The sequence below is a fragment of the Phyllobates terribilis genome, unplaced genomic scaffold, assembly GCF_046119375.1.
Source record: "Phyllobates terribilis strain yellow unplaced genomic scaffold, ASM4611937v1 Scaffold_470__1_contigs__length_1423970, whole genome shotgun sequence".
In the NCBI taxonomy this organism is placed as follows: domain Eukaryota; kingdom Metazoa; phylum Chordata; class Amphibia; order Anura; family Dendrobatidae; genus Phyllobates; species Phyllobates terribilis.
Window position 1 is genome coordinate 304,476 of NW_027363230.1, and position 72,089 is coordinate 376,564.

The following is a 72,089-nucleotide window of genomic DNA, read 5'->3' on the forward strand; positions in this document are numbered from 1 at the left end:
GTCCCAATGAGTTTCACTATTATTACAGTTGTAAAAGTCACTTGTCAAAATCACTTTTCAGAATCACTTGTCAGGATCACTTGTCAGACAGAGTATTTAGCCTAAAACTGACATCATTCTGATGTTTGATTTTGATGTCTGATCATATCCTAAAATGGACACTGTACTACAGAGACCCTGTACAGAAATATTAGGGCTCCAGCGACATCACATCTATTATACAGAGAATAGCGCTATCTCCATAGCTCTGTACACAAGGACATAGAGATCAGACAAGGTCCTCATATTCAGGCAGCTTCTATTCTACTCCAACCCTCTTTATAAGAACAAGATCAGAGTCTCATTATACCGAGCAGAGAAGCTCCAGGGACAAAGACCCCGTCTGGTCCTAACACGCCGGGGGTCCGGAGTATCCAGCCACGGGGCCCGGATTCTCTCATTTGTGGCCCCAGCGTTTCTTGTAGAATAAATCCCTTTCTCATCCAGTCCTGTAGTAATGACTTTGTTATCAGGTTTTGTAGGAGGGTTCGTCTGACTCCATCTTGTTATCAATATCTGTGCGAGAAGAGACGTCCGAGCACAGTTTTACCGAATGTCCAGTGTCAGTTCTTCTACAGTCTGATAAAGAGCCGCGGTGTCTCCGTCCGAACCTGGGAGTATACAGCTGTATACAGCGTACATACCCGGCTCCCTACACCTTGTACACACATGGCTCTATTTGCTGCAAAGGCAAATAAAATAAAGGGATGCATTAAAAGAGGCATAGATGCTCATGAGGAGAACATAGTTTTACCTCTATACAAGTCATTAGTGCGACCACACTTAGAATACTGTGTACAGTTCTGGTCTCCGGTGTATAAGAAAGACATAGCTGAACTAGAGAGGGTGCAGAGAAGAGCGACCAAGCTTATTAGAGGACTGGGGGGTCTGCAATACCAAGACAGGTTATTACACTTGGGGTTATTTACTGTGGAAAAAAGAAGGCTTAGGGGTGATCTTATTACTATGTACAAGTATATGAGGGGACAGTACAAACACCTTTCTACTGATCTTTTTACTCTGAGGCCAGAGACAGGGACAAGGGGGCATCTTCTACGTCTGGAGGAAAGAAGGTTTAATCATAATCACAGACGGGGATTCTTTACTGTAAGAGCAGTGAGACTATGGAGCTCTCTGCCGCATGATGTTGTAATGAGTGATTCACTGTTAAAATTTAAGAAGGGCATGGATGCCTTTCTTGAAAAGTATAATATTACAGGTTATATATACTAGATTCCTTGATAGGGCGTTGATCCAGGGAACTAGTCTGATTGTCGTATGGAGTCGGGAAGGAATTTTTTCCCCCAATGTGGAGCTTAGTGTTGCCCCCATGGTTTTTTTTTGCCTTCCTCTGGATCAACATGTTAGGCTATGGGGTGAACTAGATGGACTTAGTCTTCCTTCAACCTTAAAAAACTATGTGTACACCTCATACACACACGGCTCCGCTCCGTACACCTCATACACACGCGGCTCTGCACACCTCGTACACACATGGCTCTGTACACACACGGCTCTGCTCCATACACCTCGTACACACGCGGCTCCGCTCCGTACGCCTCGTACACGCGCGGCTCCGCTCCGTACGCCTCGTACACGCGCGGCTCCGCTCCGTACGCCTCGTACACGTGCGGCTCCGCTCCGTACGCCTCGTACACGCGCGGCTCCGCTCCGTAAGCCTCGCACACACGAGGCTCCGCTCCGTACACCTCGCACACACGCGGCTCCGCTCCGTACACCTCGTACACACGCGGCTCCGCTCCGTACACACGCGGCTCCGCTCCGTACACCTCGTATACACGCGGCTCCGCTCCGTACACCTCGTACACACGCGGCTCCGCTCCGTACACCTCGTACATGAGCGGCTCCGCTCCGTACACCTCGTACACGCGCGGCTCTGCTCCGTACACCTCATACACACGCGGCTCTGCACACCTACGGCTCCGCACACCTCGTACACACATGGCTCTGTACACACACGGCTTCGCTCCATACACCTCGTACACACGCGGCTCCGCTCCGTACGCCTTGTACACGCACGGCTCCACTCCGTATGCCTTGTACACGCGCGACTCCGCTCCGTACGCCTCGTACACGCGCGGCTCCGCTCCGTACGCCTCGTACACGCGCGGCTCCGCTCCGTACGCCTCGTACACGCGCGGCTCCGCTCCGTACGCCTCGAACACACGAGGCTCCGCTCCGTACACCTCGTACACGCGCGGCTCCGCTCCGTACACCTCGTACACGCGCGGCTCCGCTCCGTACACCTCGTACACGCGCGGCTCCGCTCCGTACACCTCGTACACGCCCGGCTCCGCTCCGTACACCTCGTACATGCGCGGCTCGGCTCCGTACACCTCGTACACGCGCGGCTCCGCTCCGTACACCTCGTACACGCGCGGCTTCGCTCTGTACACCTCGTACACGCGCGGCTCCGCTCCGTACACCTCGTACACGCGCGGCTCCGCTCCGTACACCTCGTACACGCGCGGCTCCGCTCCGTACACCTCGTACACGCGTGGCTCCGCTCCATACACCTCGTACACGCGCGGCTCCGCTCCGTACACCTCGTACATGCGCGGCTCCGCTCCGTACGCCTCGTACACACGCGGCTCCGCTCCGTACGCCTTGTACACACGTGGCTCTGCTCCGTACACCTCGTACACACGCGGCTGTGCTCCGTACACCTCGTACACACGCGGCTGTGCTCCGTACACCTCGTACACACGCGGCTCCGCTCCGTACACCTCGTACACACGCGGCTCTGCTCCGTACACCTCGCACACACGCGGCTCTGCTCCGTACACCTCGTACACACGCGGCTCCGCTCCGTACACCTCTTACACACGCGGCTCCGCTCCGTACACCTCGTACACACGCGGCTCCGCTCCGTACACCTCGTACACACGCGGCTCCGCTCCGTACACCTCGTACACACGCGGCTCCGCTCCGTACACCTCGTACACACGCGGCTCCGCTCCGTACACCTCGTACACACGCGGCTCTGCTCCGTACACCTCGTACACACACGGCTCTGCTACATCCACACTGTAAACCCCTCCTGACCCCACACATAAACTTCAGCTCATCCAGCACCATGACAACCAGCACAGCAGAGTCCTGCATCCACTGAGGCCCCTGATCATGTGACCCCTGACTCCTCCCCTCCTGTGACCTCATCACAGCTCCTGTGCGCACAGAGCAGCCATATATGTGGTGGCGGCTCTGCAGGTGGAGGTATGTGGAGATCCCCCATTACTGGGCGCAGGGGGCATTAACCCCTTCAGCATGGAGACTCTTTTGGGGTCTCTGTGTGGTGTGAACAGTGAGGTAACAGCTGTGGGCAGAATGCGGCTTAGCTGGTTCCCGTCCACATTAGATCCATTCAGACGACTGCAGGATGAAGGACCGAAGCCCAGCGCCATTATTCCTCTCCTAGCTCCAGCACAGTAATGTAGATACTGGTGATTTCTCTCCATTACTGGATCGAGTATCGGGGGAGTTGTAGTCCGCCCCCCGTATGTCTTGTATCTGTTATACGGCCAGTATACATTTGGGCATTGTCTGCCATACACTGTAGTGCTGTAGCCATGTTTTCTACTGGCATTACTGCGATTGTCCGGCCGCATCTTGTTATCGGTAGTGATGAGGGAACGTGCTCCGATAAGGGGTTAACCGAGCACGCTGGAGCATAACTGAGTATCATCGGAGCTCTCGTATATCATGTTCGAGTCCCTGTGCCTGCATGATTTGCGGCTGTTAAACAGCTTCAACACTTGAGGATTCCCTAACAAACAGGCAATCCCTGCATGTGTTGAGGCTGTCTAACAGCCGCATATCATGCAGGCACAGGGACTCGAACATGATATGCGAGCACTCTGATGATACTCAGTTATACTCGAGCGTGCTCGGTTAACCCCTTATCCAAAGACCATTCGCTGATCACTAGTTCTTGGGTCTTACAGAAGACCCTGCGATGCGATGCTCGGCCCACCGTCCTCAGAAAGTACGGTAGTTCAAGGAGAGTTGTTATAGGACTGAGTGCTTAGATTAATGTCCACTCCCTGCCCCTAAATATTATAAAGTTGCTGTCCATGTGGCACTAAAGGGTGTATTTCACCTTTTTTAAACCTATTAAATAAATAATGAATTTAAAAAAATGATGTGGAGTCCGTCCCCCCCCCCCCCCCCCTATTTTTGATAACTGGCTAAGGTAAAGCAGACAGCTGGGGGCTGATATTATCCTGCTGGGAAGGTCCATGGATATTGGCCCCTTCCAGCCAAAAAATACCAGTCCGCAGCAGCCTCAGAATTTGCAAATCACATTAGATGCGACAAATTTTGGCACTTTGCCTGCCTCTTCCCAATTGCCCTGGTATGTTGGCAACCGGGGTAATATTTTTTGGCTTTACGTCAGTTGTGTATTCTCAGCTGTTATCAATCCCAAGAGTTAATATTGGAGAAACGTCTATCAGACACCCCCATTACTAACCCAGTAAACTAAAAGAAAAAAACCACACAAATATATTTTTTAGAAAACAACTCCCCGACAGACAACAGAGGAATAAAGTTCAGAGAAGAAGCTTCATAGAAAGACGTTGAAGTTACAGGCGTCATTTAACCCTTTGAGAGAAAGTGATTCCAGGGAGTAAATCCAGAACACGTCTCTGTAGAAGTTTACAGCGTTGTGATTGTGAATCCGATGCGGTCGTCTCTTCTAACACCGACAATCGGAGATCAGAACTTTTATCACCATCTCCGAGAAATGTCTGGCCACGGTGGTCTCCCCAAATGTCTGCTCTTCTTCATTCTTTTTCTTGCAGCAGCCGCAGTGGATTTCATCCTAGATTCATAGAGCCGAATAGAGGACGATGTTCCTTCAGTCTGTTTGTAACTGATCATTGTCCACTTTACCACAAGGGCACTTTACCGAGTAAATCACATCAGAACTGTAGCTGGTAAAAAAAACACCAATTTCCACGGTTGTCCCTTCTAATTGGTGGGAAAACTATCACCTCTAATAATCCTCACACAGTTCTGGAATGACAAACACGGAAAAGTGCCCCTTTATGGAAAGAAAGTCTGTTTAGACACTTTAGCTTAATAGTATCAGCTCTAATCAAATGGTTATATAGCGATTTACCCTGAAGATTCACAAATTGTGGGGTGGTTTTAAAAAATGTTATATTTAGGGTGTTTTTGTGAAGGAATCCTGTATTGCTCTCATAGTACAGTGCCCCTTTCTTGGCCCCCATACACAGTATACTGTTCCCCTAGTACCGCCATCCCCCCACACTCTGTATAATGTTCCCCCAGTACCTCCATCCCCAATTGTATTTTTTTGGGGTATTTTTCATGTAATATATGGAAACCTACATGAAAATGCTAAAAAAATTCTATCATATCCAGAGAGAAAAAATACATTGTATATGGAGAATTTGGCATCAAATATCTCTTGTGTTGGTGTTCTTACAAACAAGCTTTTATAAATGTCTCAAATTTCTGTGTGTGAATCAGACCTGAGATCTAACGTGATAGAAGATTACAGTCCGGAATCATATAGACGGCCGGTGGTGATCTAGTGGGTGACAGGACTCTGGCCAAATATGTTTCTAGAGCTGTAGTTGAAGATCAAAATGTCATCCTCATCATGAAGTAGTTATTTGTCATGTGACGTGTAATGAATATCTCCTGCAGTATTGCTAATGCCGATTCCAGTGTCCGTAAATGAGACGAGAATTAGCGTTATGGAAGATGAGTCTATGAGAAACGTGTTCAGCTGCCGACTCCAAGGAAGAAACTGCTTGTTGTCTGTGGCCTAAAATATATAGGTTTTATTACTAGATGTAAAGAAGAAAACAAAATAGTAAATCTCATATATTTCCCTTATTATCTCCAGTGATTGTATTATTACACAGGATTTTTATGAATTTACATCGGCTCATCTTCTCATTCAGGTCTCTACAATATCGGATCCTCTAAATAAGAAAATGTTTCTGCTTCATCCATTAAGCATGGATATGGACAGGGACAAGATGGCGGAGAGGATATTACACCTCACCCTGGAGATCCTCTTTCGTCTTACTGGAGAGGTGAGAGATTCTGATGACGTCACATTACATCATTCTTATCTATGGGAATAAGAGATGGACAGAACTGGAGAGGTGAGGACTCTGGAAATGTCTGTAGTGGTATTTATTAATGTCTCTCCATAACCAGGATTACACAGTAGTGAAGAAGACCTCTAATGAGCACTGTCAGGATCCTGTGTCTGAGGGATGGGGAAGACCCCTGAGCCCAATCACGGGGCCTCCACCTCACCCCCTGATGCATGAGGACATCAATGACCAGAAGATCCTAGAACTCACCTACAAGATGATTGAGCTGCTGACTGGAGAGGTGACACTGCTGGGAATGCTGGGACTTTATACAGTAACGCTGTGAAGGGATCGGGGGGGTAACGGTATCATTGTATGTGTCAGGCTTCTATAAGATGTCAGGATGTCGCTGTCTATTTCTCCATGGAGGAGTGGGAGTATTTAGAAGGACACCAATATCTGTACAGGGACATCAAGATGGAGGTTCCCCAGCCCCTCACATCAACAGGTAATAAGACAGAACTAAATACACTTGGCCTATTATCTGTATGTAAAGAATGAATTCAGTCCCTGTATGTGTTTTCCTTCAGATCTATCTAGTGAGAGGACAACACCAGAGAGATGTCCTCATCCTCTTCTTCCACAGGACTGTAAACCTGAAGATCCCGATGTTCCTCAGGATCATCAGGTAGATGGAGAGAATGTATCATGAGATCTCCCCTATGATGTGTAGATGGCTGTGAAGGTCTTGTGCTCAGTCTTGTTTTATCCACCAGTATTATATGTTTTATACTTGTGTAATGAGAATGGTGGAGATGGCAGGATTAGAGCTGATCATAGATGTGAATTCTCCATCTGTCTGTGACTGTTACGGATCCGGGTGTGAAACCTCTGTGCTGTGATACAAGGAGGGACCAGAGCGGCGTAACTAAGTGCCTACCCTGACTGACCCTGGCCACACGGCGGCTTAGTCGACTCCGTGAACCAAGGAGGGACCGGGAAGGTGAACCAGGTGCCACTCTGGGACCGACCTTGTGCGAGAGCAGGCGACTCCCACGGGACTGATGGCCGAAGCCGACAGGCACAGCAGATGAGCACGGCTGGTAGACAGGCAGGTGATGCGGGTAGACAAGCAGGTGGGCAAGGCTGATAGGCAGGCGGGCACTGGAACCTGAGGGCTGAGGAGAGTGTTAGCACACAAACAATAACCTTGCACAGGCACCTCAATTTTGGAGGTGCCTAATATAGGAGCAGTCCTCCGGCCATTGGCCGGGGACTCTTTTTAGGACTGATCGCGCGGCCCCTTTAAGAGGGAAGGAGCTCACGCGCGTGCGCCCAAAGAACAGTGCATGGAGAACTGCGTGTGGTGCACACACCCCATGCAGATGCAGCAGGGGAGCCGGAAGACGCCTGACCGGGACCGCGGTGGTGAGGGGATCGGCGTCTCTGCCTGGCAGGAGGCAGAGACGCCGACGCTACAGTACCCCCTCCTCTACGCCACATCTTCTTTAGGCTCGCAAGAATTTTTTCTAGAAGACAAGGAGCATGAATGTTCTCCCTGGGCTCCCAAGACCTCTCCTCAGGACCAAACCCCTTCCAATCCACAAGAAAGTCTTTCCTCTTACCCTCTTGATGGCCAAAATATTCTCTACCTCAAAGACGTCCTCAGTGGAGACTGGAGCTGGAGTGGTACCTGGATCGTCAGAGAAAGGATTAAGGACAATAGGCTTGTGGAGAGACACATGAAAGGAATTGGGAATCCTTAAGGAGGCAGGGAGTTTCAGCTTGTACGCCACTGGATTTATTTGGTTCAGGATCTAGAAAGAACCGATGAAACCCAGGCCCAACTTGTATGATGGTATCTTGAGATGGACATATTTGGAGGAAAGCCAGACCTTGTCTCCCGGATGAATTGAGGTGGATCCAGACGTCTCTTATCAGCATGCTTCTTCATCCGTTCGGAGGACTGAAGAAGCGCGGATCAAGTGTCTCAAATTCACTGACGAGAGATTCCGCGGCAGGATTGTCCACTGAAGAAGAGATGGGAAACGGAATTCGGGGGTGTCAACCGTAAACCACAAAAAACGGAGACTTAGCAGCGGACTCGCTCACATGATTGTTATAAGAAAACTCGGCCCAAGGCAGAAGTTCTACCCAATCGCTATGATGAGCGTTGACAAAGTGCCGAAGAAAACTGGTAAGGATCTGATTAATACGTTCCATTGGACTGAGGATGATAGGCTGAAGAAAAGTCCAAAGAGACATCCAGCAGCTTGCACGTGGCTCTCCAGAAGCGAGAAGTGAACTGAACTCCTCTGTCTGAGACCATGTGGAGGGGTAAGCCTTGGAGACGAAAGATGTGACGGATGAAGTCCTTAGCCAGCACCGATGCGGACGGAAGACCAGGCAAAGGAATGAAGTGAGCCATCTTGGAGAACCGGTCAGCGACCACCCATATGACGGTAGAAACGACAGATACCGGAAGATCAGTCATGAAGTCCATAGCAATGTGTTGCCAAGGAGCAGAAGGCACGGGTAGAGGAAGAAGACGACCAGCTGGGAGGTGCCTGGGTATCTTGTTACAGGCACAGGAGGAACAGGCCACGACAAAATCCGCAACATCCTTGTGCAGGGTGGGCCACCAATAATGTCTGGCAATGAGCAGAAGCGTCTTCCTCTGGCCGGCATGACCAGCCAGTTTGGCCGAATGACCCCAGAGTAAGACCCTCTTCCGATCCTGAGCCGCTACAAAGGTCTTACCAGGAGCTAGATGAGACAGGTCAAACGGAGCAACAGTCATTATACTGGAGGGGTCAATAATGTGTAGAGGCTCCTCCTCTCGATCGGTAGACAGAAAAGAGCAGAATAGAGCTTCAGCTTTAATATTCTTGTCTGCCGGGCGGAAATGGAGAGTGAAGCTGAAACGAGCAAAGACCATCTGGCCCGGCCCGGATTTAATCTTTGGGCGGTCTGCAAGTAAGCGAGGTTTTTATGGTGAATGTAGATGACCACCGAGTGCAAGTAGCGCCACTCCTCCAGCGCTAATTTGATGGCCATCAGTTCTCGATTTCCTATGGAGTAATTGAGCTCGGACGAAGAAAAGAGTTTGGAGAAGAAGCCACAGGTCACCATTCGCCCGGACGAGGATTTCTGGGTGAGCACTGCTCCGGCCCCGGAGGAAGTGGCGTCAACCTCCAGGAAGAACTGTTTATTGCAATCTGGACGATGTAGCACAGGAGCGGAGGAGAAGGCTTGATTAAGAGAAACAAAGGCACTTTCCGCCTCGGAAGTCCATTCCCTGGGATTTGCTCCTTTACGGGTGAGAGCAGAGATGGGAGCAGTCCGGGAGGAGAAATAAGGAATGAAGAGGCGGTAATAGTTAGCGAATCCCAGAAACCACTGAATATCCTTAAACCCCTCAGGTCGGGGCCCCTTTAAGACAGCAGACACCTTCTCGGGATCCATCCGCAGTCCGGTCTCAGAGATGATATTCCCCAAAAATGGTAGGGAGGTCTGGTCAAAGAGGCATTTCTCGTACTTAGCATACAGACGATTCTTCCGGAGCCTCAGCAGTACCTGACGAACATCCTTCCGGTGAGAGGGAGGTCAGGGGAGAACACCAAGATATCGTTCAGGCACACCACCATGCGGGAATACAGGAGATCTCGGAAGATGTCATTCACTAACTTTTGGAAGACGGCTGGAGCATTAGAGACCGAAGGGCATCACGCGGTACTCGTAGTGACCATCCCAAGTGTTGAATGCCGTCTTCCACTCGTCTACCTGGCGAATCTGGACCAGATTGTACGCCCCACGAAGATCGAGCTAAGTGAAGATCTTTGCACCTTTTAGACGGTCAAACAGCTCCGAGATGAGAGGCATGGGGTACTTATTTTTGATGGTAATCTTGTTTAGGCCCCTATAGTCCATACATGGACGAAGAGAGCCATCTTTCTTTTTGACGAAGAAGAATCCTGCTCCAGCCGGAGAGGTGGATTTCTGGATAAATCCCCTAGCAATATTCTCTTCTATGTATTCAGACATAGCACGGGTCTCGGCCAGCGACAAGGGGTAGATTCGCCCGCGGGGAGGTGAAGCACCAGGTATTAGGTCGATGGGGCAATCATACGGCCTATGAGGTGGTAGTGTCTCTGCCTCCTTTTTATCAAAGATGTCTGCTTATGACCAGTAGGGTGCCGGCAGACCAGGTAGGTTAGCTTGAGTAGACGGAGGTCAAACAGGACGAATCGGAACCAGACAGGACTTATGACATTCCTGACCCCAATGGAGCACCTCACCCGAGCTCCAATTCAGGACGGCCTCATGTCTCTGTAACCAAGGCAGGCCAAGCAAGAGGGGATAAGAGAGACCGGACAGCATGTAAAAGGAGACCCTCTCCGAATGTAGCATTCCCACCTGAAGAGTTACAGGCTCAGTGACAAACAAGATGGTCTCAGAGAAAAGCTTTCCATCCACAGAGGAAACCGCTAAAGGATCAGCCAGACGTATGGTAGAAATCTGATATCGCTCCACAACGGCCTGTTGAATAAGGTTCCCAGTGGCTCCGGAATCCAGATAGGCAGTCTCGAAGAAGCGGGTCTCATCACTGGTAACTGAAACGGACAGAGTCAAAGGTGGAGAGGAAGAACTTTGGCCTAGGACGACCTCTCCAAGCGGTCCTAGACACTGGAGTTTCCCGGTCTCACCGGACAGGTGCAGATTGGATGCTCTATACTGCCACAGTAGAAGCAACTCCCCTCGGCACGGCTGATCTCCTGCTCAGACTTGACCATGTTAACTTGGTCTATTTGCATAGACTCTGGAGAAGACACCGGAGGGGATGCTGGTTGTGAGACTGGCCTTTGGAAGGTCAGTGCGAGGCGCAGGGGCCTCCTCTCACGGGTCTTGTTCTTTAGAACGCTCCTGAAAACGGATGTCGATCCGTGTAGCTAATGACACCAGGTCGTCCAGAGAGGGAGGTATGTCACGACCGGCTAGATCATCCTTGATCCGTCCGGAAAGGCCCTCCCAAAAGGTGGACACCAGAGCCTCATTGTTCCAGGCAAGTTCAGATGCGAGGGTGCGGAAACGCGCGGCATACTGTCCCACAGAGAGACTCCCTTGGCGGAGTCGGAGAAGAGAAGAGGCAGTCGAAGATTTTCGTCCAGGCTCATCGAACACCTTCCAGAAAGCCGCGAGGAAGGCCTGGAGGTCGGACACCAGAGGATCCCCTCTCTCCTACAGAGGGTTAAGCCACGCCAACGCCTCTCCGGTGAGATGAGACATGATGAATGCCACCCTGGCCCGGTCGGAGGTGAACTGGTGTGCCAGGAGTTCAAAGTGCAGCGTGCACTGATTAATGAAGCCATAGGGCAGGGTGACCACCGAAACGTGGAGGAGCAGAAAGCTGGGGTCCTAAGCCGGATGCCACAGCGGCACTAGGTTGAGGTGTCGTCGGAGCGGGTGCCGCTTGGTTAGAGGCGGACACAGTCTGGGTGAACAGCGCATCCAAGTGGGAGTTGACTGTCCGCAGATAGGACAAGATAGTATCCTGTTGGGATCTCTGGTGAGACACCTCTTGGTACAGGTCTGAGAACGAAGGAGCCTGGGAGACACCGGATTCCATGGCCTGTGCAAACTGTTACAGATCTGAGTGGTGGAACCTCTGTGCTGTGACACAAAGAGGGACCAGAGGGGCGTAACTAAGTGCCTACCTGGACCAACCCTGGCCAGACGGCGGCTTAGTCAACTCCGTGAACCAAGGAGGGACCGGGAAGGTGAACCAGGTGCAACTCTGGGACCGACCTTGTGTGTGAGCAGGCGACTCCCATGGGACTGATGGCCGAAGCCGACAGGCACAGCAGATGAGCACGGCTTGTAGAAAGGCAGGTGATGCAGGTAGACAAACAGACGGGCACAGCAGATACACAGGCAGGCGAGCACAGCTGATAGACAGGCTGGCGGGCACTGGAACCTGAGGGCTGAGGAGAGTGTTAGCACGCAAACAACAACCTTGCATCGGCAACTTCATTTTCGAGGAGGTGCCTAATATAGGAGCAGTCATCCGGGCCATTGGCTGGGGACTCTTTAGGACAGCAAGAACAGTGTCCGGGGAACTGCGCGTGCTGCGCACACCCCGGGCAGATGCAGCAGGGGAGCCGGAAGACGCCGGGACAGCGGCTGTGAGGGGATCGGTGTCTCTGCCCGGCAGGAGGCAAAGACGCCGACGCTACAGTGACTTTTACAATATTTGTTTCAGGGTGAAGATCTGACCCATATTAATACCACAGAGACATATGTGAGGGGAGATGAGAAGTGTAAAGAGGAGATTCCTACATATGACTACCCAGGTGAGTAGTAACCACTAAATACAGAGAAGTCACAGATTTTTCTCAGATAATAGTGTAGAAAACCGCAACACTGGTGGAATAGGTGCGCAAGTAGGGTCCAAAGCCATTCAAAAAGCAAATGAAACTTGACAGGCATAATTTTAAAGTATTTAATTGCAGTCCAACACAGGTACAATTGTTTTGGTCCTCAAGACCTTCATCAGTGTGTGCTGCAGCATAAAGAAATAAAAGTAAAAACTACATATATCAGACAAAAGCATAAAAAGTACTAGAAACAAACTGTCATAAGGTATTTCTGAAATTCATAATTATCTGAAAATCAAAAACATTGCAATAGAGTGCACATAATGGCTGTATAATAAGTGTGACCTACCAGACTGCTAGGAATATAGTTAAAGGTGAAAGCAGGAAGTACACAGTGTCTCAGTGGATAGACAGGATCTAGGGAGACAAACAGCCATAAGAACACCAGCCTCATAATGATTATCCAATAGGTACCAGCAGATATACAGTGGGTACGGAAAGTATTCAGACCCCTTTAAATTTTTCACTCTTTGTTTCATTGCAGCCATTTGGTAAATTCTAAAAAGTTCATTTTTTCTCATTAAAGTCCACTCTGCACCCCATCTTGACTGAAAAAAAACAGAAATGTAAAATTTTTTGCAAATTTATTAAAAAAGAAAAACTGAAATATCACACGGGCATAAGTATTCAGACCCTTTGCTCAGTATTGAGTAGATGCCCCCTTTTGAGCTAGTACAGCCATGAGTCTTCTTGGGAATGATGCAACAAGTTTTTCACAGCTGGATTTGGGGATCCTCTGCCATTCTTCCTTGCAGATCCTCTCCAGTTCCGTCAGGTTGGAGGGTGAACGTTGGTGGACAGCCATTTTCAGGTTTCTCCATAGATGCTCAATTGGGTTTAGGTCAGGGCTCTGGCTGGGCCAGTCAAGAATGGTCACAGAGTTGTTCTGAAGCCACTCCTTTGTTATTTTAGCTGTGTGCTTAGGGTCATTGTCTTGTTGGAAGGTGAACCTTTGGCCAAACCTGAGGTGCAGAGCACTCTGGAAGAGGTTTTCATCCAGGATATGTCTGTACTTGGCCGCATTCATGTTTCCTTCAATTGCAACCAGTCGTCCTGTGCCTGCAGCTGAAAAACACCCCCACAGCAAGATGCTGCCACCACCATATTGCACTGTTGGGATTGTATTGGGCAGGTGATGAGCAGTGCCTGGTTTTCTCCACACATACCGCTTAGAATTATCACCAAAAAATTCTATCTTTGTCTCATCAGACCAGAGAATCTTATTTCTCATAGTCATAGGTTTTGAGCAAACTCTATGCGGGCTTTCATATGTCTTGCACTGAGGAGAGGCTTCCGTCGGGCCACTCTGCCATAATGGCCCGACTGGTGGAGGGCTGCAGTGATAGTTGACTTTGTGGCACTTTCTCCCATCTCCCCACTGCATCTCTGGAGCTCAGCCACAGTGATCTTGGGGTTCTTCTTTACCTCTCTCACCAAGGCTCTTCTCCCACGATTGCTCAGTTTGGCTGGACGGCCAGGTCTAGGGAGACTTCTGGTGGTCCCAAACATCTTCCATTTAAGGTTCCTAAGAGCACAGTGGCCTCCATAATCCTTGAGTAATGCAGAAATTCTTTTATAACCTTGGCCAGATCTGTGCCTTGCCACAATTCTGTCTCTGAGCTCCTTGGGCAGTTCCTTTGAGCTCATGATTCTCATTTGGTCTGACATGCACTGTGAGCTTTGAGGTCTTATATAGACAGGTGTGCGCCTTTCCAAATCAAGCCCTATCAGTTTAATTAAATACAGCTGGACTCCAATGAAGGAGTAGAACCATCTCAAGCAGGATCACAAGGAAATGGACAGCATGTGACTTAAATATGAGTGTCTGAGCAAAGGGTCTCAATACTTATGACCGTGTATTTCAGATTTTCTTTTTTAATTTGCAAAAAATTCTACATTTGTTTTTTTTCAGTCAAGATGGGGTGCAGAGTGTACTTTAATGAGAAAAAAATGAACTTTTTAGAATTTACCAAATGGCTGCAATGAAACAAAAAGTGAAAAATTTAAAGGGGTCTGAATACTTTCCGTACCCACTGTATGTAGAAACATACCCAGTAGTGAGAGCAGGAAGTATGACAGGTGTGGAATGTGGTATTCCCCGCTGGTTCCTAAGGTCGCCATGTCAAGGGAGGAGAAAGCCTAGTATATGTGGTCAGAGGGCAGGACCTAATGTCCCAGGAGACCAGTCAGGGTGAACCGCTAGTGTAACGTTCCTGGAAGTGGACTGAAGCGATAGGAGGCGGTGTCTGGATAGCAGTGACGTCACCGGAAATGACGACATGTCGAGCGCCGCTAACGATTGCCTGAAGGCTTAGGAGGAGGCGTGGCTGGAGAAACTGAGGGCGAACGTGCGTTCCACGGTGCAGGATGTGCATGTCAGAGGCTGTGTCATGCGTTGCAACAGCAACGGTGTTCTGAGTGGGTGGAGTGCGTTCCAGAACAGGGGAGTTTGCATTTCACTATGTGATGAGGGATGGAGGTCGTGCAGGACAAAAAAATAATAAGCCTGGAAATGTGACAGGAGGTGAACATGTGTAAGTGGATCAGCCTGTGGGTAGTGGAGGATGATGATCAGTGATTAAAATAAGGAGAAGCCGTTCTGCAACATAAAGAATGCAAAATAAATACCATGATAATGAAAGAAAATCCCTTAAATGACATGCAAATACTGTATCTCAAAACACATATAAGTACACTCCAACAGTGAAAAACTCAAGGCTGAGAACAATGTGGTACAACTTATGCAGTTCTCTCTAAAATTATCACAGGAATGATAATAAAACATAATCCCTATTGAGCCCCCTGGGGGTAAGGGTTTGATGTTCATGGATCCAAAAGGCCTCCCTTACTTCAGTAGGCGTACACGTTCACCTCCTCGTGTAGGGGAAGCACCTGTTCAATGACCTGGAACTTGAGTTGAGATATGTTATGGCCTAATGTAACGAAATGTTGTAGCAAGAGTAGTAGTAGATTCTTACATCTAATTGTGGACTTATGCTTGTGGTTGTGTCGTCTCACCAATGTATGCCAGACCACAAGGGCATTTAATGAGGTATACTATGAAGTTGGTGTAACAGGTAAAATACCCTGTGACCGGGTATTGTTTACCGGTATGGGGATGGTAAATGGTGTTCCCATGTAGGACGTTGTTGCATTGGTGGCACTGCAAGCAGTGGAAGGTTCCCCTTAGGAATTTGTAAAAAACGTTGTTTGACCCCTGTATGTTTGGGGCCCTCGTCGACATGAATCCTTGAGATTGGGTGCCCGATTGAAACACGGAAAAAATGATTATTGGAACTCTGGGATGTGGGGATAAGCAGATTGTAGGATGTGCCAATGTTTCCGGATGGTTTTGTGCAAAATGTATGCAAACGGATGGTAATTGTAACATAGTAACATAGTTTTTAAGGTTGAAGGAAGACTAAGTCCATCTAGTTCAACCCATAGCCTAACATGTTGATCCAGAGGAAGGCAAAAAAAAACCATGTGGCAAACACTACGCTCCACATTGGGGAAAAAAATTCCTTCCCGACTCCATACGACAATCAGACTAGTTCCCTGGATCAACGCCCTATCAAGGAATCTAGTATTTATAACCTGTAATATTATACTTTTCAAGAAAGGCATCCATGCCCTTCTTAAATGTTATTAGTGAATCACTCATTGCAACATCATGCGGCAGAGAGCTCCATAGTCTCACTGCTCTTACAGTAAAGAATCCCCGTCTGTGATTATGATTAAACCTTCTTTCCTCCAGTCGTAGAAGATGCCCCCTTGTCCCCGTCTCAGGCCTCAGAGTAAAAAGATCAGTAGAAAGGTCTTTGTACTGTCCCCTCATATACTTGTATATAGTAATAAGATCACCCCTAAGCCTTCTTTTTTCCACAGTAAATAACCCCAAGTGTAATAACCTGTCTTGGTATTGCAGACCCCCCAGTCCCCTAATAACCTTGGTCGCTCTTCTCTGCTCTAGTTCAGCTATGTCTTTCTTATACACCGGAGACCAGAACTGTACACAGTATTCTAAGTGTGGTCGCACTAATGACTTGTATAGAGGTAAAATTATCTTCTCCTCATGAGCATCTATGCTTCTTTTAATGCATCCCATTATTTTATTTGCCTTTGCAGCAGCTGCCTGACACTGGCCACTAAACGTGAGCTTGTCGTCCACCAATACACCCAGGTCTTTTTCAGTTACAGTTTTGCCCAGTGTTTTACAATTAAGCATATAATTATACATTTTATTTCCTCTGCCCAAGTGCATTACCTTACATTTATCCCTATTAAAGCTCATTTGCCATTTATCAGCCCAAGCTTCTAGTTTACATAGATCCTCCTGTAATATAAAATTGTCCTCCTCTGTATTGATTACCCTGCAGAGTTTAGTGTCATCTGCAAATATTGAAATATTACTCTGTATGCCCCCTACAAGGTCATTAATAAATATGTTAAAAAGAAGGGGGCCCAATACTGACCCCTGTGGTACCCCGCTGTTAACTGAGACCCAGTCTCAGTGTGTTCCATTAATAACCACCCTTTGTTTCCTATCACTGAGCCAATTCTTAACCCACATACATATATTTTCCCCTATCCCCATTGTTCTCATTTTATGTATCAACCTTTTGTGTGGAACCATATCAAAAGCTTTTGAAAAGTCCATATACACAACATCCACTGCATTTCCTTGGTCCAGTCCGGAACTTGCCTCCTCATAAAAACTGATCAGATTAGTTTGACAGGAACGGTCCCTCGTAAACCCATGTTGATATTGGGTCGTGAGGTTATTCTTCTTGAGATACTCTATTATAGCATCTCTTAGGAAACCCTCCAGGATTTTACCCACAGTAGAGGTTAAGCTTACCGGCCTATAATTTACAAGTTCAGTTTTTGTCCCTTTTTTGAATATTGGCACCACATTTGCTATACGCCAGTCCTGTGGTACAGACCCTGTTATTATGGAATCTTTAAAGATTAAAAATAATGGTCTATCTATGACGTTACTTAATTCCTGCAGTACTCGCGGGTGTATCCCATCCGGGCCCGGGGATTTGTCAACTTTAGTGATTTTTAGACACCGCCGTACTTCCTGCTGGGTTAAGCAAGTGACATTTAATGGAGAATTTTTGTTGTCACTAATCATGTTTTCTGTCATGCGATTTTCTTGTGTAAATACGGTTGAAAAAAAATCATTTAGCATATTGGCTTTTTCCTCATCCTCATCCACCATTTCACCCAGACTATTTTTAATGGGGCCAACACTATCATTTTTTAGTTTTTTACTATTTATGTAGTTAAAGAATATTTTGGGGTTATTTTACTTTCTCTGGCAATGATTCTCTCTGCCTCAATCTTTGCTGCCTTGATTTGTTTTTTTACAGAATTTATTTAATTTTCTATATTTATTTAATGCCCCATCACTACCTACTTGCTTTAGTTCTCTAAATGCTTTCTTTTTGTCACTTATTGCGCCCCTTACAGCTCTATTTAGCCATAGTGGTTTCCTCCTATTTCTAGCATGTTTATTCCCAGAGGGTATATATTGTGCACAGGTCCTACTCAGGATGTTAATAAATGTCTCCCATTTGCTTTGTGTAGCTTTATGTCTCAGGATATCGTCCCAGTTTATTGCACTAAGATCATCTCTTAACCGTTGGAAATTTGCCTTCCTGAAGTTTAGTGTCCTTGTAACCCCTCTACTACACATCTTATTAAAGGTTACATGAAAACGTATTATTTTGTGATCACTATTACCCAAGTGACACCCAACTCGTATATTTGATATGCGGTCTGGCCTATTGGTTAATATTAGGTCTAGCAGTGCCCTCCTTCTTGTTGGGTCCTGAACCAGTTGTGAAAGGTAATTGTCTCTCATAGTTGTCAAAAACCTATTACCTTTGCTTGAACTACAGGTTTCTGTCCCCCAATGTATTTCAGGGTAGTTGAAGTCTCCCATAATAATGACTTCTCCTTGAGTCGCTGCTTCATCTATTTGCTTTACGAGGATATTCTCCGCTACTTCCATTATTTTTGGAGACTTATAACAAACCCCTATCAGTAATTTATAATTTTTTCCCCCTCCCCTTATCTTCACCCACAGGGACTCTACATTTTCATTAGATTCACATATATCCTCCCACAAGATGGGATTTAAGGATGATTTTACATATAAACACCCCCCCCCCCCCCTCGATTGTTTGTACGGTCATTTCTGAACAGACTATAGCCCTGTAAATTGACTGCCCAGTCATGGCTCTCGTCCAGCCACGTCTCAGATATCCCCACCATGTCATAATTATTTTCCAACAAAATTAATTCTAATTCCTCCATTTTGTTGTTGAGGCTTCTGGCATTAGTGTACATGCATTTTATGTATCTCTCTATACCTCTATTCCTTCTGTGGACAAACAGAATCCGGTTCATGGATTGAAGAAGGGTGTGGGCTGAAGGTGTGTTATGTTGGTGTAGAATTTCAGGGGGGATAGCCCCTTTCCTCAAATTTGTGGCACATTTCTGGTAGCCTCTGTGAGTGTAATTGATCATTGCTCACTATCCTATTTACCCGCTGGAGCTGGGATTTTGAATTGACCGTTTCATTTGTAAAGAGTGATTACTCGAAAAGTGTAAGTGACCGTTTCGATCGGTAGGTTTTGTGTATGTCAGTGATTAGTAATCCTTGTTAGTCCTTGAGGAACATGGTATCCAGGAAACTGATTTGATGAGATCTGTGAGTCATGGTAAAGCCCAGGTCTGTCAAGGAGGAGTTCAAAAGGTCATAGAACTCATTTAGAGATTCCTGTGGACACCCCCCCACCCCCCCATATGCAAAAAATGTCATCGATGTAATGTTTCCATGCGATGGAGTGAGTATGGAAGAATAGATTGGAGTAAACTATTTGGGCTTCGAAGGTGGCCATATAACAGTTTGCATAAGGGGGGGCCATGTCAGAGCCCATTGCTGTCCCTTTAGTCTGTAGGAAGTAAGTATCTTGGAACAAGAAATAATTTTTGTTAAGAACTAAGGTCAGGAGTTCAATGCAAAGTTCAATGATCTGTCTGTGACTCAAGCAACAGACTGTGTACAGCACGTATACCTTCAGAGTGTGGAATGCACGTATAGAGTCTGTTGATATAAAAAGAAACCAAGATGCATTTAGTGGGGGACACATTTTAGGTCAGTGATAAAAATGAGAAAAGCTCCTGTATCTAGTAAAAAGGAGGGACTTTTTTTTTAATTAAAGGTGTCAATATTTTGTCTATGAAAATTGCTAAAGGTGAAAGAAGCAAATCTGTTGAGGTTACTATAGGACGACCACGAGGATGGTCAAGGCTTTTGTGAATTTTGAGGAGTACATAAAAGGCAAGTGTGATGGAATGTTGCTTAGTGAGAAAATCATGTGCCTTACTATCAATCACTCCTCTGGAGAGAAAATGTTCCATCACAGATGTTATTGCAGTCCTGACTTGATGTGTTGAGTCATGGGGTAGTCCTTGGTATGTGGAGTTATCGTTAAGTTGTCTATTGACTTCCAGGAGATAATCCTCTTTATACATCACTACTATGGCGCCCCCTTTGTCTGCCGGTTTGATGATAAGATTGCTCTCTTCCTGAAGGCTTCTGAGGACCTGACTGTTAAGGGGAGAAATATTGGACTGGTAATGAAGCAGCCCTTTATCTACCTTGGAACTTTAGTCCTGAAAGGCACTATCCACAAAACCAATGAAGGTCTCGAGCGCGTATAAGCCATGTGGAGGACTGTATGAACTTTTGGGGCGTAGGCAGAGACTGGCAGCCGTGATGAAGGTATTAATATCAGAGAGGGTAGAGGGAATAGAAAAGGTATTGCCTACTGTGTCCTAAGGCGTAGTGAGAGATAAAAACATTGTAACTCCATATCAAGATTTAATATGTTGTACTTGTTAGTGACAAAAAATAACCCCATTTGTAGTACAGGAAGTTGTGCAATACTCAAAGTCCTAGAGGAGATATTTACCACCAACTGTGCTGTGCCTGGGAGCAGATAACTCGGATGAAGTCCATGTTTCCGCTTGTGTTGGCCACCTCTTCTGGTCTTCTGCATCGGTAATATCTTTTTCTTTGACCTAAATAATGAGCAGAAGTGATAAAAAGGTCCCTCCTGTCCGTGTCCGAACTGGAGGTAGAAGAATCTGTAGTGGATTTGGCAAATCTGGGAGCATAATTTCTTGAGGTGTATCTGTTTTGCCATCTATAGACCCATTCTTGCTCATAATCTTCGGTATCTCTCGCAAACTTATTCCTTTTCTTGCTCTCCTTATCTCTTTGACACTGGTCGATGCTCGTCTTGATTTTGTTTTGTAGAGTGCTGAGTTTTGTTGTAGAGATAGTAGCAGCAAGTTGAGTCTCAATATTTTTTACCTGTTCCTTGATAGATAGAATAGCCTTCTGTAAGTAGTCAACTGTTAGGGTCATAAGATTGAAAGAGCATTTATTAAGTATATGTTCAAATTTCAAACAGTACTCAGACTAATCGCTATACAGGGTTGGACGAATCAATCCCATTGGGATCCTTTATACTCTCAAGTATTCCGTCAATGTGGCACAATGCAACTCGATGCTGGGGAGGTGGCTAAATTCTCGCTTCAAGTTCCATCCTCGCATCTCCAACGGGGGGACTTTTAAGAAATCACATGATAGGTTAGATTGTGCAATGATATTGGAGAACGTAGAAGAGGACATGACACTTCAGCATGCTTACGTCCTGGAGTAGATAATAGTGTAGAAAACCGCAGCACTGGTGGAATAGGGTCCAAAACCTTTGAAAAGGCAAATGAAACTTGGCACTCAAACAGGCATAATTTTAAAGTATTTAACTAGTCCAACACAGGTACAAACGTTTTGGTCCTTAAGACCTTCATCAGTGTGTACTGCAGCTTAAACACATAAAAATAAAAACTACATATATCAGACAAAAGCATAAAAAGTACTAGAAACAAACTGTCATAAGGTATTTCTGAAATTCATAATCATCTGAAAATCCAAAACATTACAATAGAGTGCACATAATAGCTGTTGTGAGGCAGTGACTGGGATCGTATACGAGGGACGGTATATATCCCCCAGAATATGTGCAGAGACCTATTAAACCATTGGAGTGCATTGCCGTCACAGACACAGCTGTGGCTGCAATGCAGGAATGAAGTTGAGCATTGACCTGGTCAGGCTATCTGGCTAAGGCAGATTAAGTAAAATCCGGCAGGGCCTTCATTTCTTAGAGGAGGCTACAGGAAGGCAGTAGGGCGGCCTCCTCACTCCAACCCGGGTTTTCCAGTGGCTCTTGCCACAGGTCCTTTAAAAACCCTACATTAAGGATTAGTGTTGTTCAGTGTTGGAACCTGCTAGGAGCATAGCAGGAAAGCTTGGTGGACCTGTGAGTAGCTGAACCCATGCCTGGGAAGGCTCTGCACCCGTCAGGCTCTGAGCCCGTTGTTATGGACTTGTGTTAACCCGGCTGCGAACTGGAGGACTTTTCTGTTTACCCGTGAGTCTGCTGAATAAAAGCTGCTTATGTTGGACTTTCTTGGGTCACTGCCTCAGTTACTGCACTGTGTGAACACCGCCGCCTTACACTGTATAATAAGTATCTCAACTCAAGTTCCAGGTCATTGAACTGGTGCTTCCCCCTACACGCGGAGGTGACCTTGTATGCCTACTGAAGATAAGGGAGGCCTTTTGGATCCATGAACTTCAAACTCTTACCCCCAGGGGGCTCAATATGGATTATGATTTATTGTCATTCCTGTGATGGGAGAACTGCATAGGATGTACCACATTGTTCTTGTTAACCTTGAGTTTTTCACTGTTGGAGTGTACATATATGTGTTTTGAGATACAGTATTTGCATGTCATTTAAGGGAGATTAATTTTCTTTCATTATCATGGTATTTATTTTGTATTCTTTATGTTGCAGAACGGCTTCTCCTTATTTTAATCACTGATCATCATCCTCCACGGCCCACAGGCTGATCCACTTACACATGTTCACCTCCTGTCATATTTCCAGGCTTATTATTCTTTTGTCCTATAGTCCTGCACGGCGTCCATCCCTCATCACACAGTGAAACGCAAACTCCCCTGTTCTGGAACGCACTCCACCCACTCAGAACACAGTCTTCCTGCTGTTGGAATGCATTACGCAGCCAAATCCGATGATACATTATATACGATTGTACACTACTGTCTGAGCACCTGGCAGGTTAAGAAAGGAAGATGCGCCATTTAGTTATTGGAATGCAGATTTTGTTGGAGTAGTTTGCAGACACAATGTATTGGGGCACTGTTCATGGTCACCTGGCAGCTCAAAAGATGGTGACCACAAACAAACTTGGTGCTATATACCCCATTTTCCAGATCCCAGGGATTGCCTTGCTCATCACCCTTTAACCTCTTCACGACATTGGACTTATCCATACATCCAGGTCGGTAAGATCTTACCGACCTTGGATGTATAGATATGCCCATGCGATTTTGCGTGCACAGGAGCTGTGCCGCACGATTGCTGCCGGGTGTCATAGTAACATAGTTTTTAAGGTTGAAGGAAGACTAAGTCCATCTAGTTCAACCCATAGCCTAACATGCTGATCCAGAGGAAGGCAAAAAAAAAAACATGTGGCAAACACTAAGCTCCACATTGGGGAAAAAAATTCCTCCCCGACTCCATACGACAATCAGACTGAATCAACGCCCTATCAAGGAATCTAGTATATATAACCTGTAATATTATACTTTTCAAGAAAGGAATCCATGCCCTTCTTAAATTTTAACAGTGAATCACTCATTACAGCATCATGCGGCAGAGAGTTCCATAGTCTCACTGCTCTTACAGTAAAGAATCCCCGTCTGTGATTATGATTAAACCTTCTTTCCTCCAGACGTAGAAGATGCCCCCTTGTCCCCGTCTCAGGCCTCAGAGTAAAAAGATCAGTAGAAAGGTCTTTGTACTGTCCCCTCATATACTTGTACATAGTAATAAGATCACCCCCTAAGCCTTCTTTTTACCACAGTAAATAACCCCAAGTGTAATAACCTGTCTTGGTATTGCAGACCCCCCAGTCCTCTAATAAGCTTTGTCACTCTTCTCTTCACCCTCTCTGGTTCAGCTATGTCTTTCTTATACACCGGAGACCAGAACTGTACACAGTATTCTAAGTGTGGTCGCACTAATGACTTGTATAGAGGTAAAATTATCTTCTCCTCATGAGCATCTATGCCTCTTTTAATGCATCCCATTATTTTATTTGCCTTTGCAGCAGCAGCCTGACACTGGTCACCAAACGTGAGCTTGTCGTCCACCAATACACCCAGGTCTTTTTCAGTGACAGTTTTGCCCAGTGTTTTACAATTAAGCATATAATTATACATTTTATTTCCTCTGCCCAAGTGCATTACCTTACATTTATCCCCATTAAAGTTCATTTGCCATTTATCATCTCAAGCTTCTAGTTTACATAGATCCTCCTGTAATTTAAAATTGTCCTCCTCTGTATTGATTACCCTGCATAGTTTAGTGTCATCTGCAAATATTGAAATACTACTCTGTATGCCCCCTACAAGGTCATTAATAAATATGTTAAAAAGAAGGGGGCCCAATACTGACCCCTGTGGTACCCCACTGTTAACTGAGACCCAGTCTCAGTGTGTTCCATTAATAACCACCCTTTGTTTCTTATCACTGAGCCAATTCTTAACCCACATACATATATTTTCCCCTATCCCCATTGTTCTCATTTTATGTATCAACCTTTTGTGTGGAACCGTATCAAAAGCTTTTGAAAAGTCCATATACACAACATCCACTACATTTCCTTGGTCCAGTCCAGAACTTGCCTCCTCATAAAAGCTGATCAGATTAGTTTGACAGGAACGGTCCCTCGTAAACCCATGTTGATATTGGGTCATGAGGTTATTCTTCTTCAGATACTCTAGTATAGCATCTCTTAGGAAACCCTCCAGGATTTTACTCACAGTAGAGGTTAAGCTTACTGGCCTATAATTTCCAAGTTTGGTTTTTGTCCCCTTTTTGAATATTGGCACCACATTTCCTTCCTATACGCCAGTCCTATGGTACAAACCCTGTTATTATGGAATCTTTAAGGATTAAAAACAATGGTCGATCTATGACGTTACTTAATTCCTGCAGTACTCGCGGGTGTATCCCATCCGGGCCCGGGGATTTGTCAACTTTAGTGATTTTTAGACACCGCCATCAGGGGCGCACATAGGAATCATGGGGCCCCATAGCAGAAGTTCTAATTGGGCCCCCCCCCCCCCCAAAAAAAAGTAAATAATTGTCGGGGTCACAGAAGAGCAGATCTCACAACTTTGCAGCCTTTACATAGTAATTTTCCTCCTGCTGAAGTCCTAGATTCCTTTTTCATTGCCCCATAAAGTGTGATGCCAACAATGCCAACAAAAGTGTCCCCAAACACAGTATGATACCCCCATGGTGAATTCCTCCACATTCACAGTATAATGACCCTATTGTACCCCACCTCAACTCCCAAGGCAAATTATGGTGACCCCAACACAGTATGATCCCCCAACTGTGACCCCCACACAGCCCTCCATGCAGTATAATGGGCCTACATACAATATAATGGCCCCACACCTCTCCACACTCCAGAGAGTATAATGCACTCGCCATGGTCCTCCATACATTATAAGGCACTCGCCATGGTCCTTCACACAGTATAATGCACTCGCCATGATCCTCCATACAGTATAATGCACTCACCATGGTCCTCCACATAGTATAAGACACTCACCATGGTCCTCCACACAGTATAATGCACTCGCCATGGTCCTCCACACAGTATAAGACACTCGCCATGGTCCTCCACACAGTATAATGCACTCGCCATGGTCCTCCACGCGGTATAATGTGTAATGCACACGCCCGGACTGACTGGCGTGTGCGTGTTTATGTAGTGATTCCACTGTGCCATGAACCGGAGAGTGCCTGGAGGGGCATAACTAAGTATCTGCCCGATCCGACCAAGGTCGCACAACGGCATACGACGCCAGTACACCAGGGAGGAACCGAGCAGAGGAACCAGGGTCTACTCCAGGTCAGACTCCGGACACGGCTGTTGACCCACACCGGGGAATACAGGAACAGGCAGACTAGGGCGCAGGCTGGGTAGGGTCCAGTACAGACTGGGAGACAAATTTGAAACCGCAGACGCGGTGGACAGAGCTGAGCAAAGCGAAAACCGCAGACGCGGTGGACAGAGCTGAGCAAAGCGAAAACCGCAGACGCGGTGGACAGAGCTGAGCAAAGCGAAAACCGCAGACGCGGTGGACAGAGCTGAGCAAAGCGAAAACCGCAGACGCGGTGGACAGAGCTGAGCAAAGCGAAAACCGCAGACGCGGTGGACAGAGCTGAGCAAAGCGAAAACCGCAGACGCGGTGGACAGAGCTGAGCAAAGCGAAAACCGCAGACGCGGTGGACAGAGCTGAGCAAAGCGAAAACCGCAGACGCGGTGGACAGAGCTGAGCAAAGCGAAAACCGCAGACGCGGTGGGGACAGGGCTCTGTACACACGGAACAGACTAGAAGGGAAAGGCAGAACCAGATACCCACAGGGTACTTGCAGAGAAGTAGCGAGTGGACCACAAACTCACAAACGGAAGTACAGTGACAACGAGCAGGAGTTAGGTATGAGTTCAGACTGCAGAAAAAAGGGAAAGTACGAACATAGAGAAAAACAAAACAGGCTAGGAGAGTATTCAGACAAGAACAGACACAGCAGCAAGATACAGGAGCGGGTCTAGGTATGCGGTCCCTAGAAGGCGGAACGAACAGGCAGGAGCGAGTTCACACAGGCCTGGAAATACAGCCTCCAGGATAGGCAGAAGACAACAAGCTAGAAGATAATACAGACAGGACACAGTTCAGACACGGGAACTGATACCGAAGGCAGGAAACATAAACGGGACCTGGCATATCAGTGACCAAAGGCCAACTGATAGAGCACAATGCTCAGGCAGGGATTCATTGGAGCAGCTGGGTTAAATACCAGATGGCAGACAGCAATAGGCTGAGGACACACAAGGGGTGTGCCTGCAGCAGGTACAAAAAGCAGGAAGTGATCGGGCGCCGCCCTTAAGCAGCAGACACAGAGGCAAACAGCATGGAGGGAAGCCAGGCTAGCAAACTGGACTGGAGATCAAGTGCGCTCTCTTGCACAGTGGGAGATGGACCACTATGCAAGGATGCCGCCAGGTATGTTACAGTACCCCCCCCCCCTTACGCCCCCTCTTCTTCAGTCCTGCCAGAATGTTCCGCAGGGAATTCGAGGGCCAATCCTTTACTTCAAGGAGATCACTTCGACTGTCCACCGGAAAAACTGGTCTCCTCTGGGTAGCTAGGATGCTACCTCCTATCCAGCCATCCTCAGCAACAGACGAAACGGGTGGAGTACCAGGAATAGCACACAAGGAAGTCTCTCTCCACTTATTATCAGGTAGCACCCCAGAGGGTTCAGGAGACAACTGGAAGCCCTCCGACGGGTTGGAGGGGTGCAGAGACTCGGGGGTAACCTCTGCTTCGGGGTACATCTTGTCAAGCTCACAGGATGAAATGGGCTAGGTATCAGGTACAAGGTGTAGAAAAGTCACTGTCTCTTTGTTATCAGGTGGTACCCCAGAGGATTCGGGAAACAACTGGGGGTCCTCCGCCGGGTCGGAAGAGTGCAGAGACTCGGGGGTAACCTCTGCTTCGGAGTACACTAGGTCGGACTCACTGGAAGAAGCGGGCGAGGTATCAGATACCGAGTATAGGAGAGTCTCTGTCCATTCGCTATCAGGTAGCACCCCGAAGGGTTCAGGAAACAACTGGAGGTCCTCCGCCTGGTCGGATGGGTGTAGAGACTCGGGGGAAACCTCTGCTTCGGAGTACACTAGGTCGGACTCACTGGACGAAGCAGGCGAGGTATCAGGTGCAGAGTATAGGAAAGTCTCTGTCCATTCGCTACCAGGTAGCACCCCAAAGGGTTCAGGAGACAACTGGAGGTCCTCCGCCTCGTCGGAGGGGTGTAGAGACTCGGGGGTAACCTCTGCTTCGGAGTACACTAGGTCGGACTCACTGAATGAAGCGGGCGAGGTATCAGGTGCAGAGTATAGGAAAGTCTCTGTCCATTCGCTACCAGATAGCACCCCGAAGGGTTCAGGAGACAACTGGAGGTCCTATGCCTGGTCAGAGGGGTGTAGAGACTCGGGGGTAACCTCTGCTTCGGAGTACCCTTGGACAGGCTCACCGATTAAAGTGGGTGAAGTATCAGATACCAGGTGCAGGAAGTCCTCCTGTGTGGATTCTGGGTGGGCAGCAGTCTCTTCGGGCAGGAGAACTGGTGCGCTACCCACGCACATTACCCATCAGGGCTGCTCCGGGATACTGGGAAATGAAGCTTCAACAGGGACTTCAAGGTTGGGGTCAGGAGGTCTTTGGGAGGACAGACCCTGGTGTGACGGCTTGCCTCTACGCCTATCACGTCTGGACTGCCTCTTAAGGTTGGGAAAAGTATTCCGGAGAGCGTAGTCATCCTGTGTGGATTCTGATTGGGCAGTAGTCTCTTCGGGCAGGAGTACTAGTGCTCTACCCACACACATTACCCATCGGGGCTGCTCCGGGATATTGGGAAGTGAAGCTTCAGCAGGAGCCTCCGGGTTAGGATCATCGAAGACCATTAGAAAGGCCACAAGGAAGGCCATTATGTCGAGGACGATAGGATCCTGTGTTTCCCATAGGGGGTTGATCCATTCCAAGGCATCACCCGCTAGGTTAGACATAATGAATCCCACCTTAACCCAATCGGTGGGAAAACAAAGAGGGTAGAACTTGAAGTGTAGCATGCATTGCTCCACAAATGCACGACTCTGTCTTGGATCCCCATAGTACCGTGGCGGATCCGCAGGAACGAGAGCTGATAGATCCATCTGGACGGGTGCGTAGTTCGTCTGGAACTCAGCTAGAGAAAAAAAAAATTATTTATTTTTAATGCATGTATTCGCTGGAAAACGTCTCAGAGATCGAAGGCCGTGGGGCTCAACGGGAACCATGGCCTGAGCATGCTGTAATGCACACGCCCGGACTGACTGGCGTGTGCGTGTTTATGTAGTGATTCCACTGTGCCATGAACCGGAGAGTGCCTGGAGGGGCGTAACTAAGTATCTGCCCGATCCGACCAAGGTCGCACGACGGCATACGACGCCAGTGCACCAGGGAGGAACCGAGCAGAGGAACCAGGGTCTACTCCAGGTCAGACTCCGAACACAGCTGTTGACCCACATCGGGGAATACAGGAACAGGCAGACTAGGGCGCAGGCTGGGTAGGGTCCAGTACAGACTGGGAGACAAATTTGAAACCGCAGACGCGGTGGACAGAGCTGAGCAGAGCGAAAACCGCAGACGCGGTGGACAGAGCTGAGCAAAGCAAAAACCGCAGACGCGGTGGACAGAGCTGAGCAAAGCGAAAACCGCAGACGCGGTGGACAGAGCTGAGCAAAGCGAAAACCGCAGACGCGGTGGACAGAGCTGAGCAAAGCGAAAACCGCAGACGCGGTGGACAGAGCTGAGCAAATCGAAAACCGCAGACGCGGTGGACAGAGCTGAGCAAAGCGAAAACCGCAGACGCGGTGGACAGAGCTGAGCAAAGCGAAAACCGCAGACGCGGTGGACAGAGCTGAGCAAAGCGAAAACCGCAGACGCGGTGGACAGAGCTGAGCAAAGAGAAAGCCGCAGACGCGGTGGACAGAGCTGAGCAAAGCGAAAGCCGCAGACGCGGTGGACAGAGCTGAGCAAAGCGAGAGCCGCAGACGCGGTGGACAGAGCTGAGCAAAGCGAGAGCCGCAGACGCGGTGGACAGAGCTGAGCAAAGCGAGAGCCGCAGACGCGGTGGACAGAGCTGAGCAAAGCGAGAGCCGCAGACGCGGTGGACAGAGCTGAGCAAAGCGAAAACCGCAGACGCGGTGGGGACAGGGCTCTGTACACACGGAACAGACTAGAAGGGAAAGGCAGAACCAGATACCCACAGGGTACTTGCAGAGAAGTAGCGAGTGGACCACAAACTCACAAACGGAAGTACAGTGACAACGAGCAGGAGTTAGGTACGAGTTCAGACTCTGCAGAAAAAAGGGAAAGTACGAACATAGAGAAAAACAAAACAGGCTAGGAGAGTATTCAGACAAGAACAGACACAGCAGCAAGATACAGGAGCGGGTCTAGGTATGCGGTCCCTAGAAGGCGGAACGAACAGGCAGGAGCGAGTTCACACAGGCCTGGAAATACAGCCTCCAGGATAGGCAGAAGACAACAAGCTAGAAGATAATACAGACAGGACACAGTTCAGACACGGGAACTGATACCGAAGGCAGGAAACATAAACGGGACCTGGCATATCAGTGACCAAAGGCCAACTGATAGAGCACAATGCTCAGGCAGGGATTCATTGGAGCAGCTGGGTTAAATACCAGATGGCAGACAGCAATAGGCTGAGGACGCACAAGGGGTGTGCCTGCAGCAGGTACAAAAAGCAGGAAGTGATCGGGTGCCGCCCTTAAGCAGCAGACACAGAGGCAAACAGACAGCATGGAGGGAAGCCAGGCTAGCAAACTGGACTGGAGATCAAGTGCGCGCTCTTGCACAGTGGGAGATGGACCACTATGCAAGGACGCCACCAGGTATGTTACATAATGCACTCGCCATGGTCCTCCACGCGGTATAATGCACTCGCCATGGTCCTCCACGCGGTATAATGCACTCGCCATGGTCCTCCACGCGGTATAATGCACTCGCCATGGTCCTCCACGCGGTATAATGCACTCGCCATGGTCCTCCACGCGGTATAATGCACTCGCCATGGTCCTCCACGCGGTATAATGCACTCGCCATGGTCCTCCACACGGTATAATGCTCTCTCCATGGTCCTGTATGCAGTATAATGCGACAGTATAATGAACTCCCCATGGTCCTCCACGCAGTATAATGCACCCCATGGTCCTGTACGCAGTATAATGCAGCCCCCCATAGGGTAAAATGCAGCTTCCCCCCACTATAGGGTAAAATGCCGCCCCCAGTCCTCCAGTTTTATCAGTATTCACTGATTTATAAATAAATACATACTTACCGCTCCTCGTTCCCCACTGCTTCAGTCTCTGCAGAGCGTCTGTGTCATCACCTCAGTAGCTGCCAGCTCCACTGTCTGACAGAGCGTGGAGCGTCATCACGCCGCTGCGTCAGACGCAGAGGAGGAATGATGGGAGAGAGAGTGTCACATGACGTTCCCTCCTCCATCATTGCTATCAACCAGGGCCGACTCCAGATTTTCGTGGGCCCCGGGCGAAAGAGTCTCAGTGGGCCTTTTAATACATACACCATTCATGATGCACAGATACCGTAGAGAAATATAGGTATAGTACACAGGGCCCAGGCTGTCCCCTCATCCTTCATATACTGTATGCAAACATGCACACGCACACACACATTGCGCAGACATGCGCGCACACACACAGTACGCAGATATGCGCGCACACACAGTACGCAGATATGCACACACTCACAGTACGCAGAAACGCGCGCACACACACACAGTACGCAGACATGCACACACACAGTACGCAGACATGCACACACACAGTACGCAGACATGCACACATACAGTACCCAGACATGCGCACACACACAGTACGCAGACATGCGCACGCGCGCACACGGTACGCAGACATGCGCACACACAGTACGCAAACATGCGCACACACACAGTACGCAGACATGCGCACACACACAGTACGCAGACATGCGCACACAGTACGCAGACATGCGTGCTCGCACACGGTACGCAGACATGCGTGCTCGCACACGGTACTCAGACATGCGCGCTCGCACACGGTACGCAGACATGCGCACACACGGTACGCAGACATGCGCTCACACAGTACGCAGACATGCGCGCGCACACGGTACGCAGACATGCACACACACAGTACGCAGACATGCGCGCGCACACAGTACGCAGACATGCACACACACAGTACGCAGACATGCGCACGCGCGCACACAGTACGCAGACATGCGCACACAGTACGCAGACATGCAAACGCGCGCACACAGTACGCAGACATGCGCACACGGTACGCAGACATGCGCGCGCGCACACAGTACGCAGACATGCACGCACACAGTACGCAGACATGCGCACGCGCGCACACAGTACGCAGACATGCGCACGCGCGCACACAGTACGCAGACATGCGCACGCGCGCACACAGTACGCAGACATGCGCACGCGCGCACACAGTACGCAGACATGCGAACGCGCGCACACAGTACGCAGACATGCGCACGCGCGCACGGTACGCAGACATGCGCGCGCACACGGTACGCAGACATGCGCGCGCACACGGTACGCAGACATGCCCGCGCACACGGTACGTAGACATGCGCGCGCACACGGTACGCAGACTTGCGCACAAGGTACGCAGGCATGCGCGCGCGCACACGGTACGCAGACATGCGCGCGCGCACACGGTACGCTGCGCGCACACACGGTACGCAGACATGCGCGCACACGTTACGCAGACATGTGCGCGCGCACACTCACATTACGCAGACATGCGCGCGCACACGTTACGCAGACATGCGCGTGCACACGGTAAGCAGACATGCACATACACAAACAGATACTCAGATAACTACACATACAGACATACGTACATATTTGAACACATTCTTAAAAACACATAAAACAGACATAAATATATATATATATATATATATATATATATATATATATATATATATACACACAGTCATACACACTGACATACACACAAGACACATTAGAAATATACTTAATATGGGGATTGGTGAATCTAGCAACAAGCCTGTGTCCAGTCCAGCTGTGCAGGGCCGCCGGCTTGTCTGATGGCCATCACAGGCCCTGGACCATCCGAGCGGTCCACTCGCCGTTGGGGCCCACACCGCTTCCCCAACATCTCCGCAGGGAGGACCTCCGGCGGTGTTTGATTGCTGGCACGTCATCAGGGCCCCCCTCCTGCTCCACCGGCGCTGCTTAATTGATGGCACTTCATCAGGGCCCCCCTTGGGGCCTCTCTTCATCAGGGCCCCCATCGGGGCCTCCCTTCGTCAGGAACCCCCTCGGGGCCTGCCTTCATCAGGGGCGACGGCAGGGGCGACACAAGCACAATTAAAAGCACAGTGTCGCCCCTGCTGTGTCATTACTACAATACACAGCCACACAGCGCACTGCCATGCCTGAAGACAGTGCCGGTGGGAGGCGGCGGCGGCAATCAAGCAGCTGAGCGGTGAGTGAAGGAGGGGGGGACTGCTATGGGGCCCCCCCAGCTCACGGGCCCCATAGCAGTCGCTTGGCCTGCCGCCATTGGCGGATGCCACTGGCCGCCGTACTTCCTGCTGGGTTAAGCAAGTGACTTTTAATGGAGAATTTTTGGCATCACTAATCATGTTTTCTGTCATGCAATTTTCTTGTGTAAATACGGTTGAAAAAAAATCATTTGGCATATTCGCTTTTTCCTCATCCACATCCACCATTTCACCCAGACTATTTTTAAGGGGGCAAACACTATCATTTTTTAGTTTTTTACTATTTATCTAGTTAAAGAATATTTTGGGATTATTTTTACTTTCTCTGGCAATGAGTCTCTCTGTCTCAATCTTTGCTGCCTTGATTTAGTTTTTACAGAATTTATTTAATTTTCTGTATTTATTTAATGCCTCATCACTACCTACTTGCTTTAGTACTCTAAATGCTTTCTTTTTGTCACTTATTGCGCCCCTTACAGCTCTATTTAGCCATAGTGGTTTCCTCCTATTTCTAGCATGTTTATTCCCATAGGATATATATTTTGCACAGGTCCTATTCAGGATGCTAATAAATGTCTTCCATTTGCTTTGTGTAGTTTTATGTCTCAGGATAATCTGACAGCAACACCTCAACTGTTCTTGGAATCAGCATAGGGTATTAGTAATTTATTAACTAATTGCCATAAGCAAATAATCCCTCAACTCAAGATTCTCTATTAATATATATATATATATATATATATATTTACCAATAACAATAAAAGAAAATTTGTGCAATTTTAAAATTACAATGAATGTGTGGTCTTTATATGGTCTTGATGTAAAGCATTCTAATTTATTATCGGAGATAAAGACAAAAAGCCGGCACCTGTGTATTTCAATTACCTTGCGCTGCTGATACTGCCTGTGAGCGGCGCTATTGGTGGCCGCTCGCAGGCAGCACGTGACCCCCGGCTGCAGCCGGCGCTGACATCCGCTGATGTCACGACAAGTTGCGGCTGCAGCCAGGGGTCCCTCTTCCGCGTTCCACCAGTGGCTGCTGGGTCACACCCGGCTTCCACCACGCGCTCTCATTCACTGGGAAAGCGTGCGGTGGATGCTGGGTGTGACGCAGGGGAATAACTCCGCCCACAACCCAGCAGCCACCGCGGGGACCCCAGCGCTGAGTCACGCCTCTCTTGTCGTGACGTCAGCGTGGGGTCATGTGCTGACTGTGAGTGGCCACCTGCTCACAGGCAGTATCAGCAGCGCGAGGTAATTAAAAGGAAGGTTGTATTTATCATTAAAACACACTGGCATTTTTTTAAAAGTACCGAACAACCCCTTTAAGCAGCAATGTTACAAAAGCAGCCAGGACACCTCATCCCACGCAAGTCGGGTGCATATCTCAATGGAAACAGTGAGCAATCGTCTGTGTCAGTAAGAGGATAGATAGCACTCACCGACTGTAAAAATACCAGTCTTTATTTCATCACTTTAAAACCTAAGAGCTGGGGAGTAAGTGGAACATATTGTGGATGACGGCCGTTTCGCGCTTCCTTGCGCTTCTACTTGTCTCAAGATGAATGCTATCTATCTTCTTACTGACACGTTCTAATTAGTGATGAGCGAGCATGCTCATTACTCGAGATGCGCGAGCATGATCGTTACTCGAGATGAGCGAGCATGCTCGTTACTCGAGATTTACAAGCATGCTCGAGCGAGCACCTAGTATCTTCAGCATGCTCAGAGTAATGTTAAAATCACTCCCGTGTGCATGATTTGCCACTGTTTGACAGCTTTAATACATGTGAAGAATGCTTAAGAAGCAGCCATTTCTCACATGTATTAAAGCTGTCAAGCAGTTGCAAATCATGCACACAGGAGTGATTTTAACATAACACCGAGCACGCTGAAGATACTCGGTGCTAGCTGAAAGGGTTAACAGAACAAACTCGCTCATCACTAGTTCTAATTTATTAATTTGTCACCAGTGAGAGAAACTATATTATCTTTTCCATGGTATCACCTATATTCATTGATAATGAACACGTCCACTAGAGGGCGTCTCCTACTAGTTTGACGTCTCACTGCCAATAGTTCCCATATAATGAGGGACTAACCACATTACTGGTAGCAGAGAGGTTCTGGAAAAGTGAAAATGGCTCCTCGTCCCCCAAAAGAAATTCAGCAAATTCTACTCTTCCTAATGCAAATGCTCCCCTCCCTTCTGAGCACCACAGTGTGCCCAAACCGCAGTTAGCGTCCATATGTTTGGCATTTCTGTAGCGATGAGAGTCAGCCTAATTAACTGCTGCATGTCTTCAGAAGCATGAGCTGGGCACTATGTACAGGAACTACTATGTACTGGGTACTACAACGGCAGTTTGCAATTTTCACTCAGCAACATCCACTGCTGCTTGTTTCTGGAAAACACCCATGGAGTCAAAGTCTTCACTACACCTGTAGATAAATTCCCAAAGGGATATATTTTCCAAAATGGGATCACTTGAGGGGGGATTCTGTCCTTCTAGCACTTAGGGGCTTTGTATATGGAGTCCTTTGCTCTAGGAGGCAAATAGCGCTCCGTCCTTCCCGAGTCTCGCCGGGTGGCTAAGCAGTACTGTACAGCCACATATGGGGTATTTCTACATTGAGCAGAAATTGTGTGATTAATTTTGGTGCCATTTTTATCCATTTCCCAGTGTGAAAATGTAAAATCTAGGACTAAAACAAAATTTTAGTGGGAAAAATATTATTTTTTCTTCACTGCCCAATAGTATAAAATTCTGTGCCCCCCCCGTGGTGTCAATATGATCACTGCACCCCTAGATTGATTCATTGAGAGGTTTAGTTTGTAAAATGGGGTCTCTTATGGGGGAGGTTCTATTGTTCTGGCACCTCAGGGGCTCTGTGATATGGCACCCTCAAACTAGTCCAGCAAAATCTGAACTCCAATATGGCACTTTTTCCCTTCTGAGCTTTGCACTGCGCCTCAAAAGTAGTTTTCTTCCACATATGGGGTATCGGCGTACTCAGGAGAAATTACACAACAAATTTTGGGGTCCATTTTTTCCTGCTATCCTTGTGAAAATGAAAAAAATTGGGGCTAAAACAACATTTTTGTGGGAAAAATATTTTTTTTTTCATTTTCACAGATTAGCGTTGTAAAATTTTGTGAAGCACCTGTGGTTTCAATGTGCTCACCACACATCCAGATAAGTTCCCTGAGGGGTCAGGTTTCCAAAAAGAGGTCACTTGTGGAAGTTTTTCACTGTTTAGGCAAATCATGGGCTCTCCAAATGCGACATGACACTCGCAGACCTGAAAGATCTTGAAATTACCGTTGCAGAAGGTCCTTCAGCTGCTCAGCTCCTGCAGCCTCCGGTTTCTGTGATTGGGGAGGATGCGGTGTCAGCTTCCTCCTCCATCACAGGAAGCTGCCTCCGGACTATAAGACGCACACACTTTTTAACGAGTTTTTTTTGTTAAAAAAATGCATTTTATAGTCCAAATAATAAGGTAGATAAATTCCTTAAGGGATCTAGTTTCCAAAATTGGTTCACTTGTGGAGGTTTTCCTCTGTTCAGGCACATCAGGAGTTCTACAAACATGACATGACACCTGCAGACCATTCCATCAAAGAAACATCATTCCTTCCTTTCTGAGCCGTGTCGTACGCCCAAAGAGTAGTTGTCCCCCACATATGGGGTATCTGCATACTCAGGGGAAATTGCACAACAAATTGTGTGGTGCAATTTTTCTTGTTACCCTTTTGAAGAAGCAAAATGTGGGGCAAAAAAACATTTTTGTGGGAAAAATTAGATTTTCTATATTTTCACGGCTCAACATTATAAACTTCTGTGAAGAATATGGTGCTCACCATACTTCTAGATAGGTTCCTTGAGGGGTCTAGGTTCCAAAATGGTGTCACTTGTGGGGTGTTTCCACTGTTTAGGCACATCAGGGGCTCTCCAATCGCGACATGGCGTCCGCTAATTATTCCAGCAAATTTTACATTTAAAAAGTCAAATGGCGATCCTTTTCTTCTGAGCCCTGCCATGCGCCCAAACAGTTGTTTTCCCCTACATGGGATATCAGCATGCTTAAGAGAAAATGCACAACAAATTTTGGGGTCCATTTTCTCCTGTTGTGAAACTAAAAATTTCCTTCCACATTCCATTAATTCCTGTGAAACACCTGGAGGGTTACTAAACTTCTTGAATGTCGTTTTGAGCACCTTGAGGGATGCAGTTTTTAGAATGGTGTCACTTTTGGGTATTTTCTGTCATATGCATATTGACAAATTACCGAGAGGGTAAAAAAAACCCTGGTTGAGGGGTGTATAAAAAAATGTCTTATTACTGCTTTTACTAAAATGTGGTAAAGAAGTAAATTAAAACTACACTAGTTTGTCTGTGCCCTTACTGTGATATTAAGTCTCTAGAAACTGTATAGTATTACGATACATCTGATATCATGAGCTCATTATATTCATTATAGTTTTCCTCTGTCTGCAGTTTATAGATTAATTGATCAGATTATTTACTAGGACATACACAGGTTCCCTAGTGCTACCAAAAATATATACATAGCCACCCCAACAAGTTTCGCCATGTCTGGCTTCCTCAGGGGGCTGGGGCTATTAGTGGCTGGACAGAGCCTGCGCCGCCAAGAGCTTATTCCGACGTCTCTTCCATCACCAGCGTTGCCTGCAGAATGAATAAACGGTAATTACTTACCGGTAATTTGATTTTCCTGAAAGCCATGACAGCACCATACGAGAGTGTAGGATCCGCTCCTATTACCGGACAGGAAGCCCTGAGCACAAAATAAAAAGGCAACTCCCACTTCCTCCTTCAATGTGGTTTCCAGGAGTCAAGTAAGAGTCACCCAATTCATCATCATTTTTATTTATACATTCACTCAAGCACATTCTTCATTGTGAGAAGAGAAGACTAAGAACCATCAACCAAAAGCCAGAGGGAGGGAAAATTAGGGTACTGTCATGGGTTTCAGGAAAATCAAATTAACGGTAAGTAATTATCGTTTTTCCCTTCCCCCATAACAGCACCATACGAGAGACGAAAGCAACGGAGCCCTTCAATAGGGAGGGAGCACCCATGTAGGATCTTACACCTGAAGAAATATCCCTGAAATATCCTAGTTCAACAGATTGTGAATTTTTTAGATATCATTCAATCTTCCTTCTTGAAGCACTATCAACATAATCTCTATCGATTTGGAGCTTAAACCCAAAGCACCAACAAGAGTAAAAAGGATTTTTACAACACTCTTTCCTCTTTATCTCCCAGAGAAAGGTCTATATTTAGAGACCTCACTTATATACATGGTTGAATATTTTTCACAGATTTGATTAGATATTCTGTTTTCATTAAATCAACTAACCAACAACTGAAATATATAAGAACTGGTACTAGTACTCAGCGTGTAATAGAAGCAGAAGTTAATCGATTCAGGGAACCTGGTAACCTTAACCAGGCTTTGACTAGGGTTTCTACTTTAATATTGTTGCCATTTTCAATTGAAGGCCCCACTTAAGGCCAAGATCTGGGCCCTAAACCTTTTCTAGGGTCAATGATCACATAATTATTCAAAACTACCCAACTCTATGCTACCAAGAGTAGATAGAGCATGCCAGATTGCCAAAATGGGGATCTCAAAACCAGCAGAAATATTTAGTACTTTATATCCCTTAAGGTGTAACGTTAAGTTCCCCCAAGAAATGTATTTAAGCCGAACGGACACTTTTATAGTTTGAGATTTCCATCCTGGGGAGTTTCTGGCTACCACAATCTAGCCAAGTACCAAGAGCTAATACAACTAGAAAGGGTAAGATACAGATCTGAGCTATTCCAAAAGAAAAGTCACAATCCACCGTTCATTCAGGAATAGTGTTGAGCGATACCTTCTGATATCGGGAAATATCGGATCGGATTGGATCGGACCGATACCCAAAAAATATCGGATATCGGATATCGCCGATTCCAATACCGGAAACCAATGCATGTCAATGGGACACAAATATCGGAATGCCATCCCAGCGTGAGAGAATTCTCCTGATTGTTTAAAAGCCGGCGGGCGGTAAAAAGCCGCCGACTTTTAAACAATCACACAGCCCCATACTGCTTCCCCGCAGCCTCCCATCCCGATCCTCTGCTCCCCACGCCTAAGTTAGGACCGGGCGGGGAGCGAAGCACCAAGGAGCGGGGAGCGAAGGACCCGGGCGGGGAAGCCAGCAGTGAAAAGACTTTCCCGTTCTGTGCTGCGCTCCCCGCTCCCTGATGTATGTGGTATGATGTATGATTGGTGTGTGCGCGGTGTCTGCGGGTGTTTGTGGGTGTCTGCGTGCAGGCAGACATAGGCCGATGTGACACTACTACTCCCATCGGTCTATGTCTGTCCCCCGTCCACTCGTGCCAGCAGGATCAGCTTGATGGGAGCAGTAGTTCCCATCTGCCTGATCCTGCTATTTAAATTGCCCTACTGTGTCCTTTAAACTACCCCATATGTTATTTTGGCCCCCATGGGTTTATATTTTTGGCCCTATACATGTTTTATTTTTTTAGGCCCCCATAGTTTTTGTTTTTGGTCCCCAATAAATTTTAAATACATTTCATTGGTGGCCAGTGGTTACCTAAAATAAATTAGTTTATACATTACCTGTCCCCGCCGATCGCCACATAAAATAAAGTAAAAAATAAAAAAATACACCTATACTCACCTAGACACCTAATTCCCCGAAGCCATCAATCTCCTGTTATAAAATATAAAATAATAAACCATAATTTTATCCTTACCCCTCCGTAGTAGTCCAAATCGAGTGTCCCACGATGATCTCCAGTTTAGAGCAGCCACATAAAATGTGACCGCTCTAAACCGCTACCGCCGCTACAATGACGGGGCCGTAAAGCAGCCCCGTCATTGCATAAGCGGGTTCGCCGGAGTTCAGGCAGCGCTGCTCCGGTGAGCTCCTTTACGGCCCCGCTGACCGTGAGAAATTCCCACGGTACAGCAGGGCCGTAAAGGAGGTCACCGGAGCTGCGCTGACTGAATGCACTCCGGTGACCTTAGTCAGGGGCTCACGCTGCCGGGAGCGGACGTGTTCCCTGCAGTGTGAGCTTACAGCAGCAATGACAGCTGTCACATCTCCAGATGTGACAGCTGTGCATGGGAGATCAGCGCAGGAAAGTGGACAGGTAACTTTTATATTTTTTAGTAAACTAAGAATTAAATAAAATTGTGTGTTTTATTTCAAATAAATTATTTTTTTCTGGGTGTGGTGTCTGTTTTTTCTTTTTAACACTTTGTAGGTTAGTAATGGGGGTGTCATATAGACGGCCATCATTACTAACCTGGGCTTCATGGCAGCTGGCGCTGACATGAACCCCACCACTATTACCCCCTGCCACCGCACCAGGGCAGCGTGGAAGAGCGAGGCTAAGAGCCAGATTTGGCGCACAAATAGGATGTGCCAAATCTGGGGCGGCTGAGGGCTGATATTATAGCCTGCGAGGGGGCCTATAGCCATGGCCCCTTTCTAGGCTATTAATATCAGGTCGCAGCTGTCGGCCTAGCCTTTGCTGGCTCCAATTTATAGGGGGACCCTATTTTTTTTTTTTTTTTTTTTTTTGGGGGGGGGGGGTCCCACGTGTAGAATGGGCTGTAAAGGCTAAGCTAACTGCTGCGGACTGATATTAATAGCAAGGGAAGGGGCCATGATCCTTGGCTACTTCCCAGACTATTAAATCAGCCCTCAGCTTTCCCTCTTTTCCTTAAAAATACGCATGAGCCCACCCTTTTTTTTTTTTTTTTTTATACATTGAATAGGGGTTGGAGTAGGAAATGACATCAAATTGGCCTTTTTTTTCTTCACTAATTTTATTTGTCTTCAAAAACGCACATAGAATCCGCATGCGTTTTTCTGGCAAGGAGATGCGGAAATGGTCAGGAAAATTTCTGCTTCATTTCTGCATCGTGGGCACATAGCCTAATATTGGCGTGACCCCATGAATTTCGGGCTTAGGGCCAGTGGATAATACAAATCTGGCCCTAACCCCTTTATTACCCAGTGAGCCACCGAACCAGGGCCCTGGATGAGCTTGATACAGCGCCAGAAGATGGCACTTCTATGAACGCAACATTTTCTGGGGTGGCTGCGGACTGCAGTTCGCAGCAGGGGGGTCCCACAAAGCTTGGGCCACCCTGCACTGTGGATTCCAGCCCCCAGCTGCTTAGTTGTACCTGGCTGGACACAAAAATAGGGCGAAGCCCCACTTATTTTTTTTTTAATTATTTCATGAAATTCATGAAATAATTAAAAAAAAAGGGCTTCCCTATATTGTTGTGTCCGGCCAGGTACAAATAGGCATCTGGGTGTTGGGGGCAGCCCGTTCCTGGATGCTGTACCTGGCTGGCATACAAAAATATGGCGAAGCCCATGTCAAAATTTTTGGGATAAATTAGGTAAAAAATAAATAATAATTTAGGGACTGCATCTTTATTAACCCCTCAAGTGTCATTTAGTGTTAAAATAAAGGATTGGCGTGGGATCCCCCATAATTTTAGTCTCTAGCGGAGGTTAAGCAGACGGCTGGGGCAGATGTTTGAAGCCTGGGAAGGGGGTAATACCCACGGAGCTTCCCAGGCTACTAATATCAGCCCCCAGCTGAATACCTAGCCTTTACTAGCTATTAAAATGGGGGACCCAAAAAAAAATGATGTGGGGTCCCCTTATTTTAATAGCTAGCAAAGGCTAGGCAGACAGCTGGGGGCTGATATTAATAGCCCAGGAAAGGTGCCATGAATATTGGCCCCCTCCCAAGCTAGAAACAGCAGCCCTCAGCCGCCCCAGATTTGGCACATCCTATTTGTGCGCCAAATCTGGCGCTTAGCCTCGCTCTTCCACGCTGCCCTGTAGCGGTGGCAGGGGGTAATAGTGGTGGGGTTCATGTCAGTGCCAGCTGCCATGAAGCCCAGGTTAGTAATGATGGGCGTCTATAAGACACCCCTATTACTAACCTACAAAGTGTTAAAAAGAAAAAACAGACACTACACCCAGAAAAAAATAATTTATTTGAAATAAAACACACAATTTTATTTAATTCTTAGTTTACTAAAAAAAAAAATAGTTACCTGCGCTGATCTCCCATGCACAGCTGTCACATCTGGAGATGTGACAGCTGTCATTGCTGCTGTAAGCTCACACTGCCGGGAACACGTCCGCTCCCGGCAGCGTGAGCCCCTGACTGAGGTCACCGGAGTGCATTCAGTCAGCGCAGCTCCGGTGACCTCCTTTACGGCCCTGCTGTACCGTGGGAATTTCTCACGGTCAGCGGGGCCGTAAAGGAGCTCACTGAAGCAGTGCTGCCTGAACTCCGGCGAACCCGCTTATGCAATGACGGGGCTGCTTTACGGCCCCGTCATTGTAGCGGCGGTAGCGGTTTAGAGCGGTCACATTTTATGTGGCTGCTCTAAACTGGAGATCATCGTGGGACACTCGATTTGGACTACTACGGAGGGGTAAGGATAAAATTGTGGTTTATTATTTTATATTTTATAGCAGGAGATTGATGGCTTCGGGGAATTAGGTGTCTAGGTGAGTATAGGTGTATTTTTTTATTTTTACTTTATTTTATGTGGCGATCGGCGGGGACAGGTAATGTATAAACTAATTTATTTTAGGTAACCACTGGCCACCAATGAAATGTATTTAAAATTTATTGGGGACCAGAAACAGACAAAAAAAAAATATGGGAGCCTAAAAAAATAAAACATGTATAGGGCCAAAAATATAAACCTATGGGGGCCAAAATAACATATGGGGGCAGTTTAAAGGACACAGTAGGGCAATTTAAATAGCAGGATCAGGCTGATGGGAACTACTGCTCCCATCGAGCTGATCCTGCTTGCACGAGTGGACGGGGGACAGACATAGGCCGATGGGAGTAATAGTGTCACATCGGCCTATGTCTGCCTGCACGCAGACATCGCGCAGACACCGCGCACACACCAATCATACATCATACCACATACATCAGGGAGCGGGGAGCGCAGCACAGAACGGGAAAGCCGGCGGTATAGTCTTTTCACTGCCGGCTTCCCCGCCCGGGTCCTCCGCTCCCCGCTCCTTGGTGCTGCGCTCCCCGCCCGGTCCTAACTTACGATCAGGATGGGGGGAGCGGAGGATCGGGGTGGGAGGCTGTGGGGAAGCAGTATGGGGCTGTGTGATTGTTTAAAAGCTGGCGGCTTTTTACCGCCCACCAGCTTTTAAACAATCAGGAGAATTCTCCCACGCTGGGATGGCATTCTGATGACAGGCTGGATCGCAGCTGAGCGCTGCCATCCAGCTTGTCATCCTTCAGAGACACTGTATAGTGCAGGCATTATGGGAACTTCCGATTCCGGTATCCGATATCCTAAAAGTATCGGAACTCCGATACTGCGAATATCGGTCGATATTTCAGTATCGGAATGCTCAACACTATTCAGGAATGATCGTATTTACACTATTCCCCTATAATAGCATTAATTCTGCAACTTTATAATCCAACCATGGAGATTGTTAGATGAAAATAGTTCAAATGAAAAATAGATTCGTTTTCAAGCAAAGAAACTAAGTAAACTGAGTGATAACCATCTCCTCTGATACACTTTTTTTTCCAAAGCAACTCATTCAGAAAGAGATCTAGATCTCTTATGGTATTTGTCAAATCTCAGATGGTCTTAAGCTAAGGTATTAGCATCCCGTCCCGTTAAACATGTACCTTAAGTACGTATCATCCTGTGCTTGAGTAATAATCAGAACAGTCTTACCTCAGTGTGAAGGCATTCGTCTTAACTAGCAAAGATGCTTCTCCTTCACCACAGGAGTCTCACGGATACGGGGACATTTTAACTCATCCACTGATTCCTCCTTTTATAGGTTTATTGCAGCGCTGCCATCTTATCACTCCAAGAGCGCACCGACTGGATATTTAACCAACTCGCCACTTAGTTGAGTCTACCAGTTTATGACTTTAATCGCAAGAATACATAGTGTAATATGGTTCCATTGACTTAATTTCCAATTTGTCCATCTGCACTTCTAACTGGGAGGATACACTGGTCTTGAAATAATTTTACCAGATCCTGCATAATCATGTCTGTCGGGCAACTCCATTAGGAAGATGGACTGGGATATTTACTGGTTCGTCAGTCCCATACCAGCGAGTCCAACTCGTACCTCCCTTAGTAGGGCAGGCCGTTAGTGCTGCCCGACTCAGTACAATCAAGTTTATCTTTCCATTCCGAATCAGGAGGGTAGATTGAGGCAATTTTTGGATTATCAACCATAGTTGCCAGTGAGTCGAGCTCGCACTTCCCTTAGGAAGGCCGACCGGTATGGTGCTGCCTTACTTGGCACAATCAAGTTCATCTTACCATTCTATACCAGGAGGGTAGATTGAGGCAATTGGTAGTTAGTCAGCTCCCAATACTGGCGAGTCCAGCTCGCACTTCCCTTAGGAAGGCTGACCGGTATAGTGCTGCCTTACTTGGCACAATCAAGTTTATCTTACCATTCCATACCAGGAGGGTAGATTGGGGCAATTGATGGTCTATCAACCAACTCATACCTCCCTTAGGAGGTCAGACCGGTATAGTGCTGCCCTCTTGGCACAATCAAGTTTCTTATCACTGTAAGCCAGAAGGGTAGATTGGGGCAAATGTTGGATTTTCAGCCCCCCACCGGTGAGTACAACTCGCAGCTCCTCCTACCATTTCCTATCAGGGGGATATGGGATATAGAGAGTTTAATCACTTAAGGTCGAAAAGGTCATTCGAAGACTCCAGGTAGGAGTTTTAAGTGGACTTATAGTGGTTTCTTTTAAGCTTTGCACAGACATGTTCCTCTTGCACCTTCAACCAGGAGGGGGTGGGGGGAACTGAGCTGCAGATGTTTATCAGCCAGTTCATCTAAAGAGATGGAGGCCTCTCATATGATGAGAGGTTGAAAAAGTTGAGCTTGTTTAGCTTAGAAAAATGACTCCTCAGAGGGGGATCTCATTTACATCTATAAATATATGTGTGGTCAGTACAAAGGACTAGCACATAACTTATTCCCTCCAAAGACCATACTAAGGACCAGGGGCACTCATTTCGGGTGGAAGAAAGGCAATTCCAGCACCTAAAATATGAAAGGGTCCTTTACTGTCAGTGCAGTCAGACTGTGGAATGCCAACCACAAGAGGTAGTAAGGGCAGACACTAACAGCTTTTAAAAAAGAAAAGGCTGGATGATTTCCTCGATACACATAATATTGTGGGTTACAGTTAAATTAGATAAAATATTACACCTATAGTAGTACATTTGATCCAGGGTTCTAGGACTGATCACCTTTTCTTGGGGTCAAGAGGGAATTTTTTTTTTTTCCCCTTGATGCAAATTGCTGAATGTGACCTGGGTTTTGCCTTCTTCTGGATCAACAGTTTTTAGGTATAGGGATTTTAGTAAAACCATTGTTACAAATACAAAAAAATAAAACTAATTAAAAATTATAAACTGATTCATTATAATTGTAATAGTGAAGTTATAATTATAAAGGTAATAATACATTTGTGAGGCCTAGTCCCAGTAAGTTAGTAAGTTAGTGTCAGAGTGCAATTGGGGGAGAAAGGTTGAACTTGATGGACCTAGGTCTTTATTCAATCTGTTACGTTACTAATGATCCCAGATTGTGAAGATAAACTGAACTTAAATTGGTATTATTCTTTTAGCGCCCCCATTCACACCTTTACCAAGAAGACCACTGGGACATAGATGATAAATGCAGACTAGTTCAATATGCTATCCAAGTATGAAGGATTGACTGGACCTGTTACTCAGCAGCTATCCTTTGGACTGTATTTAATAGAATCACCCCAGACCGAGGGCATCGTCCAGAGACCTTATTTACCAATATCAGTAATATTGCTAGTAAAGGGCAGTGAAGTTTTGAGACCTTAGTGAAACAGATCTACAAGCCCCAAGTTGTCTTGCTAACCGGGCAACCCCCCGTGAGGCAGACAGCTGAGGAAAATCCTAGACCTAACGTGGCAGGTTCTTCCGCAACTATTAAGCGGTCTAAAAAAACCTTCAGACAGGCCAACGTGAGTCATAAACCTACACCTGAATTGGCATGAGGCCTAGCTGTGAGGCTCTATGCAAACCATGAGGTCTAGCCATGAGGCTCAATATGCAAGCCATGAGGCCTAGCCGTGAGGTTCAATACGCAAGCCGTGAGGCTCAATACACAAGCCATGAGGCTTAATACGCAAGCCATGAGGCCTAACTGTGAGGCACAATACGCAAGCCATGAGGACTACCGTGAGGCTCATTTCGCAAGCCATGAGGCCTAGCCGTGAGGTTCAATACGCAAGCCATGAGTCATAGCCGTGAGACTCAATACGCAAGCCATGAGGCTCAATACACAAGCCATGAGGCCTAGCCATGATGCTCAATACGCAAGTCATGAGGCCTAACCGTGAGGCTCAATACGCAAGCCATGAGGCCTAACCGTGAGGCTCAATGCACAAACCATGAGTCCTAGCGTGAGGCTCAATACACAAGCCATGAGGCCTAGCCTTGAGGCTTTATACACAAGCCATGAGGCCTAACCATGAGGCTCAATACACAAGCCATGAGGCTTAGGCCAAAAAAACGTAGGTAGGTACGGAATCATTAAATTTAGATTCTTCCAGACTGATGTTATCATTTCAGCGCCCAACTGGGCCCCTGCTCATTGCCACTCACTAGAGGTAGCTATAGAACTCAGCATGGTGTTCCATGATTCACTGGTGTTCCATGATTTACGGCTGCTCCAGCCGTGAGCTCCAGGCTTCTACATCCTTGAGGACAGGAAACCACATTGAAGGAGGAAGTGGGGGTTGCCTTTTTATTTTGTGCTCAGGGCTTCCTGTCCGGTAATAGGGGCAGATCCTACTCTCTCTCGTATGGTGCTGTCATGGGGGAAGGGAAAAAGGTGGCTCCTGGTGACAGAAGCAGATGTCACAGTAGGAGATCCCAGAGGAGATAGGACACACCATTTGCAGAAGCTCTTATATGACACAATGGCAGAAAACCAGATCAGTAGAAATCACCTTAAAGTGGCTCCATTTTGGAAATTATAACCCTCAGTGAATTAATCTATAGGAGTAGTGACTATTTTGACTCCAAAGCCACTTTCCTGAAATTAGCACGCTGTGGATGTTGTAGAGTGAAAATTGCACATTTGTTGTTTTATAACCCAACACATAGTGTCCAGATTGTGCTCCAGGAGACACACACCATCAATTAAGTGGGTTCTTCTCACTATAGTAATGCCAAATACATGGATGATAAATGTGGTTTGGGCACACTGCAAAGCTCAGAACAAGGGGGAGATTTGACTTTGGGAGAGCAGATATTGCTGGATTGGTTTATGAAAGCCATGTTGCTTTTCAAGAGCCTTTGAGCCACTAATAATGTGGAAACCTCTGTTTTTCAGATGATGGACCTGAGTGAGGACTTGTTTTTTTGTGAGATGAGAAGTTTTTTTTGGTATTATTTTCGCTTACATAACATTGTTTGGTGGCTTTTTATTCCATATATGGGAAGCAGAATGAACAAACAATTGAACACCACGCTCTTCTGGTTCATCCTATGAGGTTATCTATTAGACTGTGAACTGTCATTGTCTTGGTGAATAATTCAATTTTTTTGCATAACTTCCCATTTTTACAGACAGTTTAAGTAGAAATGTTCAAAAATATATAATTACACGGATTTTTTATTAAAAAATACTAATTGCTTTTATTATTGGCAGATGATTGTACCAGGAGATCAGAGGGACAGCTGACATCTTCAATTTTCAAATCAGATAATTTTGAGATCTCAGAGGATACAATTGAAGTGAATAGCATTACTCCAGATATACCATCATCCCTTCACATCAAAGATCTGTCTTCTGATCCTTTGAAACAGGTTCTGTCTTCTGATTCATTACCGACTACTCAGAAAAATCAGAGTCACAAAATAAGCATTAAAAAACAAATTGCTCCTAAAGCAAAGAAGCCATTTTCACGTTCAGAATATAGAAATAGTTTTCCCCTCAAAAAGTCTTTTCTTAAGCATGAAAAAATTCACAAAGCGAAGAATAGATTTTCTTGTTCCAAGTGTGGGAGATGTTTTAATCAGAAATCAGATTTTGTTAGGCACCAGATAACTCACACAGGAGAGAAGCCATTTTCCTGTTCAGAATGTGGGAAATGTTTTACAAAGAATTCAGATCTTATTGGACATCAGAGAACTCACACAGGGGAGAAGCCATTTTCATGTTCAGAATGTGGAAACTGCTTTACAGTGAAATCAAATCTTATTGCACATCAGAGAACTCACACAGGGGAGAAGCCATTTTCATGTTCAGAATGTGGGAAATGTTTTATAAAGAAATCAAATCTTATCAGCCATCAGAGAACTCACACAGGGGAGAAGCCATTTTCATGTTCAGAATGTGGGAACTGCTTTACAGAGAAATCAAATCTTATTGCACATCAGAGAATTCACACAGGGGAGAAGCCATTTTCATGTTCAGAATGTGGGAAATGTTTTGCAAATCAATCAAATCTTATCAGCCATCAGAGAACTCACTCAGGGCAGAAGCTATTTTCATGTTCCGAATGTGGGAACTGCTTTACAGAGAAATCAAAGCTTATTACACATCAGAGAACTCACACAGGGTTGAAGCCATTTTCATGTTCAGAATGTGAGAAATGTTTTGTACAGAAATCAAATCTTATCAAACATCAGAGAATTCACACAGGGGAGAAGCCATTTTCATGTTCAGAATGTGGGAAATGTTTTGTACAGGAATCAAATCTTATTAGACATCAGAGAATTCACACAGGGGAGAAGCCTTTTTCATGTTCAGAATGTGGGAACTGTTTTACATTGCAATCAACGCTTATCGACCATCAGAGAACTCACACAGGGGAGAAGCCATTTTCATGTTCAGAATGTGGTAAATATTTTGCAAAGAAATCAAATCTTAGCAAACATCAGAGAATTCACACAGGGGAGAAGCCATTTTCATGTTCAGAATGTGGAAAATGTTTTGTACGGAAATCAAGTCTTATCAAACATCAGAGAACTCACACAGGGGAGAAGCTTTTTTCATGTTCAGAATGTGGGAAATGTTTTACAGAGCAATCAACGCTTATCGAACATCAGAGAACTCACACAGGGGAGAAGCCATTTTCATGTTCAAAATGTGGGAAATGTTTTAACCAGAAAGCGCATCTTGATAGCCACCGGAGAACCCACACAGAGGAGAATGCCGCAGCTACACCCAACTAGTCTCTGTACAGACTAGAAAGGCCCTAGCTGCACAACTAAAAATACTACGGACCTAATTCTCTAATTGAGGAGTTTCTCGTACCTCCTGAGGAACCAGAGGGGAGGCCACAACATACTGTCAACCAGGGGAAAGGAAAGTATGAAGTAAAATACGAAAACCCTGAGTGAGAAACTAAAACACATTCATATAGGGCAAAGAAGGCAAGCTAATGAGAGCCACAAATAAAAGGAACAAGTATAATCTCCCAGAAACCTAACATTGTTAGAATGAAAATGTACTAGGAGGGAAAGCAAACTGACCGGGAGGATAGTTTCACCTTTGTGGTGAAACTTATACAATTCATCCTCACCAACTGTAAATGTAAACCTGTCCATTTATAATGACCACGGACAAGATAAAGATTCCCAACTCACATCAGGACCACAAGATCCCAGGTACTTTCAGCTGCATCACAACTAATGTAGTGTACTTAATTATATGTACCAAAGGTCCAACTGGGGGTCTGTATGTAGGGGAGATGGGGCAAAAACTTAGAACAAGGATGAATTCTCATCGCCACACAATAAAAGAAAAAAAGAATAGATCTACCTGTAGCCAAACATTTTTGTATCCCTGATCACAGCATCATGGACATGAAATTACTTGTATTAAAAGGTAACTTCAAATCTCAGAGAGACAGAGTTATGACAACCTTTTACACACTCGGAGCAGGAATGAATGTGTCACTTGGATTTATGTCTTTTTACTAGTGATGAGCGAATACATTCGGCACTATTCTTTACTCTCACGAATAGTACACAATTCAGGCTCTTCGACGAGTCATTAGCTATTCACCTCGGTATATTCGAGTGACCCGCCCAGCATGTTTGGCGCTTTATTTGCAGCCAATGAACATGCTGGGCTTGCTTGCCAATCACAGTAATGCCGTTGCCATCTTTGTTGTGGCATTACTGTGATTGGCTGGCCTTACAGCATCATAGGGGGATATTTAAGCCCTGCCGGCGCTATCTTGCGCATTTTACATGCGGACTCAACGTAGTGTGAGCGTAGGGAGAGTGAAAGCAGCGTATAGGGAGTGTCTTTTAAGAGCTATTTAGAGTGAAGATTAGTTCTCTGTTAGGTTGAGATAGCGCAGAGTGAGATTTAATACGAGGGAGAGGAAAAGGGAGGCAGGGTGTTAGCATTGCAAGTACATGCTGCAGATCTCTGCTAGGTTGCATTGTGTATAGTCAGAAGCATATAAACCGAAGAACATGGCGGTATAGATAAACCATAGTTCATATGTGGGCACTCCCAATAAAGTACAACCTACAAAAAGAGTGGAGTGACAGAGCCCCAAAAAGAGTCAGGTCACCATCATAATGTTTTATTGTGTATCCAAAATCTAAAAAGAAGGTCCCACGGACACTCCTAAATAGAGCACAACCAATAAAAATAGTATGTCATGGGTGAAAACTACAAAAAGGACAGAGAGACAACCATGTGAGTCTACAAATATGGGTACATGAAAAGAAGTGACAATATTATCAATCCAAGTATCAATTATTCCAGTTACCAAGTAAATGGACAACGTAACTTACAATTAATTACATTAAATGTCCTATGTTAATCCATTCCTGGACACTTCAACATGAATAAACAACCAAAATATCCAGATCAATATATACTAAACGTCTGGACAATGAAGAGATACCAGCTGCTTATAAAAGATATAGATTTTATTTCATCAAATTGATAAAACCAATTAACAAGACAGGGCAACAACCTCTATAAAGGAGCGACACATACATGAGCTGGGAGGGAAAATTAACCCCCAAAAAAGGCCAAAAAATTGAACATCACTAGTAAACAAGAAATTAATTAATATAATGCCATATTCATACAATGTATTTGTTAGTAAGTGGCATGAATCATACACATGATGGTAACATAACTTAATTTAAATCAATACTGAAGAGACTATCCTAATGAAAAAATACAGCCTAAAATGCCAAAGTTTAAGGTGCCAGTGCTTCAGTGACTCTGATGGTCATACAGATAATAGATAGGTATGTCATGATGTAAAACAGGCCAATGAATACAGGTAAACTGCAGACTGTGATATTTCAGTTTTTCTTTTTTAATAAATTTGCAAAAATTTCTACATTTCTGTTTTCTTTCAGTCAAGATGGGGAGCAGAGTGGACTTTAATGAGAAAAAAATGAACTTTTTAGAATTTACCAAATGACTGCAATGAAACAAAGAGTGAAAAATTTAAAGGGGTCTGAATACTTTCCGTACCCAGTGTATATATTAGTATAAAATAACCCCTATACATTTAAAACCCATATCTAACATAGTGATACAATAATTCACATAGACGACTATATTGTCACTGTAGTCTTCTATCCCACACGTATAGGGTCATCCGCGAGGATAGACGTTCAACTGCCTTGCTCGTACAGTTGAGCTGGTCCCCCAGCCACTGGAAACGCACATCCCGCCACGACCCATCAACCCAGGCAAAAGCTTTCCTAAGGATGAATAAAAACAATTAAAAACACCAATACATCTACAATAAAACCATAAGATATTAAAAGAAACCCCCATCTACCCATTAGCCTCTATTATAGGAAGGTACTGAACCCAAAGCTTTCATTAAGTCCTGCCGGTGCTAGGGTACCCCGTCGATAGATCCACTTACTCTCCAATTGTGCTAAAATCCTCCCCAGGTCCCCTCCTCTTGCTCCCATGGTGACTTGATCAATATCTATGATGCAGAATTCTCTTCGGCTGCATTGATGGTGATGTAAAAAATGGCGTGGTAAAGTTTTGAGTGCTAGGGTCTTCCACCGTTTTGGCTTTGATAATGTCCCTAACTTGCTCTCTTACTCAAATTTTTAATTCTTTAGTAGTAAGTCGACATATATCTTTTTACAAGGACATTGGGCATAATAAATTACGCCCTTCGAGGTACAATTTAAATGTGCCCTTATTTCAAATGTTTTGGAGCCACCAAAACTATCAAACTTCTTTGCCTTCTTCAAATAACCACACGCCTTACAAAGCCCGCACGGAAAAAAAACATTAATCTCTTTCCTGTTATCCTGTTTATCTCTACATCTCTCCGGATCATAGTGACTGTGAACCAACAGATCTTTTAAGTTTGGACTTTGCTTCTCCACCATTGAGGGTGCTGGGGGGAGGATTTGACGGAGGATCGGATCTGTTAATAGAACTTACTAGTGCTTCTGTAAAATTGATCTCACTTCAGGCCACTGATTGTTATATACCAAAATAAATCGTACCTCCTCTGATTTGTTGATGTTTTTTTTTATTGCCATAAATTAATTGATCTCTTGGGGTTCGTGCTGCTATCCTGTAACCCCGTCTGATTGACCTACAGCTATATCCCCTCTTCAAACCGATTATCCAGTTCTATCGCTTGTTCCTCAAATGTTTTCTCATTAGAGAATATCCTTTTGGCCCTAAGGAACTGACCTATTGGAATTCCTCTTATAGTGGAGGGTGGGTGTGCCAATTCTACGTGTAACAACGAGTTTGTCGCAGTTGATTTCCTAAATATGTCAGTAGTTATAATACCATTCTCAGATACCCCGATTTTTAAATCCAAGAAGTCCAGACTTCTTCCGAATTTATATGTTAGCCGAATATTCAAATTGTTATCATTCAGCTTGGTCATAAGCCTCTCCAAATCTCTGGCTGTAGCCTCCCACACAAACCATATATCATCAATGTATCTGATCCTTCCCTGGACGATGTCCATCTCAACAGGTGGTATCCGCCTGGAATATATCCCGCTCCCACGAACCCAAAAAAGGTTGGCGTAGGAGGGGGCACAGGAGGCCCCCATATTGGAGCCCTGTTGTTGTAAGTAGATGTTCTTTTTGAAAATAAACACATGTCGAAGGACAAATTCCAGGAGGACCACGAGCAGCTCGGCAGGGACAGCTTGAGACCACTTGACGTCAGATACCACGAAACCACCCTAATACCATCTTCATGTTTGATGGACGTATAAAGTGTCTCTACATCTGCAGTGACCATGACTATATGGTCACCGAGGCAGAGGTGATCCAATCTTTGCAGGGCGGCCATGGTATCTTGTAGGAGGGCAGGCCAGAGACCAAGAGCTTCAAGTAGTGATCAATTACACTAGATATAATTTCACACAAACTGCTGTTACCGGCAACAATTGGCCTACCTGGTGGATCAATCGGATTTTTGTGATGTTTTGGAATTAAGTCAAAGGTGGCCAAACGGGGCTATAGTTTGCGCACCGTATCCAACAGTTCTTTTGGGATCACACCCTGTTTGAATGCCTCTTCGAGGATAGACACCAATTCATCCTGGAAAGAGGATAGGGGGTTATAAGAAAGTTTTTTTATAGCAATGGGGGGTATTCAGAAGTTTATATGCCTGCTTTTTGTAAAGGCTGACTGGCCAGACAACGAGGTTTCCCCATTTATCCGCAGGTTTAAAAATAACATCTTTCAATTTTAGTAAATATTTTAGCTCCATTTTTTCCATTTTACTTGGGTTAGATTTCCAAGGCGTGCATTGGGAAAGATTTTCAATGTCCAAAGTGACCAACTTAGTGAATACCTCAATGGCAGGACATAGGCTGAGGGCTGGAAATTTCTTAGATTTGTTACATAGATTATGGGGAAAGTCACTAACCTCTGAATTACTTTCTGCCTCCAGAGATTCCAGGGTTTCCAATGCTTCCCTTTCTTCTCTGGTAGGAAATAGGTCATGTAACGCTGTTTTGTAATGTAATTTTTTGTAAATGAGTTTCCTTGCAAATAGATGTGTAACTTTCACCTTCGTGAACGGGTCTAGGTGATAAACAGGAGAATAGGTAGGGCCCTTCTCTAAGAGTGTTAGTTGAGTTGTGGATAAGGTATGGGTAGATAAATTAATTACCTTACATCTGTCACCACCTACCTTTTATATGCAGCTGGTATCTCTTCTTTGTCCAGACGTTTAATATATATTGATCTGGATATTTTGGTTGTTTAACGTAACTTACAAGAACGGTATACAATCATGCATATGTGTTATCCTGGCACAACGTTGTGGACAACGCCCCCCGAAGAGCCTCATGCGAAACGCGCGTCGGTGCCCCAGCGAGACACCAGTCCATACAGCACTATGGGTATGTTATGACTCATCTTTATGTCAATGTCAATTTCTCTTCCCAGGCAATGTCAGTATATTTCTGGACATCATAAAAGGTTACACATGTCTTATGGGCACCTTTACTGTTATGATGCCAAGATAACACATATGCATGATTGTATACTGTGCTTGTAAGTTACGTTGTCCAATTACTTGGTAACTCGATTTATTGATACTTGGATTGATAATATTGTCACTTCTTTTCATGTTCCCATATATGTGGACTCACATGGTTGTCTCTGTCCTTTGTGTAGTTTTCACCTATGACCTACTATTTTATTGGTTGTGCTCTATTTAGAAGTGTCTGTGGGACCTCCTTTTTATATTTTTAATCCACAATAAAACTGATTTTATTATCTGGAATCATTATGATGTTGACCTGACTCTTTTTTGGGCTCTGTCACGCCACTCTGTTTGTAGGTTGTGTATAATGTAGGAACAGATTATGGGAGTTGGGAGAGAGGCCGGGTTTCATATCCAGTACCATAATATACAAAACAGCTCTTTTTTAGAGCAAAATAATATTCCTTAGTACCTGCATATACTAAACAATTTTTTCAGCTAAATAATATTCCTGGCCTATTGCTAAAATAGCGTATATTTATCTAGCAGTTGTGCGACTGGCGCAAAGCCTGCTGAGCTATGCAAACTAAACTATTTACCAGTAATTTTCCTGAGTCTGCTGTTGGCGTGTGTCATAAAGGCGATAGAACAAAAATTACTCTACTATTGGTAAAGTAAATGGCGTATATTTATCCAACAGTTGTGTGACTGGCGCAAAGCCTGCTGAGATACGCAAACGTCGCTATTTACCAGTAATTTTCCTGAGTCTGCTGTTGCTGTCTAATAAAGCTAAAAAAAATTACCCACACATTACTACCTACAGGGAATTTATACATAACACATCTGTGAGAGTACTTGTAAAAAATAAAGCCAAGGAATTTTTTTTCATAAAGCATTCAATATCGGAAAGGGTGACGTTAAGGAATGGGGATGTCGATGTGGTGGTGCCCAAAGATCAGAAGTAGTGATGAGCGAGCGTGCTCGACACTGCTCGGTACTCGCCTGAGGATCTCACTGCTCGACATGCTTGGCAAGTATTTCTGGGATGCTTGGGCGGGAGCTCGGGTCCCTGCCCTGCATGTTTGGTGCTCTTAAGAGAGCCAGTCAACATGCAGGGATTGTCTGCCACTCACTGTAATGCCGTAGCCATCTTGGTTGTGGCATTACAGTGATTGCCAGGCCCCATATCGTCATCGGGTCTATATAAGACCTGGTGCCCCTATGCTCATCACAGTCTAACCCGGAAACAGGCAGAGTAGGGAGAGGTGCTGCTGTGTGAAGGACAGAATTGGCAGTGTAATAGTTAGGTATAGGTATTCCACACCAAGATAGATATCCATCTGAACTAACAGTCCTTCTGAGGACTAATCCAGCTGCATATATTCAGTGGTGATAGCAGGAGCTAGGCAGGCAGGTTTTTGTGGACACTGTATACTGCACAATAGGGTCCATTGCACGTTCTGTCTGCTCCTGCTGTTACAGATATCTGTAGACATGGCCCCAGATAATTATTTTTTTTTTTATCTTAATCCTGATTAGTAGCTTAAAAAGCAATACAGTACACCATTTTGCTGCTCCATATGCTTGTTAGCAGAATACAGGCATTTTTTTTTATTTTACTCACATTGCTGTATTGTAAAGCAGAGACAATTTTCCATCATCACACCTGATCCCATATTACTGCCGTAATAATAGACATTTTGTGGAGCATACCAATACTCAATTTAAAGTCAGCCAGCAGTGTGTTGTTGAACCTATTCACACTTGGTGGTTGAACAATACTATACTAAAAGGTCCCAGTCTAAAACCGTGGTCGTCACACCTGATCCCATATTACTGCCATAATAATACAGACATTTTGTGAAGCATACCAAATATACTCGATTTAAAGTCAGCCTGTGTGTTGTTGAACTTATTCACACTTGGTCGCTGAACAATACTATACTAAAAGGCCACAGCCTAAAACCGTGGTCGTCACTAGTGTTGAGCGAATTTGTTCGGCGGATGTTCGAAAGTTTCAAATTCGGCACGAATATGGCACATTCGGATTCGTGATCACAAAGGCGAGCAAACTTTCTTAAAATCTGAAAAGTTTAAGAATTTGCACGGGACTGCGAATACAGGGCAACTACGGCGTTTTGAAATGTTTTGTTCGCATAGTGCAAGTGTATGATGGGCCGTGATATGTGCCAGGTGAGTGTGGGGGCTGTGGAGAGCTTAGAACAGGTCACTTTTTTTTTCTTTTTTCCGGTGGGCGGTAACTTTAACTGAAGAAAGCACAGCCAGCCAATCATAGTGCAGGAAGCATCTACACTGTCCAGACATAAGGGCTTCTGCGATTGGCTGCTGAAATCACATGTCCTCTCAATATAAAAAGTGGCCATGTTCCCTCAGCGCCATTATATCCATGTCACTGCTGGAGACAGACGCAGCTCAGTGTTCTCCTGTGTAATGAGAGATATTAGCTAGATAGATGGGCGCTTGTATGGTAGTCAGATAGTGTAGATAATTCCTGGCCTGTGTACCTCTGCAACCGCTGGTGCAGCACATTTTGGTGTTCTTGTGCAAGTACTGAGATTCTGACAGAAACAGAGGGCCAATGCCATACAATAGTGCTGTGCACCGGTGGTATAGAGCTCCATGTCTCAGTATACCTTGAATCTTTTTTTGCTCTTGCTAATGTGATCAAGTAAGCGCAGTGCACCTTTTCATTTAGTGGGGTTGACATTGTGCTCTGCTATTTTTCTGTTGCTATTGTGATATTGAAAGCTATGCGCACTAAAGTTTTTTTAGTGTCAGATACTATTTTAGTGGAGTTGAACTTCAGGTGGTTTCAGAGTAAAAAAATACATTTTTACTCATGCTACGCCCAGTCCAAAAAATATTTTTTCCTGTGCCAAAAGTCATACAGTGCTATAAGCCAGCTACTACGTCAGTGGCGGTCAAATTCAGCTTGTACGCACAGTCAAACCTATATTTATTTTTGGTTGGCAGGCAGAGTCCACCAAAAGTTTTTTACTGTGGCAAAGTTGATCCAGTCTGTTAAAAGGCAGATCCTATTTTAGTGGAGTTGAACTTGTCCTGGTTTCACAGTAAAAAAAACAAAAACTTCTCTTACCTGGCCCAGTCCAAAAAATATTTTTTCCTGTGCCAAAAGTCATAGAGTGCTATAAACCAGCTACTACGTCAGTGGTGGTCAAAGTCAGCTGGACGCAGAGCTTATGCAGAGTAACCGAAATATATTTTTTGCTCTGAGTAAAGTGATACAGCTGGCTAGATCTGAGTTTGAAATATTTTGGAGCATATATTCTATGTCATACTGGCCTCATCCACATTCAAAAAAAATAATTTCTTCTGTTCCTAAAGTAATACAGCAGGGGACATCTCAGTTTGAAATTGTTTGGAGAACATCTCGTAGGTTTTATCGGCCTCATGCACACTAACAAATTTCTTTTGTCTGTTAGTAATGTTATACGGCAGGCCATATCTTACCTTGTCATTTAGTGTCACTGAAATTCAGGTGTGTGCTGAGCTATTGCACAGGAAAAAAACGTATTTTTCTTTAGTTAATTGCGTGCTCCTACCACTGTATCTGACCAACATGAGTGGGAAAAAGAGAGGGCATGGTGGAAGGGGGAATAGGCTTGGTGTTCAAGGTGTACGTGGGGTATGTGATAATGTTAGTGAAAGCACTAGTGAACCAACACAAACAGGTCCTATCCAAAGACAACTGACAACTTATGTTAGTGGATGGCCTACTGCACTCCCTTCCTTTGGCAGCCGCACAGCAATACGCCTTGTTGATAAGGCCTAGAAAAAGCAGGTGCCCCAGTGGATGGCAAGCTCTGCTTCCAGTGGCCTCTCCTCTTCTTCCTCCACCTCAACATCACACGCAGTACAGTCCTCAGAGGTGGCACCCCAATTACTCATGTTTCCCCCCGCGTCACAACTGGCCAACTGCCCAGCTGACTGTAGCGAACCACAGATGGGTGAGTCTGTAGAACTCTTTACCCATTCTACACTATGGGCATCAGAAGTGTACTTCAAACAGTCACGGGGAGGAAAGCATCTGCCCCGATGCCCAAAATTTTTTTTAGCTTGGATTCGGGGCAGGACGAAGTAGGGTCCGAGCAGGTTCCTGACCCTCGTCACCAGACGTTAACCTCAGAGGAGAGAGGTGATCCCGATTAGACTCAGATACCTGAGGCTCATGCGGACTGTACTGTGCTGTCAGAGCAACAAGAAGAGAGGGGTCACTCTGAGGGTGAAGAATAGGATAACACATTGGATGATGACAAGGTTGAAGATCCTACTTGGTGCGAACCCAGAGTCACGCAGCCGAGTAGCTCATCGAGGAGGTGGAGGAGGAAAACGAGGAGGTTACATTTTGCCCTATGGCGCAGACATGGAGTGTTGCAAGCACGAGGAGCACTACATCCTTAGCCATATCCGTGGCTGTGGCCAGCAGTGGTCACGGATCTGCAGCTTGCAGGGGCAGCAAGGGTTGCCTAGCATGGGCCTTTTTTGTCGCTGCAAAGGATGAGACAACTCACGTTATCTGCAAACTTTGCAATAAAAAACTCAGTAGAGGGATAAACTGCAGTAATTTGACTACTACAACCCCTGGCAAAAATTATGGAATCACTGGGCTCGGAGGATGTTCATTCAGTTGTTTAATGTTGTTGAAAAAAAGCAGATCACAGACATGGCACAAAACTAAAGTAATTTCAAATGGCAACTTTATGGCTTTAAGAAACACTAAAAGAAATCAAGAAAAAAAATGTGGTACTCAGTAAGGGTAATTTTTTTCGGGACCAAGCAGAGGGAAAAAATTATGGAATCACTCAATTCTGAGGAAAAAATTATGGAATCACCCTGTAAATTTTAATTTCCAAAACTAACACCTGCATCAAATTAGATCTGCTCGTTAGTCTGCATCTAAAATGGAGTGATCACACCTTGGAGAGCTGTTGCACCAAGTGGACTGACTACTGGCTACACCAGCATGTCGCAGACAACATCACCTGTTCTTTGTCTAAATCTATGTGTGCCAGGGTGCATTTCACCACAGACACCTGGACGGATAAGCATGGCCCAAGGGCATTACATCTCGCTGACTGGGTACTGGGTCAGGGCCGGCGTCAGCACCCGGCGTACCCGGGCAAGTGCCGCGGCCCTGGAAAATCAGAGGGGCCCAGCCGCCCACTCACTGTCGGGGCCCGGCCCACACACCCACCCGCCCACTCACTGTCGGGGCCGGGCCCTCACACCCACCCGCCCACTCACTGTCGGGGCCCTGGCCGCATCCTCGGCACGTGTTCAGGGACGCAGGCGCTGCTTGATTGCCGGCACTCCCCCCAGACATGGCCGCGCGCTGTCTGGCTGTGTCTGCTAGTAATGACACGGCAGGATCAATGGCACTGCACCTTTAATTGTGCTTGTGTGTCGCCCCTGCCGCGTCATTACTAGCAGACACAGCCGCACAGCGCGCGGCCATGTCTGGGGGGAGTGCCGGCAATCAAACACCGTCGGAGCGGAGGTCCTCCACAGATGGGGGGGAGCGGCCCAGACCCGACCGCAAGTGGACCCCTCTGATGTTCCAGGGCCATGAAGTCTGACACGCCGGGGGCCCTGCACTGCCCCATACCTGAGGAGCTGCTGGACAGGACACTGGACCGGGGACAGGTGAGTGAGGCTTCCCCAATCCCCATATTAAAAATACTTGTAATGGGTCTGTGTGAGTGCATGTATGTGAATGTCAGTGTGTATGACTGTGTATATATATTTGTTTGTTTTATATATGTCTTTAAGAATTTGTGTAAAAATATGTGTATGTCTGTATGTGTACATGTCTGCGTACCGTGTGTGCGTGCGTTTGTATGCGTACCGTGTGTACGTGCGTGTCTGGGTACCGTTTGTGCGTGCGCGTTTCTGGGTACCGTGTGTGCGTGCGTGTGTCTGCGTACCGTGTGTGCGTGCGTGTGTCTGCGTACCGTGTGTGCGTGCGTGTGTCTGCGTACCGTGTGTGCGTGCCTGTGTCTGCGTACCGTGTGTGCGTGCCTGTGTCTGCGTACCGTGTGTGCGTGCCTGTGTCTGCGTACCGTGTGTGCGTGCATGTGTCTGCGTACCGTGTGTGCGTACCATGTGTGCGTGCCCATGTCTGCATATGTGAAGGATGAGGTGGCAGGCTGGGCCCTGTGTACTATATATATATATATATATATTTCTCCGCCGTATCTGTGCATCATGAATCGTGTATGTGTTAAAAGGGCCCACTGAGACTCTTTTGCCCGGGGCCCAGAAAAACCTGGAGCCGGCCCTGCACTGGGTGACTCTGGTGGCTGTGGGGTCAGGGGCTGCTCCACAAATCTTGGAATTCCCAAGGCTTGCAGAAGAAACCTCTGTATTTCCCACTTCCTCCTCTGCTTCTGCGTCCTCCACCTCCTCTAGGGCCTCCACCTGCGCACTCAACCTCTGCCTTAATGAGACATGCGTTCCAAGGGTGCGGAGCGAATACACACCACCTCCGTACTGCGCAGTCAGGGCTCATCGTAATCAGGCAGTCTTCAAATTAATATGTCTTGGAGATTGCAGTCATACAGGTGAAGAGTTGTGGGCAGCTCTCCAGGCTCAGTTTGAGCAATATCAGTCTCCGATGAACCTAGAGCCAGGGAAGGTCGTGTGCGATAACGGTGCGAACCTGTTAGCGGCCCTAGGCCGAGGTAAGCTCGCACACGTGCCTTGCATGGCTCACATCCTCAATCTGGTGGTACAGCGATTTCTCCGCCACTATCCTGGCCTGGATGAGCTGCCTCACAAAGTACGGAAGCTATGTGCTCACTTACGCCGTTCGTACCCCTCATGTCATCGACTTGCATCAGTACAGAGGTCTGTGTCAGTGCCAGTTAACAGGTTGATCTGCGATGTGCCGACGGGGTGGAATTCCACTCTGCACATGCTGTGCCAGCGGCAACGAGCTCTGACGCAATATGTCATGACATATAGCGTGGGGCAACGCAGTACGGACTTTGGGCATATCACGTTTGTGGAGTGGGAACAGATTAAGGACCTCCGTACCCTTCTGCACGGTTTTGAAATGGCTACTAAACTGGTTAGCGCTGACGATGCCGTCATCAGCATGACTATTCCGGTCATATACATGCTGGAGCACACTTTGAATAACCTGTGGCAGTAGATGGTGGCCCCAGAAGAAGAGTAGGATGCGGAAGGGATACCAATGTCTCAAATTTCCAGACTGTCATCACACAGGCGGATGCCAAGTGATGGTGGATTACAGTGATCGACAGGGTTTGGTGATACCAGGCAAACTGTTAGTGAAGGTACAAGAGCCGAGGAACTAATGGAGGAGGAAGAGGTGATGGGCAGCTGTCAGAGGATAAAGAGGATAATCATTCCCTCTCGTTTGAACTTTGTTGGCAGGAGGGGACGGAGGAAACAAGCATCAGTGTTAAGCAGGCCACAATACAGCCTGGCATTGGACCTCCTGGAAGAGCCCAACATATGAGTGCCTTCTTGATACACTATCTGCAACATGATCCCCGTATAGCTAGGATTCAAAATAATGCTGACTACGGGGTTGCCACTCTGATAGATCCACGTTATAAAAGTCAATTTTTCCAGATGCTTCCTGCCCTGGAAAGGGACCCGCTTATGTTGGAGTATCGAAATAAGCTTTTAAGCAACCTTAGTAGAGGTTTTCCTCAAGATAACAGTGAGGCACACAGTGTGCATCACAGCTGTAGTCCGCTGTAGTCTTTCAACCTCCCGCACGTCAGTTTGTCAATGCGAAAACATTAGCAGCAGCACCATAGTAAGTGGCAGAAGCTATTTCTGGGAGTCCTTTCACACATTTTTTGCACCAGTACAAGTCTGACATGTGGTGAATGACTGGAGAGGATGGTGGAGGAGTATCTAAAGCTTAATATGAATACAATCAGGGAGGATTTTGACCCTTTTACATTTTGGTCTTCAAAAATGGATGAATGGCCTCTCACGTTTTGGAGGTTTTATTATGCCCGGCAGCCAGTTCTCTCTGAACGTGTCTTCAGCGGTGCTGGTAGTGTATTAACGGATAAGCGACCCGGCTGTCCCCTGAAAGTGTAGACCGCCTAACTTTCATCAAGATGAACAAGTCATGGATCTCCAAGGACTTTTGCACCCCAATTGCAGACTGTACAGAGTAGGCGATGTTGTCGTTTTAAGTGTGCTGCATTGATCTCTTGAAACTGCAGTCTGTGATATAGCTTCTGTGCCTGCTCTTGTTGCTGCTGCAGGTTTTAGGCCCTAATTTTGGGAATGTGGAGAATTTTGATTGTGTCTCCATTAGTGATGAGCGAGTATGTTCTGTTAACCCTTTCGCCGAGTATGCTCGGGCCGAGCTCCGAGTATTTACAGCTGCTCGGTGATATGCTTGAATCGCTCCCGTGTGCATGATTTGAGACCGTTTGACAGCTTTAATACATGTGAGGAATGTGTAAGAAATAGACATTCCTCACATGTACTAAAGCTGTCAAACAGTTGCAAATCATGTACACGGGAGCGATTCAAACATATCACCGAGCAGCTGTAAATACTCGGAGCTCGGCCCGAGCATACTCGCCGAAAGGGTTAACAGAACATACTCGCTCATCACTAGTCTCCATCCATTTTGTTGGCTGTAGTGAGACAGGTTTGGGTCTGCGTTAAACTACTTGTTGTCTGATGACATTGATGCCACTTCGGTGGTGTTAGGCCCTCATTTAGGGCAATGTGAACACTCCTGGTTAGGTCTCCATCTCCTGGGTTGGCTGTACTGGAAGAGGTGTGGATCTTATTTACACTATTTCTACCGTAGTGAAATTGATTAGACATTGCTAGTGTCTGCCACTAATTTTTTGAAATGTGGAGAATCATGATTGGGTCTCCATCTATTGGGTTGGCTGTAGTGGAACTTGTTTGGGCCGCCTTTGCAATACTTATACTCTAGTGAAATTGATGTCACTTCGGTGGTGTTTGTTAGGCCCTCATTTAGGGCAATGTGAACACTCCTGGTTAAGTCTCCATCTCTTGGGTTGTCTATACTGGAAGAGATGTGGGTCTCATTTACACTATTTCTACTGTAGTGAAATTGATTACACTTTCCTGGCGTCTGCCGCTAATTTTTGGAAAGGTAGGGAAGCCTGCATGGGTCTCCATCCATGGGGTTGACTGTAGTGGAAGAGGTTTTGGTCTCCATGCATTTCTATAGTTATACTGTAGTGAAATTGAGCATTTGGTGCAGATATTGTTCTCCCCAAACGGGTACGCAAACATGATAAACTCTAAATTGATTTTCAATAAACAACCATCAGCCGCCACATCAAACACCTCTGTTGCTTCTTCCTCCTCCTCTGTTACCGTTCCAAGTTGTGTCACGCAGGTGTCCGACAGAACCAGCTGTATACCCGCTGAAGTTAGGCTGAGTGACAGCCCGTCAGCTGTAAGTGAAGCAGACATGCCTGCTGTGTCACTCTGAGCACACCACACGTTTCTCAATCCACCGTAACATCTCCACCTGCACCTCACTCACGGTTTATCGGTTTGTCCGTTTCACCGTACTCTGCCCTCTCTCAGCACTGCAGCCAGCCCTCAATCCCACTGTTGTGGTCACGTAAAAGATTGTATCATCCTACACGACAAAGCTAAGAGGTTGAACTCCACCATCTCCAATCTGTTGGCCACGGAAATGGTGGTCTTAGGCCCTATTTTTTTAAAATGTAAACACTTCCGATTGAGTCTGCATCTCCTGGGTTGGCTGTAGTGGGACAGGTATGGGTCTGCATTAAACTACTTGTAGTCTGATGACATTGATGCCACTTGGTGGTGTTAGGCCCTCATTTAGGGCAATGTGAACACTCCTGGTTAGATCTCCATCTCCTGGGTTGGCTGTACTGGAAGAGGTGTGGGTCTTATTTACACTCTTTCTTCTGTAGTGAAATTGATTAGACATTGCTAGTGTCTTCCACTATTTTTTTTAAATGTGGGGAATCCTGATTGGGTCTCCATCTATTGGGTTGGCTGTAGTGGAACCTTCCTGTTCTGCAGTCTAAGTTGTGTAAGGTTGCGTACCAGTCCTTGCTGCACTCCTGATACAGACTCTGCCTGCTGCACTCCTGATACAGACTCTGCCTGCTGCGCTCCTGATACAGACTCTGCCTTCTGCGCTCCTCATACAGACTCTGCCTGCTGCGCTCCTCGTACAGACTCTGCCTGCTGCGCTCCTCGTACAGACTCTGCCTGCTGCGCTCCTCGTACAGACTCTGCCTGCTGCGCTCCTCGTACAGACTGTGCCTGCTGCGCTCCTGGTACAGACTCTGCGTGCTGCGCTCCTGGTACAGACTCTGCGTGCTGCGCTCCTGGTACAGACTCTGCCTGCTGCGCTCCTCGTACAGACTCTGCCTGCTGCGCTCCTCGTACAGACTCTGCCTGCTGCGCTCCTCGTACAGACTCTGCCTACTGCGCTCCTCGTACAGACTCTGCCTGCTGCGCTCCTCGTACAGACTCTGCCTGCTGCGCTCCTGGTACAGACTCTGCCTGCTGCACTCCTGGTACAGACTCTGCCTGCTGCACTCCTGATACAGACTCTGCCTGCTGCGCTCCTCGTACAGACTCTGCCTGCTGCGCTCCTGATACAGACTCTGCCTTCTGCGCTCCTCATACAGACTCTGCCTGCTGCGCTCCTCGTACAGACTGTGCCTGCTGCGCTCCTCGTACAGACTCTGCCTGCTGCACTCCTCGTACAGACTCTGCCTGCTACGCTCCTGGTACAGACTCTGCCTGCTGCGCTCCTCGTACAGACTCTGCCTGCTGCGCTCTTCGTACAGACTCTGCCTGCTGCTCTCCTCGTACAGACTCTGCCTGCTGCGCTCCTCGTACAGACTCTGCGTGCTGCGCTCCTGGTACAGACTCTGCGTGCTGCGCTCCTGGTACAGACTCTGCGTGCTGCGCTCCTGGTACAGACTCTACGTGCTGCCCTCCTGGTACAGACTCTGCCTGCTGCCCTCCTGGTACAGACTCTGCCTGCTGCCCTCCTGGTACAGACTCTGCCTGCTGCACTCCTGGTACAGACTCTGCCTGCTGCACCATCTAGCCTATCTTATGGGATCCAGCTGCTGCGTGTCCGTTGGTCTGTCCTGGAGTGGCACCTGGTGTTCATTGGGAGCCAAGTGTAACCTCACCATCAGAGGCTCTAGTAAACAGTCCGGTGCTTAGTCACCCCCCTCCAGGCTCTCCGGGGTCCGTGGCCCTGTGGTTCCACAAACCACGTCCGTGACCGTGCGACCTCGCAGGTGGGGTCCTCTCTCCTGTTGTACCAGTCGGTGACCCCTTTTGAATTGTAAAGCGCAACTGAATAAATGTCGCTGTCACAGTAATAATAATTATAGTACTTGTACTCTGGGTCAATTGATGGCACTTCCCTGGCGTCTACACCAAATTTGATGTGTTTTGGCAGCTTTTGGTTCCGTTTCTAGGTGTTGTGTATGCATTTTTTTGGTCCCCCATTGACTCCTGTGGGATTCAGAAATGTTCGACAAACAGTTGGCAAATAAATTCGGCAAATATCAATTTGTTCGGCAAACTTTTTTGAACCGAACATTGAAATGTTCGCTCATGCCTAGCTCAGATATGGCAGAAAACACAATACAAAGCAACATGTGTCGCCATGAAAAAACTAGCAGCAGCTTGGAAGTGATGGAAGTACATACCGTAGTGGTAGAGAAATGCCCCCTCCCCCCCCCACCCCGGCTGGAGACGTCCATGGGGGCATTCCTCTACCACTACGGTATGTACTTCCCTTCACTTCCAAGCTGCTGCTAGTTTTTTCATGGCGGCACATGTTGCTCTGTATTATGTTCTCTGCCATATCTGAGCTTTCATATGATCTTAATATATCTGGTATTTATGAATCTTGTGTGCACTGTCACTTTATTTGCTCTTGGTTGCAGATTTGAACCATAGTAACTTTTTCCATCTTGGCTGTACTTTTATAGCGGTCGTGATTTTGCTATTGTATTCTTTAACATCATATATTCTATATTTATTCTTATATTTATTCTTATATTTATGAACAATGAATTTTGTGCACGGACACTTTACTAGCCCTACATTGCTGGTTTGAAATCATGTTGGTCGCTGTGAATCAGTAAGGATATATGTAATTATGTACTGTGTGTATTAGTCCCCATGATTTGATTGTTACATTTTTCTCCCCCCTGCTTTATAGTCCACCTGTGTGATTCTTTTCTTTTTTCCCTCCTTTGGTTACTATGTTGCGGTAATATGTGGTCTGGTCATGGTGTGGTGGTATTTGTTCCTTGAATGTCCTATTATTTGGTTACTTTGTGGTGGTAATATGTGGTCTAGTCATGGTGTGATGGTATTTGTTCCTTGTATGTGTGTCACCCTGGCCTGGATGCCACAAAATGTAATAAAGCTGTGTCTGAGAGCAAGGGGGAGGTTCTCTGGTCAGGGGAACATTAGCATGCAATGCCTCCTGTCTCAGGCCAGTAGGGGGAGCTGGCTGCCCCTATAAAAGCTGGTACTGGGGGCAGGGTTAGAGAGAACTGGATGGCCTGTCTCAGCACTGAGACGTGTCCCGGAGCAGAGCAGGGACAGAAAGTTGTATTGCACCTAAGAGGAAGTGTGGCAGGAGGAGAGCCACTAGCCAGAGACAAGAGGCCAAGTCAGCCTGTCTTGGCAGATAAAGGACTTAATTTACCAGACTTTGGTGTCTGAGGCTGGGAGGATTCCACATCCCCGAGCAGATAACCAGTCCGCAGGGGACTGTATATTCCTTGGCCTAAGAAGCCTGGAGGCTCTGCCACAACAGAAGGGACCAGCACAGCCGTACCAGGCCGGGAGCAGAAAGGAATCCACGTCGCAGGCCATACAGGTGAGAGTACACGGAAAGCTCGGAAACGTGGGCTGTTACCCTATCAGGAGGAGATAGCCAGAAGGAGCGCAGAAAGCACGGTAGGCCTACACCCTCACCCTGACCAGGGCCAATTTCCCCATTGCTCTCAGACATCCAGGTCCCCTCCTAGCCGGGACTGTTTGTGGGTCAGTTTACCTGTTCTAGTAAAGACCCTGGACTGCAACCTGTTGTCTGTGTGCTCCTTGCTCCTCCAGTACTATCAGCACTGGGACTCTCACTACCATCACTCCCACCATTCATTATACTGCCCTGGGGCCGCACTCTTCCCGTGGGGAGTCACGCTACCCTAGCTGCACACCTCATCAGCCCCAGCAGTCTGCATGCAGCGGCGGTTCCTAATAACCGCAATCCACGGGTGGCGTAGTCGGACATAATCATCAGCACATAGCGGACTACGACTGGCCTGACCACCCAGAGCCACGGAACCGGGTTGCCACTACTACTCCCATCGTTCCCCTACTGCCCGGATCCGAGTGCCCCACGGCCCAGGGGGCGAGTCAGCTTTGGCGTAGTCGGCAGGATTTCGTGCCCGCAACCACCGGGTACTGCGTGCCTTCAAAAGACTGTCATACCTACCGTGGTGAAGGTTCCCGCCATCCGGAGCCGTTTCCCGCCATCTTCAGTCGGTTCCCGCCATCTTCAGCTGTTTTCCCGCCATCCGAAGTCGTTTTCCCGCCGTCGGACGCCATCTTCAGGAAGCCGCGCGGGAAGAAGAGGGGCGTGGACGCCAAAAGCGCGCGAGCCCTGAAGCTCCACCCCACGCACCGACGCTGCGCAAGGTCCTGGAAGGGAGAGAGAGCGACGCTGACGTCATCAGGACGCGACGCAAGGTCCTCGTCCAGAGCAGCGGCAGCGGAGCCGCGGCCTACAGAAGAGGATCGTCGGAAGATAGGCCACGCTTAACTAGGGGGGAGGAAGATGTCGGATACAGAGGCGCCAACTACCACCAACGCAGCTGCAGCAGCGGTGATGCCCTTTTCCCTGCCCTACATCCCTGGAGCGGCCTGGCTGCACAAGTACTCAGGGGAGCCCCATGCCCTAACTGACTTTAAGGAAAGGCTGTACAGTTTGTTCCAGGTTTACCCCCTGACAGAGGAACAGAAGGTCAGCATATTGACAGGGCAGTTAACTGGCGCAGCCCAAAGGGAGGTAAAATCATGGCCCACTGAGGAGAAAAGGACTGTGAAGGGTATTCTGGCCCGGCTGCGGGGTACCTTTGACACACGTATCTCCGCTGAAATTAAAATGAGGTTCTATGGATGTAAGCAGCGGGCACAGGACAGCATCAGAGACTATGCCCTAAATCTGCAGGAAGCCTTGAGGGCTATTCAACAAACTGACCCTGGCAGTGTGCAGGAAACGGATAAGCTGCTAACAGAACAATTCATAGAAGGTCTGCTGTCTAGCGCCCACAGGGCCCAACTGTGCCTCATGTTCTTTCAGAACCCCGACCTGACCTTTGCCCAATTTAAGGACAGGGCCATAAGGGTGCTCCGTGAATCTGCAACCAGTGGCGCTATAAACCCCCGGCGCCCTGCTCTCACCTACCACCAGGAGGCGGCGCCCTCCTCTATGGACCCCGTGGGGGCTGATGCACAGGCTCTGAACCAAGCCCCATCGAAAGACCTGCACCACCAAGTCCAGGAGCTGACCAGGAGCGTTGCGGCGTTGACCAGGACCGTCCAGCCGTTGCAAGTGGACCCTTCAAGACCCATAGAGCTGGCTTCAAGTCCGGAGGATGTCCCGTGGCGTCGACAGAGGAGGATCCCGTCGTTTCGAGGGAGGCCCACAGACCGCTACGCAGAGGATGGACAGCCCATTTGCCGTCAATGCAACCAGCCCGGACACATTTCCAGGTACTGTAATTTAAACGGGTCCAACCTGGGGCATAGGGCCAACCCCCAGGCATAAGATCACCAGGCCCTTATAATTGGCGTGATAAGTACGTTGGGGGGCGCCCGGTTTTACCCGTGGTGCTGGACGGTATCCCCATGAGCACCTTGCTGGATACTGGGTCGCAAGTAACCACTATCCCTTATGTACTTTTTAAGCAGTATTGGACTGATGCTGATATCACACGGTATCCAGACAGTAACTTGAGCATCATCGCCAGTAATGGCTTACCAGTGCCGCAGATGGGGTTCAAGGAGATGACCATTAAAATTGGTAAAGTTGAACTACCGGCACAGGGAGTGATTATTGTGGACATTGACCGTCGTGAAAGTCACCCTAAAATAACTGTGGGTACTAACGTGATTGAAAATTGTCTTTCAGAGGTAATTGTAATTCTACAACAGGTGGCGGTGAATGCTAGTTCCAGCCAACAGAGAGTCCTCAACAAGGAGATAAAAGCCCTGATGAGACGGCAGCAGGTAGAACTGTCTGGTGGTGAGATCGGTAGCGTAAGACTGAGTGACCCATTCCCCATTTCCATGCCTCCCAAAAGTGAAATGATGATCTGGTGTCGGACTGCAATCGGGTTGAGAGGTAGAGACTACCAAGCCATGGTAGAACCCGTGTACTCGGACAGCAGGCCCACCATTTTGACAGCCCGGGGGGTGGTTGATGTCCGTCATGGGAGGGTGCCGTCCGCATCCTCAACATTGGGGAGAGGGAAGTACACTTACCCAGGTACGCTACACTCGCCAAACTGTTTGTTGTCGAACACAAAGCTATCAGGGCCGTGGAACCCTTGCCTCCATCTCCACAGGCGGAGGGTAATGGCTCCCAGAAACAAAAGGAGGACTGGTGCCAGAAACTCCACGTGGGTGCTGACTCCACTCCCCTGCACCAAAAACAAGGAGTCTACCGGGTGGTACAGGAGTATGAGAGAGTCTTTAGTAAGCACCCACTAGATTTCGGCAGAGTAAAAGGGATAGAACACCACATCCCCACAGGGAGCCACCCACCAATAAAAGAGAGACACAGACCTGTACCCCCTGCACACTATCAGAACGCAAAGGGCATGCTAAGAGAAATGAAAGAAGCTGGGGTCATTCGAGATAGCTGTAGCCCCTGGGCAGCCCCCTTGGTTCTGGTGAAAAAGAAAGATGGCACCATGAGAATGTGCGTAGACTATAGACAAATCAATGGTATCACCCATAAAGACGCATACCCACTGCCTAGAATAGAGGAGTCTTTAGCCGCACTAAAATCAGCTAACTTCTTTTCTACTTTGGACCTTACTAGCGGGTACTGGCAGGTTCCTGTGGCAGAGGCTGACAAGGAGAAGACCGCCTTCACCACCCCGATGGGACTGAGTGAGTTCAACTGTATGCCCTTCGGGCTCTGCAACGCACCAGGGACCTTCCAGAGGCTGATGGAATGCTGTCTAGGGCACCGAAACTTCGAGACGGTCCTCCTTTACCTGGACGACGTGATCGTCTATTCGAAGACCTACGAGGACCATCTGAAGCACCTGGCCGAGGTGTTCGAAGCCCTGGCAGGCTATGGCCTGAAGGTGAAACTATCGAAGTGTCACCTTCTGAAACCAAAGGTCCAGTACCTAGGGCACGTGGTAAGTGCGGAAGGAGTAGCCCCCGACCCTGGCAAGGTCACGGCAATCAAGAGCTGGCCAAGCCCCTCGAACATCAAAGAGGTGAGACAGTTTCTCGGGTTGGTAGGCTACTACCGAAGGTTCATCCCGGGGTTCACTAAGATGGCAGCTCCTATGCAGGACCTCCTGATCGGACAGTCTAAGTCCAGAAGTCAAAAGCCACCCTTCAAGTGGGATAAACCGGAAGAGGAGTCCTTCCGACAGCTAAAGATGGCCCTCACGGGGGATGAGATCCTGGCCTACCCTGATTATGGCCAGCCTTTCATTCTCCACACAGACGCCAGTAATGTGGGACTGGGAGCCGTACTGTCCCAAAACCAACAGGGCAGAGAACGGGTGATCGCATACGCCAGCCGGGAGCTGAGGCCCACTGAGAGGAACCCGGAGAATTACAGCTCCTTCAAGCTAGAATTCTTGGCGGTGGTGTGGGCCGTGACGGAACGCTTCAAGCATTACCTGGCCTCCGCAAAGTTCACCGTGTACACGGACAACAACCCGTTGACACACCTGGACAATGCAAGACTAGGTGCCCTAGAACAGCGGTGGATGGCCCGTCTCTCCAACTATGACTTCGTGATCAAATATCGGGCAGGCAAAACCAATGCCAACGCTGACGCCCTATCGAGGATGCCTCACTTAACTGAAGGTGACGAAGACCCAGAAGAGCTGGAGGAGGTAGAACTCCCCGCGTTTCACCGGTATGCAGCCGCTCAATACTCCCACCGCGTGAAGGAGGAGGATCTAACAACCGTGATGATCAATCCCCTACCTCACCGCAGCTGGGCTGAGACCCAAGATAGTGACCCTGCCATCCGCCTGGTGAAAGATCTGCTGACCCAGGAAGATGCCCGCATGGATCCGGATGCTCCAGAGGAAGCTAAGCAGCTATGGAAAGAGAAGAGCAAGCTGTTCCTCTACGAAGGCAAGTTGTGCAGAAAGATTGTCAACCACCGGACGCGCGAGCTGACCTGGCAAGTCGTGGTCCCAAGGCGGGATGCAGCTATGGTCCTGGGAGCT

At 47.0% G+C, this 72,089-nt stretch overlaps 1 protein-coding gene across 1 annotated transcript; it reads left to right on the forward strand.

Annotated features, from left to right (window-relative positions):
• Positions 1-3,220: 3,220 nt before the first annotated feature.
• Positions 3,221-54,592, forward strand: LOC141229250 (uncharacterized). The gene is made up of 7 exons (XM_073667439.1): positions 3,221-3,276; positions 5,997-6,131; positions 6,259-6,438; positions 6,522-6,645; positions 6,728-6,825; positions 12,397-12,487; positions 47,770-54,592. The coding sequence occupies exons 2-7, from the start codon at positions 6,030-6,032 to the stop codon at positions 49,296-49,298; spliced, it is 2,124 nt and encodes a 707-aa protein (XP_073523540.1). The 5' UTR covers positions 3,221-3,276; positions 5,997-6,029; the 3' UTR covers positions 49,299-54,592.
• The last annotated feature ends 17,497 nt before the right edge of the window (positions 54,593-72,089 follow it).

What these genes read in the sequence shown, in the direction of transcription:
- LOC141229250 (XM_073667439.1), top strand. Translation starts at nt 6,030, where the DNA reads ATGTTTCTGCTTCATCCATTAAGCATGGATATGGACAGGGACAAGATG. An exon ending in CCAGCCCCTCACATCAACAG is followed by an intron (nt 6,646 to 6,727) that starts GTAATAAGACAG and finishes GTTTTCCTTCAG; the next exon opens with ATCTATCTAGTGAGAGGACA. An exon ending in ATGTTCCTCAGGATCATCAG is followed by an intron (nt 6,826 to 12,396) that starts GTAGATGGAGAG and finishes TATTTGTTTCAG; the next exon opens with GGTGAAGATCTGACCCATAT.